The sequence below is a fragment of the Fundulus heteroclitus genome, unplaced genomic scaffold (genome assembly GCF_011125445.2).
Source record: "Fundulus heteroclitus isolate FHET01 unplaced genomic scaffold, MU-UCD_Fhet_4.1 scaffold_43, whole genome shotgun sequence".
NCBI lineage: Eukaryota > Metazoa > Chordata > Actinopteri > Cyprinodontiformes > Fundulidae > Fundulus > Fundulus heteroclitus.
Genome location: NW_023396846.1, coordinates 1,338,091 through 1,408,679, shown reverse-complemented (window position 1 = coordinate 1,408,679; position 70,589 = coordinate 1,338,091). Strand labels below are relative to the sequence as shown.

Genomic DNA, 70,589 nt, shown 5'->3' with positions numbered 1-70,589 from the left:
AATAATCATTTTTGCGGTCAGCTGAAGGTTAGTGTGAACCACTTTCCACTCTGGGCTTCATCTCTTTTTCATGGACGTAGTCCTTTAGCAGAAAGCAGGATAAATGATGCAGCGGCTAACAGAGAGAAGAAGCAGAGGGACTTCTCCACATTTAGCTCTGCTCTGCGTTCTGCGGCGTTACGATCTGAACTTCAGCAGCTGAAACATGTCAGCCTTCAGCTTTCAGTGATCTGAGCTGATCTGTCTGTGATCTGCGGTTTCACTGGACAGGCGCTTTACTCACAGGCGTCTTTCTGTCACCCGTCATTGATTTTGTCTTGGAGAACGTGTCGTTTTTCTTGCCATGAACATGTTGTGTCTGCTGCTGTCATGTTCTCCTCCCACGCAGGCGGCTCTTTGCTCCCTCGTGTGCCGTCGCAGGGCTTCATGGGAAATCTGGGCAGATTAAGAGGCAGCAGATGAAGTGATTTTCACAACATGACACTTCTTCAGATTGTGTTTGTTGGAGGGATCTGAACGTTTCTGCGGTGACGAGGAGGAGACGGCGTCATGACGGATGTCGGGTTTCCTTCATGAAACCACAGAAAAAACACTCAGCACTGAGGTCAGACCTGCTCTCCTCTGAGCTGCAGACGGATGCTGCATTCTGAGCAGATTTCAAAGAACATGAAAAGTTCAAGGAATGTTCAGAAGACCTGGTAAGTGGGTTCTGATCCTTGCAAGGCTTTTACATCCTGGTTTGCATCATCGTCTTTCAAAGCTGTCGGCCCCAGATTTAAATTACCGCAGCAACACATCAGCTCCGACGTTCCCCGCTGGGAATGGGTTTGAGTCGGCAGCTCTGTGGTGAGAGCGAGCGGCTTTGACACGGCTGAGAGGAGCACGGCGCTCAAGGTTCTGTCTAATCCTGTAGATACAGGAACTCAAGCTCAGAACATCCTGAAGTCAGAGCGTAACAGGAAACTTTGATATCATGGTGGACCGTGTTATGTGTCCCACTTTATCTACATACCTATGATCTGTAGATTGGGTTTTTGAAAAGCTATCAATCCCACACAGTACGTTCGCTCTCTGCTCCTGCTTCCTGCCTCATTAATGATGTTAGCCTGAGGACCGACAGACTGTCACCAAACTGTGACGGCACTCTGCAAATCTAACAGTTATGCGGTAAATTGGCATCTATGAGCCCCATGATTTTATTTTAGAAAGTGAGAAACTCTGAATTCAAGTGATACACCCACTCTCCAACACACAGGGAAACGCATTACGGGTGATAAGTGGTGGGGGAAAAAACAGGACAGTTGGCTCAGTAAGTTCTGGGCAGAGTCTGATAATTGTTTTTTAATTCAATTCAATTCAATTCAATTTTATTTATATAGCGCCAAATCATGAAACATGTCATCTCAAGGCACTTTACAAAGTCAAGTTCAATCATATTATACAGATTGGGTCAGATTATACAGATTGGTCAAAAATGTCCTATATAAGGAAACCAGTTGATTGCATCAAAGTCCCGACAAGCAGCATTCACTCCTGGGGAACCGTAGAGCCACAGGAAGAGTCATCTGCATTGTACATGGCTTTGCTGCAATCCCTCATACTGAGCAAGCATGAAGCGACAGTGGGAAGAAAAACCACCCATTAACGGGAAAAAAACCTCCGGCAGAACCGGGCTCAGTATGAACGGTCATCTGCCTCGACCGACTGGGGTTACAGAAGACAGAACAGAGACACAACAAGAGAAACAAAAAGCACAGAAGCACACATTGATCTAGTAATCTGTTCTACATTAGATGGTAATAGCGGGTGAGCCGTCTTCTCTGGATGATGTCACAGTTAACAGAACGCCAGACCAGGTGTACCTACTATGAAGAGAAAAGAGAGAGAACAGAAAGTTAAAGCAGAAATGACAACACATAATGCATAATTGAAGAACAGTAGAACTCAATATAGTGAGAAAATTAGATAATTTAAAAGTTTTTTTGGTCTCCATTTACAAATCTCATAAACTAAAGATGTGGATCACAATGTCTTCATTGGGTGTCTGTCTCCAGTAACCGTCCACTGCAAAAAAAAACAAACAAACTGAAAATAAGTAAAATTTTCTTCAAATGAATGTATTTGCCCTTGATTTGAGCAGGTAAATAAGACTGTTTGCCTATGGAATAAGAATTTTTTCACTTAAAATAGGAACAACTCATCTCCATCATCTTATTTCAAGTGCAATATATCTAATTATCTTATCTTAGGGGTAAAAATACTCATTCCATTGGGAACTAATCTTATTTACCTGCTCAAATCAAGGGCAAATACATTCATTTCAAGAAAATTGTACTTATTTCAATTCTATTTTTGCAGTATAGCTCCTTTTTTTTTTTTTTTTGCAGTGTCTCTAATTCCTGACCAAAGGGTTTCTCTTCTCCGCCCCGGCTCAAAGGCACTCAGAAAGACCAGAGGAAGTTCTGGAGTCTCTTTAGGCCCAAGGCAAGATTCAGAAAGCCGTGGGCCATCTAAAACTCAAATGCAAACATGGTCTGAAAGCAATGGCAGTGTTTTCAGTGTTTGAAGGTTTCTGAACCACCTGCAGGAAAACAGTTTAAAATATTAAAGGTTGATGATGAACTGGAAACAATGTCTGCTGAGGGTCTCTTCTGTTTCACGGACGGCATCTAGGAGGAGGAGAAGTCAGGGATCTTCATGGCAGCAGGTGAGTGTTGTGAATCAGCCTTGTTAAAAATGTCTAATGTATGATGCTTTAATGAAATAAAGTGAACGTGTTGCAACAGAACTCCTGATTTTGACACAATTCTGCTGAGACAGAAACAGGCTTGGAGACCTAACAGACCGGCACCCCACCCAGAGAGTGAGGAGCTCACTGTGGCGGCCTAGTCTGCTTCGGTTTGCCACAGTGAAGCATAGCAGTTTCTGCTTTCTAAACAGATGTAACCAAAATGCTTTGTATTCCTAAAACATGCATTTGGTGTGAATAAATACAGAGACACTGGTTGGAAGCAGCAGAAAATATCAACTCTTTAGTCTGTGTCCTACAGATAAAACCGCTCTCATGATAGATGGCTGTCATCGTCACCAAAGCCAGGCTCTGCACATTTTATTCCCCATAATATCACATTACCCAGTCATGAAAGCTTTCTGACAGCTCAAGCTTCATTTGGCTCAGACACTGAGAAAGATGAGCTGCTGCAGGGTTTTATGATGGGAACAGACAGAGGGAACCACTGGGGGGGATTTATGCAACGACACAATCAGAAAAGTCATTTTTTGACATAACAGTAAAAACTAGAACAAACATGGGTTTTATTACAGGAGACACATCAACCGCGTTTTTCTTCAGGACGTTATGTTCAAGATTCAAGTAAGACAACATCGGCTCATCTTTTGATTCTTCCATCATCTCCTGGACTTTTCGTTAACAGGCTTTTTCTCCTTCCAGTCCTCCTGAACCCAGAGGATGAGACATAATCTAACCAGGAAATGTACCTCTGGAACTCCGGACCCGGTATTATACCATTGTGGACCTTTCATCCCCCCCAGACCCATTTTTCTCGGTCCAAACTGATTTAAATGTGGGGCGAGTAAATCCCAGCTGACCCTTCACCTTGTCACTGATTTTCAGGCCAAACAGAGCCGCTCACAGCTTCACATCACTACAAAGAGCGCTGCATGAGGTCGAGAGGCAGCAAAAAAGACTTAACACAGACTTTCCTTGTTAATTAGAAACTTACTTTGAAGTTTCCTGCTGCTTCATAAGCAGTTTTTTCACAGTAACATTTGTTGGAGCTTTGGCGACTGACCTATTTACCTAGGGACACACAGCATGTGGAGCCACCCTGACATGCTCCTTTAATTAAGTCAGGACTTATTTGCTCATTATTTAGCATTTTCCCTCATTTCTATAGTTCATGCAAAGTGCTGTGGGCTCATCGCGGCTCCAGTTACCATGACTGAGGGAGGAAATGAGTCCCAGACAAAGAAATATGCAGCAAAGCGCGACTGAAAACTGGCAAACGCGTGTAAGAGAGATGGAGAAAAGGAAACAAAGGAAATGATTTAAATAAGAAATGAGCGCTGCTGTTTGTGCCAGGCAGAGAGAGGACGAGCGATGCTGAAGGATAAGGGAGCAAATATGAATAAAGGAGCGACACAAAGATGCAGCACAATGGTGGAACGCGATCTTATGAATGGAAAACGGAGAGGGAAAGACGAGAAAGACTGAGAGTGGAGGAAAAGGGCCGTAAATCACACAGAGACTGAGGGAGAAATGGCTGAATAAGACATGAATCCCTGGAAAACGACCTGATTTAATGTCGTGTAAAGAACCGACTTAACCTGATTTAACCTGAATGCAAACATCTGGATAAATATGACGAAGGAATGATTAGAAAGCGGCTTCGTTGTTTTTCAGAACTGGGCAAAAAAGCTGCAGTTTAGATTATCAACGGTAAACGTGGAGGTTGGTTTAAGCTTTAAAAAGCTGAAATAAAACTTATATTAATGCAGTTTGTCTGTGTGGACCTTAAAGCAAAGCTGGTTTCCATTAATCTGCAAACTAAATGTGCTGCTGAGCATGAAAATGAATCATGTTTTATTATTATTCTCCTCTTCCTCAGTCAGAACCAGCCTTGTTCAGCAGGACTTTGACTTGGGTTCCACTTTGCTTTCAGCAAAGACGTTTTACATGAAAGGGAAATAAATGTTAAAGTGGAAATATGTTTGTGAGCCACAGAGGAGCTGCAGCCTGAGGGGATGAAAGGCTCTCTACCTGCAAAACCACAGAAATTATAAAAGCTTTCCTGAGAAGATACCTGTGATGGTTCCACACTGAAGACCACTTAATCTCCAACCACCGATGTTCTTTGGAGCGATTCCTACTTTATAATGTTTTCAACGTTACGTCCTTCTGCTCGTCTGAGGTCCGCCGGCAAAGGAACCCAGACACCGTCCTGCTCCTCAGGATGGAAACTTTGTAGTTACAGGACCAGAAGCATGTCCAGACCTCCAAGTGTCCAGGAGATACCAGATCAGACGGCCAAACATATTCAGCTGACCGCTTTGGACGCAGAGGCTCTGATAACCATCAGATGACCGAGCTGCACGGCTCAGCTCTGAGCCAGAGACTGGAGGAAGCTACGTTTAGCTGCTTGGACGGAGGATCTTCTGGTTATGGCTGTGAGAGATGGACCCAGACCAAAGGACCAGAGGTGGAAGCACCAAACCCAGAGCTTCTGCTTTCAGCTCAGCTTCTTATGCACTGCTACAGGAAGGATGGACGCCTTCGTTACTGCAGACGACGCTCTGCTCCACCCGGTCAGGAACCAGACACCATGAAGCTCCAGCTACTGCAGAATAAAACACTCACTAAGCCCATTTCTGCCTTTTTCTGGCCTCAGGTTTGAAAAAAGAGCAAATTCACCATCTAGCTGGAGGGCTTTGAGACTTCCCATAATCCTCTGGGGCTGTGTAGTCCAGGCGTTTGGCCCCCAGCGGCCAGTCGGCCCCAGGAGAGGGCTCAGAATAAGAGCGGTTCAAATAAACCTTTTAAAGAAGCAACAGGATGATAAATGAGCCGCTGAACTCTGGACGAGCTCTTCAGCAGCTACTCTGTGTTTTGATGGGATTCCTCTGCGTTTGAGGCGCTTATCGCTGTTTTTAGCACGTTTTTAATAATCTGTGTTTTGTTGTCGCTCATGCAACCTTCAGCTCTGCACTTTCAGTTTGCCCGTGTGCAACAACAATAAATGCATTTAATTAAATCTACGGTCTGGCCTGGGTTTGGGGTGGAGCGTGCTGACAGTCGCCTCCATGGGGACCTCCTCCTGCAGCAATGGATGCTGGGAGTAGACGCTGCATAAACAGGTAAAACTTGTTAGAAAAGCGATATATTTAATAAACCATGCAGGAATCATGGTTGGGTGCTTACTTTGTTTTTGATGATCAGGATAAGGGAGGCCGTCTCTCGTCCTCCTCCAGACCGGGACTGATGAGGACACCCGCCAAGAGACGTCCTCTTCTCGCCGACGTCTGCAGGACATCAGGCTTGTGATGGCGGTCCAGCTGAAGCCGCTCTGACGCTGACTCACCGCGCTCCACACGTCTTTGACTCATCCTGGCAACATGGCGGCTCGGCTGACGTCACGGCGCCGCTGAAGGCCGTGATTCAGGCCATCGTGGATGTGATCGATGCTCCCTCCTCTTCCTCCTCTTCCTCCACCGCAGCAGTTTTTACTTTCTCAGCGCATCTTCTCTTCCACCGTCTCTTGGGTCCAACTTTCTCCTCCTCCCACTCTTTCTGGCACTTCTTCCTCGCTCATCTCATCTCGTTTCTCTCCGTCTCGCCCCCCCTTCGCTCTTTCTCACTCCTCCTCATCTCCATCACACCCGGCACGGAGTAGCATCACTCTTTGACTTCAGACGTCTCACTTTTTGTTGTCAGCAAAGGCAGAACTCTATCAGGGAAATGAAGGAATAAAAAAACTCAAAGATAATGTCCTTATTTTGGGAGCCTTCGTTGGGAGCTTCCCTCCAGTTGTCCGCGGCTTTCTTAGTGGATTTCACGTCTCTGAGTGTGAGAAGGCCTGATCCATAGCAGCCGTTCAGATGCGCCGCCCGGGGCCGATCAATGCCTGGGTCACACACTGAAACCGCATCGGGGCGGACATAAATCACAGCTCACTCAGATCAATAAAAAAATACGAAAGCGCTGCAGCTCTCCGTCACAGCGACACGCTAACCGCTACTTTCAGAGCGACTCTGTTTTTAATCCATCTCCTTCGTTTCCTTCGCCGTTTCAGGACGTTTAGGAGCCGTTTTTCATGGAGAACTCGCCGTTAATGAGCCCACAAAGCCACACAGGGGGAGAGGAAGAGTTTCTGTGGTAACGTGAGGAAGATGGGAGACGTTTTTGAAGCCTGAAAGGCTGTTTGCAGCAGATACATCAGAGTTTTGAAGCTTTACCTTCTTATCTCCTTTCTACTAAACCCAGACCAAGACTTGGTCGGTTTCTGATCGTCCCCCTGCTTTTAGAGAACTGATCCCAGGTTCCCAGAGGGGTTTACATCCGGGGAGCTTCATGATCGCAGATCGTTCTTCTAATCTTTGAGACACTTTTTCACTTTAAACACGGTTCTCTATCTGGTTGAATAATTCACGGATATCCACCAAATTGCTGCTGAATAGTTGGACAAAGTCGCTCTCGATGGATTGATTTAATCTGGTTCTCTAGGACAGGGAAACTTCCTGAGCAGAACCAGGCGGAGGCCCACTCCCATGGATGAACACCAATCCCCACATGGATTATATCAGGACCCAGAAAACAGGTTTGCAGCAGTTATCTGCTCTCCTTCCCTGTTCCTCCTACAAAATGATCTTTTTCCCTGACAAAAATGTTTTTTTTCCCAAATGTTGAAGGTAGCTGAAGCCCCCTGCTGCCTAACCTGAGCAGACCTTGCATTACTGTCCTCAGAGGCAGAAAGTCCTGCAGTTTGTTGGTGTTTTCTGAATCTTTCTGCAAAGCAACACAACTTTTTAAGCAACTCATCCTTCTCAACAAAAACAGTCAATATGCATCTGATTGCTCCGCAAAGTGGAGTAAAAACAGGGAGAAATCTCCACTATAACCTCGCTGTCTTTATATCTAAAACTGTAGGTTTAACAGCTGAACTTATGAAAACATGCCAGTAAGCCCTGTTTCTGCGCCTCCTCTCCTCTCCTCCTGCACATAGTCGGGCCTCAGGTGCTGAGAGGAGCCTCTCAGTATGCAGACGGCTGCTGTCTGAACTCTGCAGAGGCTAAAACGTTTTCCACAACAACTGAGCCACTCATTAGTCAAAAGCAACGCCTTTCAACCGACTTTGCTGCTCTCTGTGTGCTTCAGACCCAGCAGAGACAGAGTAGCACATCTCTGTGCTTATAGGGGTCACATAAAGACCAGATGGTAACTTTCATAGGGCTCCAAATGTTGGTATGAGGAGAAGATCTGAGCGTCTTCATGGTTTTAGACTGAGAAACCCGTTTTTAATTATCTGAGGCGTAGTAGCGTCTTTAACACTTTTTATTCTGTTGAACCATTTTAGGATTTAGTTTTAATTGTTTCCTCGGCCAGTCATGGTCTTACTTTGAGTTTTGCACGGTTGCACAGTTTCTAGATCCATTCTTCTAAATAAATAATTAGTCTCTTGCAAAGTAAACACAAAAGAAGCCATGAATTATGCTCTGCCTTTATATTTTAATAGGCTAGTTGTTGGATTTGGTCAGATGTTGGAAGAAAGACGCACATATCACCTTTCAGTTGGTGCTTGATTTTATTTATCCTTTCAAATGAGCGTGCATTGTGCCAAGAATAAAGATGAAACATTTAGAAAAAATAAAATCTAATAGACAAAAACCCCTAAAATGCATAATTTAATCAAACTGAATTAATATCCAAACTACAAAGACAGCTCTGGGCTCCTGGCTATGGAGCTCTAGTCCTCAAACTGCTCAGTCCTCTCCAGGCGTTACGATGGAGGTTCATCAAGACGGCCATTAACTGGAGTTCAGTCATCAAAGCAGAATTACAAACAATCAAAACACAGGATATTTAACAGTTCATGTAATAGAACTGGGATGTGATCAAATTGTTTGATTGCATAACATCCGCTGGTTCCACGTTTTCAATGCTGTGGCAAACACAAACAGCCCTGGGCCGAGCATCACAAATGGAGCATCCCATAATCAGCTTGTCTGTGGAAATCTCCCGCTCTGGTTTGACATTCTGGCTCCAGAATCACCTAAAGGTGAGATAGAAACAAACAACACTTATCAGCTGGTAATAAAGTCCATTCAGTTTCAGTTCAGCTGATTTGAACTCCCAACACTGACCCGACTGACATCATATACAGAAAAACCAGAGAAGCGCTGATATAGGAGTGCTTTCTGTGAAAGAATAGTTAAAAGTTTACAGCAATAATAGCTCCTTTTGTTAGCTTCAGCTAGGAGAGGAACCGCTAATTGGATCAAATCAGACTTTTTACCCATTTAGTTACATTTTCCCTGTTATGAAGATGTTTTTAGTCTTATTTGATAAACACACCTTTCCTGAAAGACCCCAGAGGTGCAGCTGCATTAAGCAGGAAGCTCAAACACCATCAAGACCAAAAAGCTCCAGACAAGTCAGGGACAAAGTTGTGGAGAAGTACAAGTCAGGGTGGGGGTCTAAACATATGTTCCCCCGGAGCGGCACCAGATCAATCATCTTCACACAGAAAGCACCTGGTGCAACAAAAAACCTGTCAAACCTGCAGGAAAGGGTTGAAAATGAATGGAAGTCTACGGAAGTCAAGGCGCGACCCTCATTTTGTATTTTAAACAAATAAATTTGTGCATATCTGAGCATACTCTACACACTCTCACTCAGCACCAAAGAGCGGTACAGGGCAGGTGAACACGGCTCCAGAAGGCCACAGCAGCCCAAGACAGACGGACATACAGACAGAAAGGCACCACCACAGGCACAAGGCATGCATCCTGCAGAGAGGAAGGTTGTCAGAGAGAAGCACAGGAGCAGCAGCCAACTGACCAAAGAGGCGCTGCCATATCCGGGCATGCAGGGCCAGCCCAGAACCTGAACCCCACCGTGACCCAGAGCCTGCATGAACCCCGGGAGACCGCCCACCAGCAGGAGATATCCCCCAGAGCCCCCAACACATCGGCCAGGCTGCAGCAGGTAGCAAGAACTCAGTAGGAATAAGTTAACTTTTATCATTTCACTTGTAATTCACTTCCTTCATGCGGTTCAAATGTCTGAGAGAAATGTACAAAGAAACCTACTTTACAGATTCAGCGCTGGCCTTTTCACGCCTTCCACAGAGAACTGAGCGGCTCTTTCACCATTTTACTCTCTTTCACCTCCCTCACACCCAAAAAGGTGTAAAAGAAGAAAATGCAGAAGACGGGTCTGATGGAGATAAATGACTTGCTGCAGAAATCCCTGAAAGGGAAAAGTTGAAAGAAGAAGAAGAAGAAGGGCTTTTTACAACAGCCTTCGGTAAATATTCTTCATTACACTGTGCTGTGATTACTAACGTTATGACTTGAATACAGAAAATAGAAATCAATAATTGTCTGTGGTCGTTGTCCGTCCATTTTCACCAATCATCCTTGCAGGGTTGGGGGGGGGTGCTGGTGCCTTTCTCCAGGGGTCATTGGACGAGAGGTTGGGTCCTCCCTGCTCAGGTCCTCAGTCCCTTTGAGTTTCCACTGTTAAAATCTGTCGACCTGATTAAAACCTCCTCAGAAAAACTTGCCAGCAGGTTCAGTGATATCTGGGATGTTTTTTTGGTGTCACTAGAAAGGAATTTACATTTAAAGGGTTCAAAACGATCAGTTCCTTCTTCTTCCGTCTTCCAGGTCACTGAAGTTTAACGTAGGTTAATGTTTTTTGCTGTAGGTTTCTGGGATGTTTGACCTTCTTCCATAACTGGAGTTCTTTCTTCCTAGTTCCTTTAGTTCCTGCCCCCTGGTTCTGCCATGTTTCTGGACACATGGGTTTTCCCATCATGCCTTTCACTCATGGTCAGACTGCTGTGTTTGTTTACTTTCTGCATTAAGTCTATTTTTTTCTGTTATCTAACTTTAGATTAATGGAATTTGTAGTTGTTCTCCTTTCCTAACCATTGAAGCATTTCACACATCCAAGTTCTCCATCCTCCAAAGGTCCACGACACACAGGTTTGTGAGTGACAGGAGGGAGTCATGTTGCAGGTTGGTAAAGGACCCAAGTGCAGAAACAGCCTGTGGTAAAGATGCTAGTTCAACCAGGAGAACTTGGAAGGGACTCACAGAAAGAACAGGCAGAAAACGAAGAAAGAAGCTGTAGAATCCAGAAAACACAAATCATTTTGGGCTTAGCATGCACTTTTTGACGCCTGAAAATGATCAGTTTATCTTCAACCATATTTTTCTTTGTCCTGACAGATCTGTATATTAGGTTGACAAATGATCAAACATATATAGTGACAGAGAGATGCAAACTCGCTGCAAAGACATACAAATGTGCTGCAAAGACAAAAAGTAGTCCAAATGCAAAACATAGGCTAACATATTAATTACGCAAAGGCTAAATGCTGCAAATGGCAAAACTGCTGCAAGTTAAGAAAAGCTGCAAACCAGCTCTGCATAACGGAAGTGCTCCGGTCCACTAGGGGGAGTTGTAGGCCCACGTGACTTTGTTGGTGGTAATTTGGACAAGCTATTCCTAAACAGGAGATTAGGGATAGCTGTGGAAGGTGAATAATCTACAGAGAGAAGCAAATTAGACGCAGAGACCAATTAAATTTAATTCAATTCAATTTTATTTATATAGCGCCAAATCATGAAACATGTCATCTCAAGGCACTTTACAAAGTCAAGTTCAATCATATTATCTAACCCAATCAGATTGGGTCAGATTATACAGATTGGTCAAAAATGTCCTATATAAGGGAACCAGTTGATTGCATCAAAGTCCCGACAAGCAGCATTCACTCCTGGGGAAGTGTAGAGCCACAGGGAGAGTCGTCTGCATTGTACATGGCTTTGCTGCAATCCCTCATACTGAGCAAGCATGAAGCGACAGTGGGAAGAAAAACCACCCATTAACGGGAAGGAAAAACCTCCGGCAGAACCCGGACTCAGTATGAACGGTCATCTGCCTCGACCCACTGGGGTTACAGAAGACAGAGCAGAGACACAACAAGAGAGACAAAAAAGCACAGAAGCACACATTGATCTATTGATCTGTTCTACATTAGATGACCAATAATGCTGATTTTGAGGATGAACTTAAACACGAAGAAAAGAACAGAAGAAATTCACTGAGAAACTAAACACAAAGAAATTAACCAAATGATGCATGCCCGTTTGGTTCAGTACATAGACTGAGCCTCCTGCCACTACAGACAGAGTTTCAGCCTGGTCGGGTCAGAGAGGTCCGCCGCATGACTTATCCTTCAGAAAAGTGATATTTCTCACATTACACATGTCAGCTTACATAATAATATATATGATTTAGCAATGGCATCTAGGTGTTATTAGAGTGTATCTGTTGCTTTATGTCTGTTGGTTGTGCTGTTCTTTTTGTGTCTCTTTCCAGGTGATGGAGCAGACAGAGGAAGTTTTATCATTCTCTTCCTTTTATCTCCTCTTTCTTTCACCTCTACTCTTTTTTTTCTTTTCTTTCACTTTTTGTTCTTCCTTTACTCTCCCATTGTCATGTCCATATAATTTGAAATTCTCCTTGCAGGAATCATAATAAAGCTATTTACAAGCATAAATCAAGTGGAGCACTATGGCGAAAGCTGTTTGCTCCACTTGTAAAAGCAAAATCTGTCGAGCTCTATCTGGCATTGAGATATCAATTCCTATTGCCATATTGCTAGACAGGACACTGGGAAAAAAAAAAAAAAAAGAAAAAAGAAAAAAAAGAAAAAAAAAAAAGAAAAGTGATATTTTGAAACTTTAAAGGTAAGTTATTGTTACTGTTTGGTGTTTGTGGAGTTCTGACAAAATCTAAACGGTGAAATGAACCAACAACTCCTTCCTCCTTCTCATGAGCGCTTTAGATTACTGTTTTCTGCTTCTCATAATTGCCATTTCAAACTTACAGAAAGGTTAAGAAATCAAATTAAATCTCGGTTTCCCTGCTAAGCGATGTGGATGTTTGAGGCGGCGTTATGTTCCAGGCTATTTACACTTTCTCCACATGAAGGAGCACAGTGAGAGAAGTTAATGGCCTGTTCAGGCAACAACTACGGGCGACTGATGAAAGTTTAAACAGTTTATTGACACAACAGAAAAAGGGTTCTTCAAGGTTCAGGAGCGGCTTGAGAGATGACATTGAGGAGGAGAGGTAGGTGGCTGAAACATGGAGTGCAGCTCGATAAACAGTAATGAGGAGTGAGAGGAAGTCTGTCTGCTGTTGGAGGATCTGGGTAGAGAGGTGAGTACATCTACAGGGGCTGAGGCTGACACACTGTTTGCTTCTTTGTTCCAGGAGCAAGACGGAGATAACGATGGAGCAGTGGAGGGTGGGCAGGCAGGTGAGTAGTAGTGTTGGTATGGAAAGGCCCAAGCAGAGGTTCCAGGAGGAGCAGCAAGGAGATTCAGGAGGCAATTCAGAGGTGAGTTTACCGGTGAACTGTAGGAAAGGAAGAGGCAGACAACTGCAGACCGGAGAGTGGCTTTCTCTCAGTCTGAGAGTCAGAACAATCTGGCATCTGCCGCTGGGGAGCCACTCCTCTATGCTTTTCCTGGACGAGCTCCAGCTGCAAGGAAACACCTGCCTGCAGTCAGGGAGGGTAAAACAGACACACACCTGCATGTATTCCAGTGGATGTTACACGGCTGCCTTTCTGTTAGCATGAAGTAGAGTCAAAACAGACAAATCTTCTTAAAACATGTTCATTGTTTGCAGTTTTGAAGTGACAGAAACAAATCTGACAGTTAGACACCAAAGCTAACCACCTACACATTTCCATGTGTGATGCGTGTACACTTTATATAACACTAAGTTATCTTATACAATAAAATAAATAAAATGCAATAAAAATGAACCCCCCCCCCCAACCACCAGTCAAGTAAACCCACTCAGAAGTTGTTTACTAAATTAACTAAATGTCCAACCATGTCCTAGGTTATCAATCCCTCATTTCATTTAGAAATGGATTCCACATTTCTGGGTACAGGTCAATGTTGTTGTTTATTTTCTATATCAGTCATTCGTATGAAGGCGTTAAAGCGATTCAGAGTAAGAGGCTGTTCCCTCTAACCTGCTAGCCTCAGTGTGACTCTTTTAGCATTGGTTCTACTTTAAAACATGTAAATTTTTAACATATTTGTGATTTAAGGGTTTTAGCCAAGAACCAACCCTGAACCTTTCGTTCCTGTCCAGTGGAAGACGTTAGAGAGACATCTGGACCAGAGAAAAGACCTGCTGAGGGTCAGCTGTCCCCCAAAGTGCTGCTCTCTTTAAAACGGCTTTATTTTTGGACAGCATAGTTCAGGTCAGGTGAAGGTTGTATTGTTTTTCTCTACCTTGTGAGGCGGCAAAACTTCATTTCATCTTAGAAATGATCTAGTATTATCTAGTATCAAGGAGCTTAAAGGTGCAGCTCTGAATACTTATATATATATATATATATATATATATATATATATATATATATATATATATATATATATATATATGTATGTGTGTGTGTGTGTGTGTGTGTGTGTGTACCTCAGGTTTCAGATTTAAATGCTATAATTTCTTTTAAATAAAAATACCACTCTATCAACGTTCTGAAAAAAACATATTTATTGGCATTAAATATTTCTTAATACAGTTCCAGTTAGATGATTTTCCCCAAATTCTGGTGGACATCAATATCTTCAAGTTTGAGCTTTTAACCACTTGAGCCATTCTTTCTCCAGGGTGGAGTCATCTAACAAAGGCTGGGATCATTTGAAAAGATCAGATCAGGTAGAGATCAGGACTTGGTGCAGCTGTACGTTCTCTTTCCAATATAAATAAATCTGAATAAATGCATCTGAACAAATTCTTCAGCTGTGAATCCACTTTGTCCCTGATCAGGACAATCAGGGACGACCCAGGAGCAACCAGAACATGTTGAAACCGCCATAGAGCCAGTTTTACATCATTATGGACAAAGAAGGTGTCGACCAACAAAGACCTTGTTCCACAACAGAAACCTCGTTCTGGACTAAAGTGAACAGCTGCCCATGAGGACAAGACATATCTGCTTTTCATGGTCAGAAGAGACAAAGATTGGGCTTTTTTTCTGGAGGAGGACTACAGCCAACTTGCTGGATGGTTAAAATTTGGACCAAGTTGGGCGTTCCATTAGGAAAATCCTCCCAAACATATAAACTGCTTCGGAAATGGATGAAGTAGGCTAACATCAAGCTTTGCTGACATTGAGATTCGCTAACATTAAGCTTCACTGACATCGAGCTTCTGGCCGTCTCAAAGTCCCTCCCTCAACCTTGTTAAAAATTATTGACGATGCTCTAAAGCTGACTTCTTGCTCCAAAACCAACCAGTTCTAACTGATTCAGGTCAATCATCCAGTCAGAATGACGGCCAATTTGGCGAGGTACAACTTGCTCCGGACTGTTTCAATGCTTGGAAAGGAGAAAATTAGGAATAGATTCGAGCTTTTGCGACCAAATGTAAAAATCCGTGAAGGCATGTGTTGTAGAGGGACTCCATCCTGGAGAAGAGAAATTCAAGTAAATCTCTGACAGCCTAAAAAACAACGACATAAACGAGCTAGATAAATCCCGTGGCTTTTATTCTGTAGGTCATGAAACCAGCCAAAGTCGCAGGGAGGAAATTGATTCATGTTCTGACCTTCTTCCTCTTTTTACCCATTTCTCTTTCAGTGCAGCTGATGAAGACCTTTGTACACAACAGCATGTAAAACCACCGAGGCTGCAGCTCAAACAGTGCTTAGGATGTTCAGTTTCCTGTTAAAATCCATCATGTTTGGTAAATTAATCCGACAAATGGTCATCATACTCCTCTCTGAGTAACTGAAGGACGTTTTGGCACAAACAGCAAATAACACACAGGAGCAAAATGTCCCTAATCAGGTCACTCATTCCCTCTGAGGTTGATCTGAGTTGTTCTGTCCTGGAAATGCTGCAACTGATCGTTTTTAAGTGTTATTGGTGCGCTTGCATAATGGTTTCAGCTTTAAGCAAATAGAGAATTAATTAACACATTTTAATGAAGCTAATCATCGGCGACATCTTGTTAAATTAATATTATGGATGCACATTTTTCAAGTGAACATTTGAGAGCTGAAAATAAAAAGGAATTCTATTAGTCTGCCTTTTTAAGAGCTTATGAGCAAAAGAAAAAAACATTTTTTTTAAATGTTTACTTGGTAATGGACACAAATTAAATCAGATGCTTTTCTGTCTGAAAACCAAAGCTCTCATTATTCACTGATGTAAAGATTTAGACACGTAAACAGAACATAACTTTTTTTTTATACCCCACACAAAGTGACGGGTGGGGGTGCGCCGGTGGACAACAGTGGATGTGAAAAACAATGATGGACATGGAGCAGTGAAGGAGGATCACAGAGAAGGTTTGTGAAGGAGGAAAGGGAAATCAACAGAGGGTCCAGGACTCCTCATGAGTGATGAGCAGCTGTTCTGGTTCCCTCAAAGTTTCTTTCAGCTTTGCTACGTTTACTAAATGAAGCTCATCGTAGCTTATTTTCCAGAAAAAGGAGATGGGAACAAGCCTGTCGGTCATCCTCTGCAAAGAAACGCAGGTCTGTGGTCCGATGACATCACAGCTCTGCCACAGCACAGCTCTTCAGCTGATGGATGTGTCTGAAACAGGGCAGAGACCCAGAAAGCCCCTCTTAGAACCACGCCTCCCTCCATGTCTGCTCTGCCTACATGGACCGCAGCCATTATGGCTCTGAGCCCAGAGCGAGTGCGGTTCAGAGGTTCTGATGCATGACTGCACAGATTTCCCCCGACCGTGACCCACCAGAACTACTGGCTTTAGCTGTGGAGCCTGCAGCTCTGGTTCCTGCAGAAACGCATCAACTGAGAGAGGTTTCTGAACCTGAGCTTCACTCAGCAGACTGAAGCAGCTCTGATTCTGTCCCACTTTCTGATGAAAGCTCCGCAGCTTCTTGGGTTTTGTATGTTTTTCAGTTCCTGCACAGAGCAGCTTTAATTAATGATTAAAGAACAAGTAAATGAGACATTTGCAGAGACCTTCCCCCCCCCGTAACGCTGCACTCCGGCTGCAGAACGTCCCGCTGATGGGGAGCGATTCACCGGCCCAGGCCTCAGGGGGTAAAACTCCAGCCTCTTCCATTAATTTACACAAAAACAACAACTGGACTCTAAAAATAAAACCAGAACCGGCCTTTTAACTGCGCTGCTTCAAACACAATCCAAGCAAAGACCAGAAACACACAGCAGCGTCTTTTTCTTCACATCCAATAAATAGAATATAGACATATACTTAAAACTATAACATTGATTCTTTGTTTTGCATCTAAAAATGAGCTTAAAATGAAAAAAAGATTGGTTTTCTGGCTTGATTTAGAAACAGTTATTTTAAATCATGTTGACTTTAATTCAGCAGATCCAGCATCCAGCCCAGACGGCTTCATCATTTTTTAATTGTCTAATCACAGTGACTTTGGATCAGTGTCTGTTTTCACAGTTTGGCCTGAATTACAAATTAAACGGTTAACGTTGCATTATGTTCCATTTTGGTGGGACTTGTTAAGCGTTTTCCAGCCAATTTGTTTTCAGCCCCATTGAAATAATAAAATAATTTGCTGTTTTAACCTCAGCCTGAAATCTAAAACTCGCTTTATTCTGATTGGTATTCATCTTGCTTCATTATTGCTGCGTCTGGCATCTTGTTCTGTTTGGTTTGAGTCAGAAAACGCTTTTACGGGTTCCCATGGTGATTCCCTTGTGTGTGGCAGCAAAGGGGAAAAAAAAGTAATCGTGTGAAAACTGTTTGTTATCTGAAATATTCTCAAAGACGGAAGTGTCTGTGAGCCCGACCTGGGAGCTCTAGTAGGTCCAGTGTGTTTTACAAACGGCGGCTGAAAGACGACACGTTCGTTTCCAGATTGGAAAGAAAACAAGAAGTTAGTGAAGTAGTTTGGCTCTGAGAGGAAAACATGAAGTCCTACAGCAGCAGGGAAAAGTGGGGAACAATATCTAAGGATGGATGTTTATCGTATAGTTTTAGTTTATTCAACGTAATATAGAATGTAGTACAGTAAAATATTTCTTTTTATTTTATAATTTTAATGGGAAATGTATCACGATAAGAATTCAGATTGATTGTGATGACAGATTCTGACTGGTGACATGTGAAAACGTCACTGATGAGGATTGTTACTTTTATCAGTTCCTCCACAGCTGGCTTCATGACAGCAGCAATAAATATCACTGAATATGAAAATATGATGAAGTCCAGCTACTGTGTGCAGGTTAGTGATAAGAATCACTGTAAAACTGCCTTAATAAGGCTGTGAAGAAGGTGTAAATTCTCTCATTAATACAAGAAACAGCACAAAATATGGTCATTGAATCTTAAGTCCGTATCTCCCACCCTAATATCTGCCATCGGATGTATAAACTGTACATGTGAAGATGGACGGTGAGCTAAATCTAAATGTTTCTGTGTTAATCTATCAGGACACCGTACCGTGAGAATAAAATAAATGCCAGTTCATTCAGGTAAAGTGCAACTTTCTGACCCGTTTCATGTCTGAAGGGCGTTTCCGTCGTACAGCCGTGGAGCTGCAGACTCATTTCATCACCGCTTTTTACCCAAATACTCGTCACGTTGCTCTGATTCTGAAGCACAAAGTGCACGGTCTGTAAATGAGGCTGTTGTGCCCTGGAGCCGAGGCGTGACGGACAGAGCAGGAAAAAGGCACAGGCACGTTAAAAAGGTGTCTGACGACGTCACATTTCTCTCCTCAGCCCAGGCTTCAGAGAGCCGCGCTGAGATTTCACAATAAATAACTCTATATGGTTCCTACGAGAGCTGCCTGTCACAGAGGTCATGGACCAGTGGATGCACAGAAACGATACTTATTATATATTAAGCACAGAGACAAATAAGCATCTGGACTCTTGATTCACAGCTCAGAACGAAAACAGCAGGAACATTAATCTGTACATTATTTATACACATTTAGACATCATTTGTCCCGTCGTCAGGTGTGCGCTGAACAGATACCGCAACCAAAGGAGCTGCGGTTCTCTTCCCCGTGGCTCAAACTGAAAATAAAAGGCAGCGAGAAGTCCATCCATCCAAACAGAGGAGTAAAACGCCAGCATGCAGCTCGGCCAGCTGTGTGCAGACGGCTGTCTCCCTGCAGCCACTGTCCAACAACACACAGCCAACTTTAAACTGCTTAGCTTCACAGTCTGAGCCAGGCGTCCCTCATCGCCTCTTATTTTATAGTTTCCTCCGTGCACCTTCACACACAGCCAGCCTGCTGTCTCCTCCTGCTTCAGCTTCATACAAGTGGAGCAGATAATCAGTCTGGCAGTGAGGAGGTTCTGTCCCGACCCCAGAGGCCCCCTGGATGTTTCTCATCAGGCGTCGGTGTCGGGCTTCTCCACCAGCTTCAGAGCCTCGTGCATGCCGGCGGCGGACAGCTTCCGGTTGATGTTCCTGTAGCGGCAGCGCAGCAGGTTGCTGTAGGTGGTCCTCAGGTCGCGGTTGAAGAAGGCGTAAATGAAGGGGTTGATGAGGGAGTTGGCGTAGCCCAGCCAGAGCAGCGTCCTCTCCAGCCAGAGCGGCACGCAGCTGCACTCCACGCCGCAGACGAACGGCCGGGCGGTGGACACCAGGAAGAAGGGCAGCCAGCAGAAGGTGAAGGCGCCGACCACGATGCCCAGGGTGGCCGCCGCCTTCTGCTCCCGCTTGAAGATGGACTGGTTCTTCCTCTTCCGCCGCTGGTGGTGCTCGCCGCTCTTCAGCAGGCGAGACACCCGGCTGCTGCACTCCTCCTCCACCTCCCGCTGCAGCTTCAGCGCCGCGGCCACGCAGTCCAGGCTCTCCTCCTCGGCCTCCTCCTCACACTGCTCCGTCTCGGTGGCTTCGACGCTCCCCGTCTCCCCCGACTCCGACGGCTGCCGGGGCTCCTGCACCCCTCTCCCCCCTCGGTGGGCCGCCCCTGCGCGGTGCTCTCCCTCCCTGGGGAAGCCGGTGATGGTGTGCTTGGCCGCGCTGAGCTTGGCTGCCCTGTAGATCCTGTAGTACATGATCAACATGACCGACATGGGGATGTAGAAGGCCACGGCTGTGGAGTACACGGTGTATCCGAAGTCCTGGCTGATGAGGCAAACTCTGCCGTCGTTGACGTTCTGCGCCCAGCCGAAGAGCGGCGGTAGGGTGATGGAGGCGGAGAGGAGCCAGACGGACAGGATCATCTTGGCCATGCAGCAGCCGTTCTGCCGGACGGGGTACGTCAAGGGTTTGGTGATGCCCAGGTACCTGCAAAGGAAAGAAATAGATGGGTTTGGAAGAATTGGGTAAAAAAAAACGAGATGATTGGAGAAATTACCTCTTGCATAAGCAAAGCTCACCCCACCCTCAACAAGGTGCCCTTGAACAGAGAGCTTAACCACAATCTGTCTGAGCCATGTGCCGCCGCAGATGGGAACTGTGCGATTTTATGAATGAAAAGCAGCCGGACGGCGCAGGAAACGTCTGGGCTCTGTGTGACTAAAGGTCCGGGTTAGAGTTGGACCACAGAGCACAGGCACCATCTGGGGCCAATCTGTCACAAAAGGCTAAAGGCAAATGGATCCTTTAGGAAAAACGTGGATTAATAAAAATATGAAGTGTTCATTGCTCTAAAATCACTGCTGGAACAGAATATGTGTCTCAGTGCACAACCAAATGAGCGCAGAGAACAAACCTTAAATCCATGTAATACCCAGACAGACACAGATCTGATTGCATGACTCAATCATTGGAAATGTGGGATTAAAGGATAAAAAAATGATCTGCGTCTGTCAGTCTCGGTTGTCTGCAGATCAGAACTGTGAAAGTTTCTAATCCAACACCCTTTTCAGCGGAAATCTGACTTTATGGTCGTTTGGGGTTCAGTTGGAGCCACTCAGAAGTTCCCCTTACCTGTCGATGCTGATTACGCACAGGGACATGATGGACGCGGTGCAGCACATCACGTCCATGGCGATGAAAACGTTGCAGAAAAACTGGCCGAATATCCACTGGCCGCCGATCAGGTCCGTGATGCTGACGAACGGCATCACGGCCAGCGCCACGGACAGGTCCGCCAGGGCCAGAGACACGATCAGGTAGTTGGAGGGCTGGCGCAGCTTCTTCACGAAGCACACTGAGATGACCACCAGCAGGTTCCCGCAGATGGTGGACAACGTGAGCATGGTGAGCACCCCGCCGATCAGCACCTTCTCCACCCGGCCGTAGCTCAGGATCTGCTCCCCGCAGCGCGTCCCGTTCGTCTCCATGACCTGCGGCTGACTGGAGGAGGACGGGAAAGTGGCCGCTGCCGCAGCCTCTGCCGCGTCCTGCGCAATTTTCAGCAGCCGGGGCGCCAGAGCCTCAGAGATCATCATGTTGGTGGAGATGCTGGGCTCCCCGCCGCCGACTTTATCCTCGATCATGAACGCGGACCTCATGTTGTCAGCAGGGGAAGTCCCGTTACTCGCTGCCACACCAACCATCCTGGCGCTCGGCGGTTCTTTTTATCCATGGACGTGTTGGAAAGCCGTCCAGCGGTGTCACGGAGGCGCACAGATGTGTCTGCGTTGGTGTGAAGAATGTGTAGTTTTCTCTCCACCAGCAGACTCACATCGGAACAGTTACAACTCAGGCGGCTTCGGGAACATCGTGCGCGTTATTACGCATGTGGCGCGCACTGAGCATGTTCCCAGATACCCTGAGCCGTACATTGAGCTTTGCGTTCCTGATGGTAAATGTGTGACCTGGCTCCTGCAGCTACAATCATACAGAAACTCCAAACCCGCCGTGCGCGCAGATTGTTCCAAAAAGTTGCCGTGTGACGTCAAAATGCGTCTCGGAAAGCACGAAAGGCGCGGATCACTTGATACCTACACACACATACAGGCTCAGTAATCACCGTGACACTCTGCTGGCCATTTGAGCGCGCTGTCCTGAATGCAGATCAGCTGTGCCAGACAGTGGCTGTGCGTAATTGTGCACAAAGAGAAAAAAAATTCTGTTGACTGTGTTTGTGAATCCAAGTGAATCTGCGGAATGTCCGACCCGCAGAACCCAGAGAACATTGGGTCAGAGACTCTAAATGAGGCACGTTTGGTTTTTGAATAAAAATGCATAAGATCCACAAAACAATTACCAAGCATAACATATGACTGGAAAACTTTTTGATCAATAACATTTACATTTTAAGTTTTGGGTGTTACAAAACTAAAGGAAAGCATACTCCCCCCCCCCCCCCCCCCACCCTAACCCGTCACTTCATGTCGGTCACATTTAGGGGTGGAAAATGAGCTCCAGCTTCATCAGAAACGTTTCAGAAATCATTAATCTGACACTTATCACTGATCTGAGGAGTTTAGCCTTGAGTGTTACCGCCCCCAAGTGGTCACAACTCGGTACTGCTGATAAGGCATTAGTATTTGGCCACCCTGCTGCTAATTAGTGCTCCTTAATTAAATTTTCTTATGCGATGATCACCCCAGAACAGGAAGGATCCTGGTTAGCGGATGTTTTTGACGCACTCTGATCCATTCATCACAGTTTGGTTCTAGTCAAACTTAACAAATCCTTAAAACTTGATTTTTCCTGCTACTAACAATTGAACTTGAATGACTAAATTGTCTCTGGCTTCCAAATAAATCCCATCCACTAATAGGCGCCATGTTAATGAGCTTATCTGCGTTATTCAGCCCACCTGTCTGTGGTCACAATGTTAAACCTGATCAGAGGATGCTTTCTCAAATCGACACATTTTCTTTAACAACAAAGTTTCAGGTCAACACTCAATGGCCTCTGAATGTGCTAAAATGTATTTAAATTGTTTATTTCATGTGTGGTAAATGTATCATATAATACTATAAATAAAGAACATATTTTTTACTAAGACATGCATTTATTAAGTGTGTTGTAAGCGGTCCAACAACATAGAACCCGGTAAGAAGCAGACAGAAAAGGCAACAAACCAGAAGAAAAGCAAAGGTGAAGCAGAAACAGGGTGTAAATAACATGGGATGCTGGAGCTGCAGCCAGAAGGCAGAAATGGAGGAATAAAAAGTGGATTAATAAAGTTACCAGCCAGTGTCTAGACCAGTAATTCAAAGGACAAAATTAAAACTTTAAAAAAGCCCACTGCCAGCCTGTTGCTCCATTCTGAAGAATTAAAGTTAATTAATTCAGTTTACCACATGAACACAGATTTACTGATGGGGATCTTTTTCACATTTCTTCCATCCACTTAACTTTCCAGATGTTTTGAGAGAACATCCTGTGCACAGCCAGATATGCGGCTTAGCTGGACTGAGCTGAGTGGCCGGCTTCTGTCTCCAGTCCTAAAGGATGTTTCAGTTTCATCTGTTTTCAGTTAAAGTGTTAAATGTTGGGTATTTATTCAGCCCTCCTCACAACACAACCTTATTTTAAAGTTTTACACTCCAGCACATCGGTCTGATAACTTTTGCAGAGTCTGACTTTTTAAAGGCAGTCCTTCTGTCACTGCCGGCCATTTATGCTTTTATTTTGCTTTATTCGGTGGCCTTGTCCTGTGATTGGTCGCTCCGCTGAGCCCGTGCAGGAATAAGTGGGTCAGATGGTGAATGGACGCTGAATGGCAGCATTCAGTAACACACCTACAGACCGTCCAGCAGCTCATTAGGCTCTTCAGATGGAGGTCGTCCTTTGTTACGGCGCTTCTAGATGAAAAATGAGGACAGAAAAGTGGAACAGTAATTACAGCGCTCTGTCCGCTTAAGAGGAACCATTAAAGGCCGTTAATTATTCATACGTTAAGATTGCATATCATCCGGATCGTTACATGAGCTCCGTTTGGGTTTCTCAACCCAGAAAAGATTGTTTCCTGTCAGATATGCTGATATCTTCCGTTTGGATCCCAGACTCAGGCTTCAGCTGGAGGAATTAGCTCTGATTGGTGGGTTCACAGCCTGGAAAGTCAGGAAGAGGAACGTTGCTGAGACCGGTCATGACCCGAGACCCTGCTGTGCTCGCAGCGACATGACCGGACCGGACCGGGTCAGATCTGAATGCAACGTGGTGTTGGTTCAGTTCCTGCTATTTTCACAGGATCACACTGAACCCTTGGCCAAGGCCCTGGAGAGGCTCTGCTGGACGCACCTCTGTGCCGGAGGACTGCACTGATCCTCAGGAATGATGGAGAAGAAGCCCACGGTACCGACCTGCAGCAGGCGTTGGGCTGTTAGAGGCAGAACAGAGTACAGGTCGCCATCATCAGACCTCAACACGCAGAATAATCAGCTAATAAAAAGCAGCTGCTCTGAAACAGTTAATATTCTTCCCCAGGTTTTTTTTGTTTTAATGTCTTCCATTAACATGTTTACATGTTACACTAAATCTAACCGTTTGTGACCAAAGGCCCAGGAGGTGATCCCCATCATCAGAGTGGAGGAGAGCCGACCAGCCAGACACAGGCTGAGGCCAGGAGTCCTGCTCAAACCCAGGCACACCGTGGACGGACCGGACCGGACTGGACCGGGCTGGACCAGCTGGGGTTGTCTCTCCAAACAATGTATGGAACACAGCAGGGAGCGCTTTCACCTGGAAGCCTTTTATAAGACAGGAAGGTCCGGTTCATACACAGAAATATACAATTAAACCACAAACTCAGAATTCTATTCAGTTTCATAAATTTCAGTTTGATTCCTGCCACGATACGGTGCAGTGAACATTTATTATACTAGTTTTATTTTACTATTTTGGTATGGAAGTACTGTTTACGCTTTTCCCCTTTTAATCATCTCTAGCATCAAGACAAGCAGAATGGAGCTCTGGCTGCTGAAGGTAAGCCAAACATGTTAGTTTTGCCTCCCTTGATGCTCTTTATCCTTTATTTTTACTGCTGTTAAGGTATTAAATACAAACTAATGCAAACATGACAGAGGAGAAGAATGACCAGAATGAACAGAAATTAATTTTATGATAAAAACAGGCAGACTAGTAACAGCAAACTATGCAGATTATTCAGGGAAAAGGTAGGAGCGGGGGCAGCAGGTCCAGGGGAGTATTTTTCTCTACAGATACCTGTAAGCATGTTGTTGTTGTTTTTTCCAAAGCAGCTGGCTGCCCTGACTGTAAGGCGTTCATCAGAGAAGCAGCCTGGAGGTGGAACCTGGTTCTGTCGGCTCGTTTTAGCCATCAGCGCTCTGTGGAGCCGACCTGAAGGTGAGTCTGAAGGAGAGCGGCCCTCTGGCTGGATGCTGAACACAGAAATATTAAATGTTTTCACTTTTGACCTGAATGACTGAAAATAAATCTTCAGTGATGTTCTGATCTACTGACAGGCATCTGTACAGCGTTGTTCACACCTTTTAACAGACTCAGATTTAAATATGCATATAATGTGAAATTAAAGTGTTTTAAAAAAGAGTTGATGTTTTACTTTGAAAACCTGTTATGTTGTTCTAACATGACAGGATTAAATAAAATGTCCTATTCAAAGTAAGCTATTTCTTATCGAGGGATTGGAACCAAACTTCTGCTGTGTTTTAATGTCAGACAAACATTCTGCTGCCTATTAATCACCGGTTCTGGTCAGAAGACAATAAAAAAGGCTGTGATATGGTAAATGGTAAATGGACTGAACTTATATAGCGTTTTTTCAGTCATACTGACCACTCACAGCGCTGTACACTATAGCCACATTCACCCAATTGCTCTCACATTTATACACCGATACGCAGCTCGGTAGGCAACTTGATGTTGTTCTACAACACTCCAGATACGATCTTTAGACGTAAAAACTGACTCAGAGCTTGAATCTGCTCTGTGTTTCTCTCCTAGATGAAACTCCTAATGGAGCTGGTGCTAAAAGGACCCTCTCTAACATAGAAAGTTCTCCTGGCTCCGTCCTTCTGTCTCCTTTCTGTTTGTCTTCTCTGTCTTCTCCAACCAGTGGGTCGAGATAGATGACTATATATATATATATATATATATATATATATATATAATTGACAGTCCAGAACGAAAACAACCTGAAATAAAATAGAAGTAATGAGAATGTTTTCAGAATGTTAGGAATAAAAGTAATAAGTGGGCAAAATAATTACTCTACTAAAGTATAATTAATGGAGGTTTCTACTCAGGTAAGGTAAAGTATTTGTACTTAGTTACACCTCTGATAAAGGGTATCTGGATGGAGCTTGGACTACATAGTTATGTTGGTTTGGCCATTTTAATCAGGTGTGTACAGAAAGGACACATCTATCTGCAGAACTCCTGCCCTGAAGTGTTTGAGTATGAACTGGTTTAAATCACCTGGTTCAGTCAACAGGATGAATATGGAGTTAAATTGGGGCCAAAGGTTTTATTAATAAAAAAAAGAAAAGAAATTTTAATTAAAAAACTTAAACTTGAAATTCTACATAAAAACTGAACTAAAAAAGACTAGTCCTCAAATATTGAAACATGGAAAAGTGAAAGATAAAAAAAAATTAATTTCTTCAAAATACTTCCAGAGTCAAAACAATATTTTGGTTAAACTAAAAAAAAATGTTTACACTTATTTTTATTTTGAATTGTTCAAATTTTGTACTAAACAATAAGTTTTCACTTTCACATTTTAGTTTTTCAAATAAACAAAAAAAAAAAACTTTTGGCCCCAGTTTAGCTCCATACAAACCAACCTGTCTGTAGGATTAGTAAATAAATTAAATTAATTCTTGCTGCATGAATAATCTGAAGTGAAATGAATCAATTGTTTAAAGCTCAGCTGTGACTGTTTCCTGGTGCTTTTATTGTGAAGGCAGAGAGGAGCAGCGCAGCTTCCGGCACCTGTCCGTCTCCAGCCAAGCCGCTCCGGCGTCCCGGTGCCGCGCTTTGAGCCCAGCCCTGGGTAAACACCGGGTTGCCAGGTCGGACATGAATAAGCCTGGTGGAGGACGCGCTGCGTTCCGCTCTGGTTCGGAGGATTCCGGTACCGGATCTGGTTTGCGTAAGCAGCGGAAGGATCAGCTGGACCGGATTCCCAGAAGGCAGCAGACAGGAGGAATAAACGAGTCACGAACAGAAGCGAGGAGCTTATTTCTCAGATTGATTTCCCACAGGAGGCTGACTGCAAGCTGCTGGGTACCGATCGGTACCAGGTCGGTTCCGAACCGGTACCAGAACCCCGGACGCTCCATGATAATCCCTGCCTGGTGGATTGTGGGCTGGCTGACATCATTGGCTGCTGGCTGGGAATGAATCATCATCATCATCATCATCATCTTCAGCAGCAGCAGCAGGGGGGCTCAGGGATGCTGTCACCGTCACTGCGCCCTTAAAAAGCCCACGCACGGACCCACCCAGCTCCACTCCCACCCACTGGTCACGGCCGTGGATTCAGCATGGAGGAAATCCTGAGGAAGCTGCAGAAAGACGCGTCCGGACACAAACACAAAGCCGTCCGCGATGCGTGCGCCTGCGCCTGCGGTGAGTGTGCGTGAGGACGACCCGCGTCCCGCTTCACCTGCTGGTGTGCGGGACGCGGCTCCTGTGCGTGAATCTGAGGAGCCGCAGGGAGTCAGAGCTGTGGACACCTGAGGGGGGGGAAGCCCGGGTGGTCCGGGTTAGCAGGTGGCGCACTGTGGAGGGGCCGCGTCTCCAGCACCAGGACCTGCTGCCTTGTCCTTACAGCAGAGATAAACTACAGAGTGGATAAAGTGTTTGCAGCTGTTTCATGTTAGATGGTCTGAACACACAGAGCATGTCTCTGCTGACGTGGTGAACGCCTCCTCAACCCACGCGTGAATGTTTGCTTCCAGGAACAAAGCTGGCAGCTGCTGAATCAGACTCCCTGAACCAGAAAACAGTCCAGGTGGCATCTGTTGCTCCACGTTACAACAGGCGTCCTGTAGGGGGCGCTGTGCTGAGGTCAACAAGCTTTATTCTATACAAAAAAAACTCAACATTAAAGCTAAAATCAATGTATTTATTACACTCTTAAACTAAAACATAAACAAAGCTTACTTTCTTAGTTAATTAAGATTCATTTAATTTGCTCTCTGATGGCAGAGTTTTAAGTCAGCAGCATTAGCCCCGCCCCCTGAGTTAGAAAGTTGAGGGTTTGGCACCAACTCTGACCTCATAGTCCAACATGGCCGCCGTGCCCATGTAGCGTGCTGGTAGCTACACCACCGCCCTGTTTATTAGCCCTGATGATGGTTTGTTTACTGCATTATTATCCGGTGTTGGTCACATCGGGCTGACCGGCCGACCTCAGAGGAATCGGACCAGCAGCTGGAAGTCAGTCTGGGTTTGTGTCATTTCTGAGGATAGTAGCTTAGCTGGCGTTAACTTTTTACTTTAGCATAGAAAGTATTTCTGAATCAGCGCCTCTGTGGTTCCTGTTTATGCTGCATAAAGCCAACACAGCGGTCCTTAATCATAATACTAATCAGAACCGCTGTCACTAAAGCTGCTGCTGATGCTGCATCACTGTGGCAGCTTGGAAAGTTGGAGCTTTGTCCTCAATCCTCACCTTCTAATTTAACAGAGACTGCAACCAGAACACTGGTGGTGACCCGGTTCTCGGTTCTGACATCTTGCCCAAATGGACCACAGGGACAGCTACAGTAAAAATAACAGCCTCTGATTGTGGATGTCAGAACTGTCACCTCCAGTCCAACCTGGACCTGGTTGTAAATCAGGAAAACTGAAGCTGACGAGCTCATTATCATAAGCAGTGAAGGAGGATAAACTGAGCGCTAAACACCACGATTAGCAGCTACAGGTATAAATCCTCTGGTTATTCCTCCAGCTGCGACATCAGCAGCCAGTCTGGACTGGATCAGGGTCGGTTTGGGCCAAGTTCAGATTGGACCTATAACCAAAAGCCTCCCTGACTGGAGGAAGCTGGTTCTCTGGATGGATCTCTGTCTGATTTTCATGGCCTGGAACCAGGAGTGTGACATGGACTCAGTTCTTGCAGCCATGTTCTCAGTCCGGGTGATTAAAGGTCCTGTGTGTGAGCTTCTGAAGCGAGCTCAGCAAAGTTTACTGTGGTAACGTAAACTTTGAGAACAAAACAAGAGAACAAAACGGTACACGAAACTCAAGAAGTGACCCGTGTTATGAGTCGGTTCATTTAGGACAGAGAGAAGCTGCTGATAAAATAAAATAGGTTCTTCTTGTCTAAACAGCCTGTATTTGGTAGAATCGTGGCTGAAACTGTTTACTCCAGCTACAACAATGAATACACCAGCAGCAAATGCAGCTAGTTTGCTTTGAACTAAATGACTCTCAGCTCCATGATTAAGCCGATCCAACATAAATGAACTGATTCCTCTAAGCGACCCGCTGTGGTCCGGCTGTGATGCTCAGAGACCGTCCTGGTGGACGTGTGTGGTGACGGCGTGGGGACGTGTCCTCTGGTGTCTGCAGACGCTGTAGCGCTGTGACCTTTATGGACACAGGTGGAGGACAGGTGAAGCTCGCTGGGACAGGAAGTAGAGGTTCAGGTTGTGCTGACGCAGGGAGACTCCTGTTCTCCTCCTGTGTGCAGAGTAACGTCAGAGAAAGGCTGAGCTCAGGGTTCACAGGAGCCCGACTGAGCGTGTCCGCCCTGGACGCTGAGGCCAACCGTGCCGCAGCGCGCCGCCATGCTAAGAAGTGTGTGAGGTTTCACCTGTGAGGGTTTCTGGACCCGACGCTGAAGCATCTGCAGCAGAAACAGGACATGCTCGGTTCCTAACATCCATGTAGCAGGACGTTGGTCTTTACTGTTTACATGGAAATTAAAAAGTCAACAATGGGGCTGCTGGGTCAAAGCTGAGCTGGTTTTAGTCGTCAGTCTAACTCGGTACCAAGGAGGAAAGACATCAGGAGCTACCCATCAGCCTGACAGTTTAAATGTCACTGAAACAGTTTACAGGCCTGTTTTCTTCTCAGAAAGGAGAAAATCTTTATTAAGAAGTTCAGACTAATAAGAAAAGACCAAAGAGCTCCTTCCTGCTGTGCAGCACGGTGGTGGAGGGGTGATGGTCGGGGCTCGGGTTATCGACTCCTCCAGAGTCCCATTTGGATCCATCAGTCTGACAGCTGAAGCTCGGTCTGAACCGGGTCGTCAGCAGAACCACGAGCACAAACTCAGCAACCGATCTAAAGGGAGCAGGAGAAATCCCCGGTCCAGTTAAAGCCCAGATCGTGTTCTGACAGAAATGCTGAGACCTTTAGTGTAGAGATGCAGATCTGCAAGAGTCAGTGAATTAAAGCAGGCCTGGAAAGAATGGACCAGAACTTTGTCCACAGAGATGTGAGAGACGGATAAAACCGGACCTGCTGAGCAAGGTTCTGCCAGCTGCAGGGCCTGGACCCGCTTCACTGACTCTCCCCGTGTTTCTGCTGTTTGCTCTCCTGCAAAGCAGCCGCTGTCGTGTGCAGACACGCCCAGAACGTCATCCAGCTCTGCTGCTGACGGCCGCCTTCAGCACACAGAGACGGCCCGGTAAACGGTGACGGCGCCGCTGCCCCGGACCGCGGCGAGGCGACCCACAGCCAGAACTGTTTCTGCTCAGAGAGCTGCTGGACCTTTACACATTACCTAAAAAACAAGAAGAAACCTGCAGATTATTATCAATGGTTCATGGCTGGGAGGCGTGTTAACATTACACAGCTTCATTATCAGCATTAAACAATTATACATCAGTATTAAATCCTAAAGCTGCATTTACTTTGAATTTCTCTGGTTTCATTTGTTTATTCTGGTCAGTAGAGATTCTGATGGTACTAAAAACTGAATGTTAGGAACACTGCAGATGGAAATGAGCTGGAATCAATGCTTTAACTGGATATTTGGTGTCAGTGAATAAAACAGACACATTAATTCATGCACTCATACATATTCCTGCATAGAAAGATGTTTCCATGTCTGTCTGTCCGTCCGTCCAAATAAAGTTCTCTGGTTTAACCTGGAGCTGCTCAGAATATCACACCCTAGAAACTACATCAAATATTAGCAGAACATTTCAGGTCCATGCGTTGTGACTCTTTATGCCTGCATCTGATGGCAGACGCTGTTTAATGCAACTTGAAAGAGTTTTGGAAAGTGAAGAGATGTTAAGGAAACTAGAACTAAAAGGAGTTTAATGCCAAAAAAAGTCATTTTTATGTTGTAGCTTGTGTCTAAAACTGATAATAGAAAATGTTTGAGTAATACTGAGTAATTTTTGTGTTTAGTCACTAAATTCCCTGTTTTCTGTTATTTCACAGAAACTCTGGAGTCCCAGAAGGGATCAGCCAGGATGTCTCCTTCACAGCTGCGGTGAGTTCACTTCCTCCTCCTTTTATCCGCTCAGCTCTGGTTCTGCTGGGTTTCTTTATGTTATATCTAACGTACCGTAGTCTGTAATAATCAGCTCTGGCCGTGTGTGTGAGGTTTTCTGCTCAACGTGAAAGTTTGAAGAAGACTCTGATTGTCAGAAAGTCCTGCATGGTTTCTGGTTCTCTGAGCGTCTGCTGGTGTTCCTGGGATGGAGGTTATTTCCCTGTAAGCCTCCTCCGTGTCTCACCCTGCTCCGCTCTGGGTCTGTCTCACCTTTAAACTGTAGAAGGTCTGATTTGAATGGATGGAAATGATCCTGGAAACCTTCAGCTGAAAATGCAAATGTTGAACTGAGCAGTGAAATAAAAGTGGAGCCCGTTAGGCTGAAGGTTCTCCTGGACTCTCCCTAAACATCTGAGGACGCTTTGCCAGCAGGAATCAGTTAAAATGTCTGATTATTATCTGCAAATGAAAACTAAGAGACCAGAACATGATGGGTTTAATAATAAATGCTAAAACTGCTCTATAACTGACTTATATGCTGTCATAGATCATCTCAGAACACAGGTATTTATGTAGATTATTTACTGGTCTGGGTGTTCACAGAAAGCAGTAAATCTAGAAAAATAAAACAGTTCTGTCTGAATTTATATAAAAAAAAGAAAAAAATTTAGAGGTCTGGTTTATATTTAATATCATTCCAAAGATAAAAACCAAATGAATTCTGATTATAAAAAGTTTTTGGTAGATGTGACGTGTTTGATGTGGATCATTTTGACTCCTACAAACACTTCCTGTTTAGGCCAGACTGTTAAAGTGGTTTTGGTGCTAAAGCTCTGTTTCGTGTGAAAGCTTCAGCAGATAAATGTTCTGTTTTAGAGAAGAAGTAGAGGACCGTACGTTGTCAGCATCAGTGCTGAGAACTAGCTCTGCTGCCAGAGCTTTCAGGAGCAAGAACCTGCTATGGAGGTCCTCGTTATGCAGTTGATGGACACCACACCAGAATATGTGGTGAGAAGAAGCTGTAAGAACTTCCAAAGCAGCAGGAGCAGCAGGTCTGACAGCTGCTGAAGCTGGATGAGAAGTTCAATTAATGGTGAAGACGTTGTAGTGGAGGAGAAGATGGGCGGCCTGGAGAGAGGAGACGGAGACGTCAGACACAAAGGATGTTGGTATGGAGCTACAGGATGGAGGGAAACCAGAGAGGAGGTCCATGGAGGTGGTGGAAGTGTTCTAGGAGAACGTTGGTGTGGTGCCTCCACATCCAGGTGGCAGAGGAAGAAGAAGAAGAAGAGCTGGTGGAGCTGATCAGCTTAAACTCTTGGTGATGACATGTTTGAATCATCTGTGGGACTGAAAGCTGCGCTGGAACCATCTGGATTGATCTAAATGTGATATTTGCTCCTCAAGCTGTGAGTTCTGTGGTTTCCACTGAAGCTCCTGCAGGTTTTCTCTCTCTGGGTCGGACCTCCTTGTTCTCCCCGCGGCTCAGTTTGCTTTCTTCAGGCTCATGAATAGACGCTGGATTGATTTAGCCGTCCCTGCGGCCCGTTTAGACCTGAGATGGTTCAGAGCCGCCTGAAAGCCCGGGATCCATCAGAGACGGCCATGACGTTCCAGTGGCTGGAAGAAACACAGAGAGGCACTGAAGGCGGGAGACGATGTAATCAGACACGTTTCTTACGTAACCGACCCGCCGCTGGGCTACATGCTTGGGTTGGTTACAGTAAATCCAAATCTGAGAACATTTCAGATCGACTCGCTGCACGTTGGACCAAATAAATGTGTGAATATAGACCAGAGGACATAATAAAAGCGCTCTGTCCTCCTTCCTCTGAGACGTTAATGTCAGTTTTAACACGTGACCTTTGGGAAGTCTTACATGTTGCAGCTGACCTCATAAGAAATGTGAGGCGGTGAAGCCGTCTGATGAAGCTTCCTCTCTGTGTGCCGACCACCACTCACTCCTCAGGATTAGCAAAATAAAATTCCAATTTCTTATTGAAAATAACAATAATTAGTAATAATAATTTTTTGGTGTATCCATGAAGCCCTGGCTAACCCATGTGGAGAAACTATAAAATAGCGACCCATCCGCACGCCTGACGCTGTTTTTACCCACAGCTGAGCCGTTTTTAGGGTTTCTTTTGGCTCCGCCCTTCTTCCTCCTGATGGTGTTTTATTTACGAGAGAATAAATTATAAACGGGGATCAAGAACGAAGAACTCTCTGTATTTCTCTGGCGATCGTTTCAGCATTGGTGCCCCCTTCTGGTGGAGCGTGGGTATTTCAGGAGTTTCTTCTCTAAAATGGAAAATATATTTTATTTATTAAAATGGATGAAAAAAAATATCTCTGTTGTTGTTTGGAGCCTGAAACTGGCCAACATTTAAAATCAGTGAAATACTCTGTATACAGTGATAGAAATGTTATTTTGAATATTTCTGGTTTGTGATTCATTACACATTTACAGAATGTTTCTTTTCTCTTTTTCATGTAGATTCCCTAAAACACTAAATGATGAAAATGTGGAGCTGATTATTGGTACAGCAGTGAGCAGTTTATCTGGACATTTGGATATTGTTTTAGAGGAACTGAATTCATTTAAGTCAGGCTGTTAGAATAAATGTAACAACTTGCTGACGCAGATAAACATTGATTTGGTTTCTTCTTACATCATCCGAGCATGAAGCTCCGCATGACTCAGAGGTCGGATTAATGGGGAAATTCAAAGGTCAGATGCATAACTTCCTGCCCTGCTGGGCCCAGATATTCATCAGAGAAGAAGCTGAACCAGAACTTTATCAGCCAGGATGTTCTGGTTGTATTTTAGATGCTCTAAAATAAAAATGTTTCCTCCTTCCTGCTGTTTAACATCCAGCGTCTGTAACGTCACCGTTTTCTCTCCCTCTGCTCAGAGAGCGCTGCCTGCTGCCGCTGCGGCTGGCGCTGGAGTCCAAAAGCACCAAGCTGGGTCAGACGGCGCTGACTGGCATGCAGGTACCTGAGGCGGTTCTGGTCCTCGCTGCGTCAGCCGTCCTGGTTCTGCCTAACCTGTGACTCTGTCCCTGCCTCCATCAGAGGTTCCTGTGCGACGACAGGTTCTTGGGCGGCGTGGGCTCGGAGGCGGAGGTTCTGGAGAAGCAGCTGCTGAGCCAGATGCTGGAGGCCATCAGGGTGACGCCGGTCCTGCATGAGGACCTGCAGGTGGAAGTCATGAAGGTACGGACCTACAAACCAGGAACAACCTGCAGATGTTTCTTATTATCGGGTCTTCTGCAGAACCTCAGAAGGATCTCTCTCTGTCTGCAGGTCCTGCTCTGCATCACCTACTCCCCAAACTTTGATATTAACGGAGACTCCATCCTGCGGATCGCTCAGGTGACTCCATCGTTTGTAGCTTTTATGTATGCAGATGATTTAACCTTTCAGATCTGCAGAGATGACTTAATGGGGTATGTGCTGATTGCACCAGATCAGGACCCGGTCCTCCAGACTTTTACCGGTTTGCTCAGGTCTGGTCTGTCTGCCAACTCTGAATTAATTGGGAAGTGTTCTCAGGAACTTCAGCGTCTCTTCCTGTCCTCGTCTGTTGTTGTTTTCTGCTGAGCTCTGAGCTTCAGGGCAGAAACTGAAAATGACCCGTTGACCTGCCTGGACCTATTCAAAGCAGCATGCACAGCTTTTATTAGGAGAAACAGTGATAAATGATTGAATTAGAACAGAGCTGACATTTAAATGTCTGAAAGGAAAAGTTTTAGTTTTATTTTAGATGCTGAGAATGAGCTCCTTCATTTTTCCTCCTCAGAGGAGCTTTTATCTCGGCTCCATGAGAATATCTCTGTTGCAGGGAAGATACTGCCTACTGATTGCTTTTCCACAGAACCACCACCTCCCCTAAGGCTCAGTATTCTCCAGGCGGTGTCTGGACGTTTGTCTGTATCTTCTGGACTCCTCAGTTCTCAGATAATTTAGATGTGTATCCTCATCATTCTCTGAGGTTTATCGGCTTTTTGTTGGATTAAAAGCCAAACTTTGAGGCCTGCAGCTGTTGGACCTTTAATTGTACAAAGCTCTGAGTAAATCATTGACCTATCCCTGCCCTGCAGCATTTACCTCCAGTCACTTAATGCTAACAAACCCGGTAAAAGCTGCTTTGTGTGAATGTTTGCAGGTTTCTCTCTGCCGTCCCTTCAGAGAGAAGCAGGGCATGTTTGCTGCCATTAGCGGCTCATAAAAGCTGCCCCTGTTGACGTGTTGATGCTTTCAGAGCCACCGGGCCGGACCATCTGCTGTGAGCGAGGCTATCTGCGTCTGTTTGTTTGCTCATAACTCAGAGCGCCTGTGAACGCTGTCAGCAGGTCTCCATTAGCCGCGGCAGGCCGCGCTAACGGGCCCTTAATGCAGAACACCGCCATGGATCGGCACCGCTTACTGATTTATTCACCGTCCTTTTACAGCTTCCCTTTATTAACTAATAAGAGTTCATGTAAAATAATTCAGTCTGATCACCTGCAGAGACGCGTTGATCTTTAATAGAGACCAGGTCCTGGTCTAAAGACCTGTGCTGCTGCGCCACCTAGAGGAAAGAAAAGCAATGGTTGCACATTGTCTCCTCCTACTGGGAAAGAATGGGATAATTAAAACAGTTTTATTACGTCTGTCAACTAGGGGTGGGTATTGCCAAAGAAGTCACAATTTGATTTGAGTCAAGATTCACATGCCACGATGCGATTCCATCACGATGCATCACGATACTTGAATTATCGCGATGCATTGTGATATTTTCACTGAACACTGTTAGAAAAAATACAGCCATTACCAGTGGCTGACTGGCTGTGTATGATCTGGATAGTGTCTTCAATTTATACCTAACTACAGTGCTGTTTACATGGCCTCAGTGGTCCTTTAAACCAATTAAGTTGTATTCCACTTGTTTTTGGCTGATGTTCACCAACCATTCATGCAATTTAATTTATAGTTTTTTTTAATTAATAATCGATACTTGGCATCAAGAATCGATGCAGTATTGCGAAAATTAGAATCGCGATGCATCGTCATGGCGATTATTTTGCACACCCCTACTGTCAACCTACTTTTCTAAATTAAGCTCAGCTCCTGCTTCCATTTCGTCCCATATGGCAGCACCAGCATGACAAGTAAAGTCAGACTAACCTTCAATGTGAATAAAATTCATCAAACAGGTGTAAGTTATTTTATATTTTATCTTAGTTTCCTGATTAAAGATCTAGAAAAGGGAAATCTGTAGCTCCAGACTAAATGGCTGCTGATTAAACCATCCATCATATGCAGGGTTCCTATTAAATCACAAGTTTTCCTGTCCCAGTTCATATATGATAAATATATGAATTTTTCCTGCATCAGTACTAAAGTTTATCATTTAGACACAGAGTTGGGTTTATCAGCATGTTGCTGGTATTGCGTGTTCTCCTGGTGCAGGTGTGGGTTTTCTCTGGGTACTCTGGTATCTTCATACAGTCTAAAAACATGACTGGTAATTGGTTAATGTAAATTAGGTTGTGTGTGTGTGTGTGTGTGTGTGTGTGTGTGTGTGTGTGTGTGTGTGTGGTTGTTCTTTGTTGTCCTGTGATTTGCCGGCCCAATGATTATTATAACATGGAGTCAGAACTGTATGAATTTTAACCTGGAAAATGTGAAATTCTGACCTGAAACATATCTGAAGATTCTCTTAGGAACCTGTTAGAGTTGTAAAGACATCCTGAAGAATCCCGTTCCTTAAATCCTTAAACCTTTCCATGCAGAGTCAGTGGTGCTGTGAGGTCAGACGTCAGAGGACGTATCGACTCTTCATTGATTGGGTGTTAAACGACCCAGCAGCTGCAGACTTTAATCCTGAGTCTAATTAGCTGGTCTCAGTCTCTGCTGAGCTGATTCATGAGGCTCCAGCTTCCTGCTGCTAACCAGGTTTCCTCCACAGCAAATCCTTTTTAAAGTCATTATAATGGATGGATTCTGACTGTTTTATAGAGGAAAACACTGCATTAAATGTATGGAAGTGAGTTTGTTGTGAAAATGAAGTATTTTGGTGAAATGAAAGCTGCTGGCCTCTTGCTGGATGAACTAATGGGATCTATGCTGTCTGTGATGGGCTCTGCACCAATGAGCTGCCTGCGCTCTGTGAGCCCAGATGGTGGCTGTTGTCTCATTCTCCGGCCCTCCAGGGCCTTTGACATGCATCTGAGCTTCGACTCTCCTGACTCTGATATCGGCTCCTTAGCAGAGATCGGCTGTAGGCTACTGAGGCAGATTAGTCGTGGTTTAGGTGTAGTGATCAGGACACATCAGCCTGGAGGATTTGAGTTTGGAGCCAAATGTTCCTCTTGGTTCTTATGTGAAGTTTCTGAAAGTGCCGGAGAAGAAATGAAGAAGGCCGCAAAGTTCTGGCTCTGCTTTCTGTCTTCAGACAAAGGCTGTGCTGCGTTACAGAGTCTGACCTTTTAATCTGACCAGAGGATGCTCTGCAGACCGAAAACACATCCTCCGTCTGGTCACCGTGGCAACCATGGCGCCATGGAAACTTCCCATAAACCTCCCCGACGGTCCAGCATCTCTCCACGATGCTCCTCTGGGCTCTGTGTGTCTCTGCTGCTCTGCTGCTGCCATGTAGACGTGTCAGAAAATCCCCCGCCGACACGGTGTGTGTGTGTGTGTGTGTTCCTGTGCTGCCAGCTGAGCGGAGACATTTTTTCTCATTTTACTAGTAAAGTGAGGACCTTTTATGTTTTGGTCCTCCCTTATTTTCTGGGCTAGGTTTACGACTAAGGTGTCAATTAGGTTTATTTTAGGTTCAGGGTCACAGAAAGGCTTGGAAATGAAAGGCAGTCTATGCACGTCAAGGCACGGTCCTCGATGTGTAATTTTAACAAGAATGTGTGTGTGTGCAGGTGTGCATCGAGACCTACATGACCAGCTGTCACCTGCGCAGCATCAACACGGCGGTGAGGGCCACCCTGAGCCAGATACTGGGAGACCTGACGCTGCAGCTGCGCCACAGACAGGAGGTCAGGGAGGACACACACACACACACACACACACACACACACACACACACACACGTTTACATGAAAGAGACACGACAACCACTAAATGAGGACCGTGGGGTTTACATCCTTTCATCTTTAGTACCAGGAAATCCTCCTTCAGCTCTGAGGTTCTCCAATCAGCAGAGAGGTGAAATCTCTGAGTTTCCCGTCTGTTCTGTCGCTGTTCGTTTATCTAAAACCAGTGTGAAAATCTAGTCCAGTGTTTAATCCGACAGCTTCTAGAAGCACTCGCAGTAATTGTTTAGTTTCTTTCAGTCGATGACCAAACTTCAGCTGTCGGACTGATTCAGATTTAATGACAGAGGAGTTTCCTCCACTCACCGACCACAAGGAGCCCAGATCATCATTCGCCCACCACCATGCTGAACAGCTGCTGTGACGTCTGGGCTACGCGTTATAGACAAACATCTCTGCTTTGGGCTCATTTATTCATTGGTCCCTAACTCTTTCTATATCTAAGTTCTGTTGTTTGTTTTTAAAGCAAAAAGCTTTTCCTTCATACTTTTCCGTCCAGTCTGTGTTGTCATGAACTTTGACCTTTAACCTGCTTTTGTCCTTTCTTCTTGGAGTCTGCAGAGACTACATTTCCTAACGATGCTCTGTTAATCAGTTAATTTCTCTCTTAATTTTAAATGGCTGCAGCCAGAAGAGTCTCTACTGCATAAAATGTTTAGCAAAGCACAGATATGAAGATTTGGGTTAATGTCCAGGTCTGATGTTAGTGTTGCTGTTATGGCTGATAACTAATATCATACACGCTGCTTCAAAAAATCAGAGAACTTTGAGCAGTTTTCTGATTTTCGTCAGATTTCCTCTCCCAGATGATGACCAGTTTGTCTGTAGGTCTGATCTGCTTTTCCTCCTAACTGCATTTTGACCATATTATGTTTTTCTTTTTATACACAAGTCATTATGAATACATGCATCTTTCTTTCCTTTTACCGAGCTTGCAGCTTTTTTCCTGAGAAATTATTTGGCATTGCCTCCAAAACACCGATCTCCTGCTTTCTCTGCAGGAAGCTGAAGGAGATGAGGTGACGGTGCTGCCTCTGCAGAGAAAAGGTACATCTGTGTCTCTGGTCTTTTCTTTCACCGCACAAACTTCTAGGAATAAATGTAAGAATGTCTAGTAAAGGTTTCTGGGTGTCCGGATGAATTGCTGTTCTTTGGATGTCTTTGAGAGACAAACAGGAAGAAGGATCGGACTGAGAAGAGACGTGTCCACAGAATAAATATAGCTGTAGTTTGGCTCCACTTGCTGGGTAAAGATTGGACATTTTCCATGGAAATTAAGAAAGAACTTACCAATTTGTACCATTTTTTTTATCCAAGTCTAAATCAGTTAAAGGTTAATTACGGAGCAGGATTTGATGAATAATTTGTAATGTAGAGACGTTTTGAAGCAAATTTAGTGACTATTCTGCTGATATCAAGACTGACCTGCTGAGCGCTGCTGGAACAGAAATTAGAATCTCTGGAGGTCTTCACAGAGCATTTCCTAATCCTGAACCTCCGTACCGATCTCTCTGTGTTTCCCTTCCTCTCTGCACTTTATTTCTACTCCATCACCCCTGACAGAACCTGACTAGCGCTCTTTCTTCTAAGTGGCCTGTTGTTGCCTTTAATATTAGCTCCGCTGTTGTTTCCTCTCTTGTAAGTCACTCTGAACGAAGGCGTCTGCCAAAAACACATAAAGCAAAATGACCTGCATGCTCTGATGCCTCTGAAGGCAGAAAGCCAGGTAAGGAGAATTATAACTCAAGGCCCGCGGGCCAAATCCGGCCCATCAAGGTAAATTATCCGGCCCCCAAGAGCCAAAAAAAAGGCATATCATGTCATAAAGTAGAGGCATATATCCTTTTAAAGTGGCTAAAACTGTGCCTTCAGTAAGTGTAACTCACCCCAATATCAACTTTTTTGCAGATAAACTGTATATACTGGGCCTAAGGGTGCTACTTTTATTATACTGTGGATTTTTTATACTTCTATGTGAACTGGAAGGAAATTATGAAATGAAAAGTATCGTCTATACACGTGCAACCAGCCCTTTTAATGACTTCATAACGCCAGGGTGGCCCCATATGTAAATGTAAAGTCTCATGCATCGGCTGCCGCGGTTAAACCTTGCTGGGCGTGTCTGCAGACGTGTCGCCCACCAGCCAGGCTCTGTGCGAGGACGTGGTGACGGTCCTGACGGTCTTCTGTGAGAAGCTGGAGTCGGTGGACAGGTAACGCCGCCGCTCCTCCCGTCTCCTCCGTCAAACCCTCGCCGCTGCTGACCTCTGCCTCTCTGCCCGCGCAGCGACAACCAGCTGCTGCAGCTCCTCTACCTGGAGTGCGTCCTGTCCATGCTCAGCAGCTGTCCGCCCACAATGCACCTGTCCCGCGGCTTCACCGACCTCGTCTGGTACGCCTGCGGATCGCTCACGTTGAAGGGGAAACCTTCGCTCTGCTCTGAGGTCTTCATGACTTTGTCGTTTTTCTCCCCGCTCGCAGGAAGCAGCTGTGTCCGTCCCTGGTGGCCATCATGGGAAACCCGGTCAACGATAAAACCATCACGTCTCACCACGGCTACACGGGCATGCCGGAGAGGGAGCGGCTGTCAGAGAGGGTCGCTCTAGGTAAACGGGCCTGAAGAAAACTGCTGAGATTCTGTCTTTTAGTCGGGTTGATGCTCTCACAGCTTCACCAGAGAACCCGCCTCCAGCCCTCCGTCAGTCCCTCGTCTTCCCCTTATCTACGTCCCACTGACCTGCACTCTCCTGTTCTCCTCCAGGAATCGGCCAGGAGGCGGACATCTCTGGCGGAGGCGTCTCCGACCAGGGCAGGGGGTCCGGCTGCTCCTCCAGCGCCCCCGCCCGCATCGCCCCCGTGGTACGGACGGTGTGCTACATCGCAGCGGAGCTGGTGCGCCTGGTGAGCTGCGTGGAGTCCATGAAGCCGGTGCTGCAGTCGCTCTACCACAGGATCCTGCTGTACCCGCCCCCCCAGCACCGCACCGAGGCCATCCGCATCATGAAGGAGGTGCCTCCCCCGAGCGTCCGGCCGTCCTCCGCTCCCCACCAGAGCGGATACCAACGTCTGTCTGGCTGTTTCAGATCCTCGGCAGCCCTCAGCGCCTCTACGACCTGGCCGGGCCGTGTGTGGCCGAACCAGAGACCAGGAAGCGCTCCTTCTCAAAGAGGAAGTCCCACCTGGACCTGCTCAAACTGTCAGTGTGGTCTTCATTTCCGTCTTTATGGAGGAGAAATAAATGTCTAACCTTCTCACTAATAGGATTCACTGATTTTAATCTACTATTCTCTTCTCTAATAATCCCGTTTGTTTGGACCCAATGTTCTGTGTGTGTTCTCAGAGTGATGGACGGCATGACGGAGGCCTGCATGAAGGGCGGCATAGAGGCGTGCTTCGCCTCCGTTTCCTGCGCCTGCGCGCTTCTCGCTGCCTTAGATGAGCTGTCGCAGGGCCGCGGCCTCCAGCCAGAGCAGGTAGACTGAGAACAGGAGCCAGAACACTGAGCCGGACCGAACCAGAACCACAGAGACCCAGTCAGTCAGTCACCTTTAGAGAGGAGCTCTCCTAGCTAAAATGTATTTTAATTACAGTCAATTAACATTGATAGTTTTACATCTAATTACTATTCTGTATAATTAACACATGATTATTTATTATTAATTCATGAAACACAACTAAGAACAAACAAAACGTCATCAATATTTACTGCTTGTGTTAAGTAAATATTAGTTTCTTGCAGAACTGCTACTTCTAAAAACAGTTCATATAAAAATATAAATGCAGTGATTTTTGCTGCTGACAATGGAAGGTAAAAATAAATACTGTAAATGAAAATAAAAGTAAAATAACCTCAATAAAATACATTAATCAAACCTTAATACAACAAATATTACATTTAGAAATGATTGATAACTATTTATGGGGTGCCTGGAGGGAGAAAGATAAGTGAGGATGGATGGATGAATGGGTGGATGATGGAGAGATGGATGGATGATGATGGTTGATTGATGGATGGATGAGCAATGGACGGATGTATGATGGATGTATGAGGGATGGATTAATGAATCGATGGATGGTTGATTGATGGCTGGCTGCCCCTTAATAAAACGGTAAACCGCGTCTCGTCCCTCAGGCTCGGTTCCTCCTTAGGCGTCTCGAGGACCTGAAGGAAGGTTCTGAGTCCACCAGGGAGTCCATGGAGATCAACGAGGCCGACTTCAGGTGGCAGAGACACATCCTGTCCTCCGAGCATCCTCAGTGGGATCCCAGCGCCTCCTCCAACGCGGCGGGCGCCACCGAGCGCAGCCCGGACATCAGCATCAGCATCACCACGGAAACGGGACAAACGACCTTGGACCTGGAGCTGGGGGATCTGGGCCTGGGTCAGGGTCACACCACTCCTGAGGAGTGTGGCGAGGAGGCTCGCTTCCCCCCCATCTGCTCCTTGGGAGGCGCGGAGAGAGCCCAACGGGAGCCAGCAGGAGGGACTGCTCAGAGAGGCGAGAGGGAGGAGGGAGGAGGGCGCGCCGCGGAGGGAGCGGAGGAGAAGGACAGAGGCGGAGGAGGCGTGGTTCCTCCTGACGTGGTGCAGAGGAGTCACGCTCTGGTCTTCCCTGACATCACCAACTTCCTGTCTGTGGACTCCAGGACGAGGTCTCACCACGGAGCGGGGTCCAGGTACAGCGAGAGCAACTTCAGGTACCGCAGCATCCATGTTGAGGCGGTTAGATCAGGACTTTTTCACGTTTTAGTTTATTGGCGTACGTTAGGGGTGGACAATAATTCATTATTAATATATATCGTCATTTAACTTTATTAAATAGAGGTGATGATGATATTTCAATATACATTACAGTCTATGATTACAGCGTTTGTTGCTGACTGAAGTTCCAGGTTTCATGGAGTTTTATGGAGTTTTTTATTTTTTAAAGCGGATATTTGTCTGTTATATTGGAGGAGTTTTATAAACATGGTAGAACAATTATCAGTTTGTCCAGGCATCTGTTGTGGACATTCCTGGCAGACTTCCTGAAGTTTTTATTTTGTTTGTCTTGATATTGTAATTATACTGAACTAACAGAAATTAAGAAATATATCATGATAAAAGTTTTGGCCATATCGTCCGGCCCTAGCGTACGTACCGTATTTATCTGACTAAAGACGCACTTAAAATCCTTAAATCTTCTCATATATGATCACCGTTGTGCTTACTGACCGATTTTATGTGGTACAATGCTCTCATAAATCTGTTAAAATATGTAAGTACGACTTTGGTTAGCAACCAAGCTGCTCCACTCAATGGATATTAGGGGCATTACGGTACACTGTCACTACCTGATAGGCCCCCTGAGCTGTCTACAGACTGCCTGACTGTAATGTCTAAACTAGAAGTGCATTCATGTAAGGCAGCTCTTGCCCGGAGTACGCGGTAGCAACAATAAATCTAGTAAGTTAATTAAATATAAAAGTTTATTTTGGCTTTATGTTAGAAACAGGGCAGTGTAATCCAACTATTCTGTCTCCTGACAGAGACGGACAGCTCTCAGTCTCAGGGGAGAACATTGTAAGGCGACCATATGTGATTTCTTTAATGAAAACTGGGGACGTCTCTGATTTTGTTAAGCACAAAATCTCTGCAGGGCCGGGTAAATACCTCTTGTTGAGCTAAACCTTTTTTACTTCATCACCATACATGGAAATCGGGGACATTTCTGGGGACGGCTTTTGCCAGGGACGGGTTCTCTAAATCGGGGACATCTAGTCACCCTACCAGAGGGACGAACTTCGACAGAATATGTAATGCGCCTTATAATCCAGTGCGTTTTATAGTCCCAAACATACGGTACACATCTAAGCAATTGTCTATCAGTAATTTTCAAGCTAAATGTCTCCTTTTGGCGCCATCTAGTGGCAGTTTTCTAGACGACATCATGCTAACCGTGTCTAACGGTCCTTTGACTGTGAATACATGTTAACGGGACCAGCGGTCAGTTCCCTGGCCGCCGGAACCGACCAATCACAACCAAACTGAAAAGTAATTGGTCGTCATTGTGTGTTTTTCTAATCGTATCTAAAACATGATATCCACCCTGTTGATCCCTGCTGGCTGCTTTATTTGACTGAAATCTCGACTCTTGTTGTCCTCCAGCATGGAAGAGCAGGACTTGTCTCGGACGGAGTTCGACTCGTGCGACCAGTACTCCATGGCTGCAGAGAAGGACTCGGGCCGCTCCGACGTGTCCGACATCGGCTCGGACAACGTGTCCCTGGTGGACGAGGAGCAGCAGACGCCGCGGGACTGCCCGGGCCACCGCTCCCTGCGCACAGCGGCCCTGTCCCTCAAGCTGCTGCGCAACCAGGAGGCGGACCAGCAGAGCGCCAGGCTGTTCGTCCAATCGCTGGCCGCCCTGCTGCCCCGCCTGCTGGGACTGGCCAGTGCCAAGGAGGTGGACCTGTCGCTGCAGAACTTCTCCTCCACGTTCTGCGCCGGACTGCAGGCGGGTAAGCTGAAGGAAGGAGGATCAGGGGAGATTGATTATCTGGCTGATTTAGTTCTGGGCTGGAAGGCTGGAGCAGAACGGACTCTGTGTCATTCAGTAACAAACAGCATTTTGGAGCATTGCTGCTTCCTTTTCTTCTTAAAGCACAAAAAGCTACTGCAGGACATCTGAGTTAATTTATAATGAAGAGAACATCTCAAGTTTTTGACCTTTTTATGTGATTAAGATCCCGTCTCTCTTAATTCAGCTGGTTAATAATTTACCAGTTACTCCCGGTTTTATTGGTTATTTTTCCCCACTCTCTTCCTCCCGTTCCTTCATCCTGGTTTTCAGTAAATCCTCCAATGAGGAAACCAAAATGAAACAAAAATTACTGTTAGACCTGTTCTTTCTCTGCTTCTATTTTTCATAAAGGTATTTGGTTTGCTAGCTTACATCTGTGTTGAAAGATTCACGAACAAGCAGTGCAATGGCTTGTTTGTTGCACATCACGCCATTGCACCTTTTGTATGAAATGCGGCATACACTGTTTTCAAAAATCGTAACCAATTAAAAAAAAAACTATGGGAATTTGGCTAAGTACCTGGATTGCATTAAAATGAGAAGGACACCGGTTAGGAGCTGCTTAAGCTGCAGTTCCACGTACAAAACTTAGCTTGGTCTGTCCAGCTCAGCTCCTCCCTACTTGCTTCATATTCCTGCAGTTTTTGTTTGGACCGGCCTGGAAATAGCTGAAAAAACATTAAAACCAAGATATTTCATTCCACTTTCCTCCATTGTGTCTTCCACTGCTGTAGGACTTAAATGTTTCTGTCTAATCAGCTTTAAGGGCAAAGAGACACACCCATATTCTCATTCACTACCATTAATTCAATTCAGTTTTATTTATATGGCGTCAATTCATGATACATGTCATCTTAAGGCTCTTTCCAAAGTCAGACTTCATCAAATCCTCCAGGTTGGTCAGAAAGTTTCCTCTCTAAGGAAACCCAGCAGGTTGCATCAAGTCTCTCCAAGCAGCATTCACTCCTCCTGAAAAAGCGTAGAGCCACAGTGGACAGTTGTCTACATTGTTGATGGCTTTGCAGCAATCCCTCATACTGAGCATGCATGGAGCAATCTGAATTTTCTTTCCAAGCTGGAACTGAAGGATCTCTTTTGACAAGTCGGATCTCCTTCATCCTTCACATTTTTAGCTTCTTTAAATGACATTCTTTGAGAATCAGAAGATTCTGGTAGGATTTTTTTTCATACCACATTTCCACACAGAGATTGTTTAGCTTTAGATTCTTGTCTGTTTCTGTCTGCAAGTCAGAGGAAGAATGAACTCCTTGTATTTCCCACAAATAGGCCTATTTATCATGTAATAATATAGAGTCTGAGATCTTATTTCATTGGTGAATGACTGACAGTTTGAACCCCTTAAAGAAACAGAAATGTTGTTTTATTTTTTATTTTTACCATGCATGAAATAATTTTTTTTCTTTTTTGTTCCTTACTAAACTGCATGTAAAGTAGGAGAACCTGGATCTAAAGCAGCCAATCAGATCATGTTTCTCAAGATGAAACATGATCTGCTGCTCGCTAATCTGTTAAAGTTGTGTCAGTATCTTTTTAATTTGCAGTCAGGACTCAAATTAGCTCCCCAGTTTACTGACTCAACCAGTTTGGCAGCAACCTTCATATATTAGAGACAAAGTTGTCTGGAGGTTTTTTAGAGATCTGTATTAATCCTGATTTGAGTGTTTATTGGATGTTCCCTAAAGTTATTTGCTGGTTTTTGGATGTCCTTCTTGCTCAGGTGGGATTCAGTCTCCGGGCTTTGAAGCGGGCGACTCTCTGGGCTCCCAGTCTCTGATGAACGCTGACGGCCTCTACCTGGTGTCGTACTACGCGCTGCTGCTCAACCTCAAGCTGTGCTGCTGCGACTTCTACAGACGGAGAGAGCTCCCCCCCGTCCTCAGCCTGGTGAGCAGAGCCGCAGCCACGGCTCGTCCGCCGCCTCCACCCGCCTCACTGTTCCTCCTCGCCTTCTGCAGAAGGAGTTTGTCCGGCTGATCCAGAGCAGCGGCGTCCTGGTGGTTCTGTCCCAGGCCTGGATGGAGGAGCTTCACCACCAGGTGCTGGAGCGCAACCTGCTGGCTGACGCCGGCTACTGGGGCTCGCCGGAGCACCGCTCGCTGCCACTCATCACCATGCTGACAGGTGTGTGTTAAAAGCTCGCTTTATGTTAGAAATGCCTTTTCCCCAACACATATTACCCAGAGTGCTGCTGGAACCGGCAGCTGTGGTAGTAAAATAAAGCTGTAACAGGGATGAACCATAGAGGTGAGATTTAAAGGCAATGACAGAGTCAGATTCATGGAGTCAAGCAGAAATCGGTTCCTAGAGAAAAGGAACTGGATGAAACCTCATACTGGGACATCTAGGAAAACCCAGCATGCTGCAGACACGGCATGTTTGTGGTTCTGGACCAAGGTAAAGATTTTTAAGACAAAATGGACACAAAATGACTCAAATGGCATGAAATTCAGTCAATAAAGTCCTAAAGTCTCTGATTTTTCTATAATTTCAAAGTGAATAATGAAGGATATTTTTCTCTCAATAAAAGCCTGTGAGACTAATTTAGTTAATTTGCTTGCTCAGGTTTATGGATTCCTGTAATCAGGTGCTTCTCTCTCACCAATAAGCATGGACTGTACTGAAATCCATTGGACTGATTTGAAATGAACCGACTCTTCATCTCTGGACAGGAACTGGGCCTGTTTGTCTTGTAAAGCACCAGAGGACGAGATTAGTTAAGGGTTGGTAGTAAATTAGTAAAGGTTAAATGGTAGAGCTATAGCTGGGTGTTATCAGCAGAAATGGAGATCCATGCTAAACTTCTAGATTATAGACATCCTGCTGGTTCCTTTATGACTGAATTCTAACCCTCATGATTTTAAAGTTGTTCACGCATGAAACTATAACGTGAAGCATTTGGGCTGTTTTCTCTGAAATAGTTTTATTGTGGTCTTTATAATGGTCAGGGAACGTTTAAAGAAAGATAAATCATAATTAATTGTTTTCCATTATAATTGATGTTTTTAATCTCTGCTTCTTGCTTTTATTTTCTTGCTAACTTCCTTTTCTCCTCCCAGATATCGACGGCCTGGGCAGCAGTGCGATCGGAGGTCAGATGATCCGGAGGCCGTCCAGCCAATCGACGCTCTGCTCCGAGAAGGTTGGGATTGACACGGTGACTGCAGGTCTGTATGGAAACTGACCCCATGATGGATCAGCTGGCTTCTGTTTTTAGGTCATTTTGTTGCTTCTTCTCCAGGAATTACTCACAGAACGCTGCGATCTTTGATTCAGGAACATTTGCCTTCTTTAACCTTTAGACTCGCTGCTGTGTTATCAGACAGACTGCACAGATTTTATTCTGTAAAATAATGCAGCTGAGGATGCCGTCAGCCATGCACTTACTAAGGTGGAGATCCTGGTTAGATTCATTCCCATGTTAATGTGTTGGTGCAAAAACCAAAATATTTCCAGGTGTGCCCCAAGGCTGAGTCCTCGGCTCACTTGTTGTTGAGCCGTAGGCTGTTTATTGGAGGTAACTGGGATTGAAGGCAGCTCACAAAATCAGAACTAATGGGCCATAATTAGCTCAGAGAATCAAATCCTCAGAAAACACAACTGCTCTATTTAGTCTATCTTCACATTTTTCCTGAAGTAATTTTGTCTAAGGTGTTTTTGTAGTTCTGCAGCAGAATGCAGTTTATTTTTATAGGAAGGAATAGAATAGTGTAGGAGTATTAGGTGTCTTAAAGTGGAACTGTGTAAGTTTTGATCCAAGTGTTAATTTGAGCTTTAATAAATGATTTTTCAGTTCACTATTTAGCACTTGGGACATATAGATATTTAGTGCGGGCTTTCCTTCTCAAAAACTCAACTATGCAACTTGAGAGGGTCGTATCTGTCGCTGACTGGGTCATGTGACTTACAGCGCCGTTTTACTGCGGTCTGATCTCCCCTTAAACACCAGAGCTAACTTGTTAGGGAACAAAACAGATACGACCTTTACCTGATGAGACATATTTCTGGTTCTCTGATGTAGGATTTAATCTAGAGGGGTGAATGTGTTCTTGTCTTTTCAGGTAACTCCATGACTTCTAAATCTGCTGTGGTCTGATATCAGTTTAAAAACACTGAGGGACACTCTTTCATTTACCTACAGTGCAGTGTTACCAGTGGCCTTCATGGGCGCTACACCTGGACTTTACAGGTCTAGCGCCCCTAGTGGCTAAAGGTTACACAACGCTGCTTTAACAAAAGAAATTCAAGTTGTTTCAAAAATGTAATTTCCGTGGAGCAATGGTGGCTCAGGGGTAGATCATGTGACCCATGTTCAAAGACCTCAGTCCTCCTGGTGGTCATCCTGGGTCTGAGTACCGGCCTCTGGACCTTTGTCACATGCTTCCCCCTCTCTCTCAACCCGATATGCTGTCAGTATACTAAAGGCCACTAGTAACACAAAAATATATTATACAAGAAGTAACATTTCTGTCATTTTCTGCCATAAATTACTTTCTGAAAATATTATATTACATTAAAAGATCTACCTGTTTCCAAAGTCAATAAGCCACTTTTGGAGTCATAGGCAGTTTTTTAGTTATGAATGCTGCAGCTGAGTCACACGGATGACATCAGCGGTTTTCCTTTCTCCAGGATCAGAACCCAGCATCCTATGCTGGCTGCAGACTTATCTCCCCCCTCTCTCTTTTTAATCAGGCGCCGTTTTCTCCCGCTTCATCCTCACCGGCGTGTGGAAGAACCTGATCGATGTCCTGTCCACGCCTCTGACCGGCCGCATGGCGGGCAGCTCCAAGGGCCTGGCCTTCATCCTGGGGGCCGAGGGGCTCAAAGAGCAGAGCCAGAGGGAGCGGGACACCATCTGTCTGAGTCTGGACGGCCTACGAAAGGCCGCCGCGCTCAGCTGCGCCCTTGGTGGGTGAATCTCTTGACCTGTGTCGTCTCTTTCTGCAGAGACGAGGAGAGATGTAATAAATCATGGTTATAGAAAAGCATGGATACAGCAGACACTTCCTGAAGGCTGGGACAGGACATTCAGCAGTGAGCTGAGATTTATGGACAACATACCAGGAGGTCACTGAGGAGCACGGCTTCGGTGTTCCTGTGGGCAGGATGGAGGCTTTTGGGATGGCTGTGAAGAAAGAGTTTTACGTGCTGCTGGGTTTTAGGGCTAGGAGCAGAGTTCTGGACGTAGCTTCTCATTAATATCTGGTTCTTCAATCAGGAGCTCACTGCAGCCGCCCCATTAGGTGCTTCTGAGGGCGGAATGTAGGGATCCTTTAAAGGAAAAGGAATCATGTTATCCATGAGTTGTTTTAGAGCCCAGAAATGGTCAGATTATTAAGATATATAACATTACAGACAATCACTAGATGATGTTTTCTTCTCTTTCTGCAGCCGTATGGAGTTATAGAAGCTGCAGGGAGAGCCGGCTGTTAAATGGTTTTTTAACTTCATGGTGGATGTCTATGCAGACATTCTGTCACATCAGCCAGCAATGCTTTACAATAACCTGTTTAAAGCTGTAGCATCATGGTGTCTTTACAATAGATGGTTTTATGCAGTATTTAGGACAAAGGCGTCGTTATCATCAGAAATCCAGGCCTGATTTCTAGCATAATTATTAGCAAACAAATAATGAACATGTTGTTAGACCTCAGCTGGTTTCAGTTTTTATGCAAGTAGAAGAATACTAAGTTTAAAAAATGCTTCAAAGACACTTTTTCTGTCTGTATATCTGAGTTGAACGTGAGACGATGACTGAAACACATGTTTGCTGTTTTTCCGTCTCCTTCAGGCGTGGCCGCTAACTGCGCGTCGGCTTTAGCCCAGATGGCTGCAGCTTCCTGCGTGAAGGAGGAGAAGGAAGAGAAGGAGGCGGCGGAGATGGGAGACGCCATCACACAAGGTACCGAGAGCAGCGCAGCGCCAGGACCGTCACAGATTGTGTTAACTGTGTCATCGTTGCACAAATAGCCAAGAATTCAGATCTGAAAGAGAAACTTTAACAACTGAAGCAGCTTAAATACAAACTTCTAATTCCCTCACATCACTGTGAGATGCTCTCTGTGTATGAGGAGGGTTGTTAAGGTAATGCACCCTACTGGCATCTAGTGGCCGCTTTGTAAAACACACGTAAGAAGTTAGAAAATGCTGTTGAACAAGCTTGATGGCCTTTAAATATTTGGAGCTTAAGTTTGTAAGAAAATCTCCACGTTAAGCAAAGTTTGCACAGATGGTTTTCATGCAGAGCTGCAGCTCAGTTGTTCCAGTTTTCTGGTTTGAACAGTCATCTAGAGGAGATTAAGTTCATTCAGAATTAGTTCATTTGCTACAGCATCAAGATCTGTTATTTATATAAATGGCTAATCCATGGCCTATAATCTGCCTGCAGGGAGGAAAAAACAACACGAAATAAAATTAGACTTAATTTTGATTCTCTTGGTCTTGTTATGACTGCTTCTTCTTTTTCCTTTTATATCCCAATTTTTACTCGGGTGCTTCTCAGGTAGAAAAACATGCAAAAAAACCTTAGAACCTTCGCAGGTTGTTTTTATGAGCCGCGTTTCACATCAGAAACAACATCCAAAGTGTAAATGTCTGTCAGAAGGTTAGACTGGACCTTCTAGACGTGGTGATACCTCTCCACAGCTTTTACACAATCAGTTTGTGTTTGAAAGAATAAAAAAAACAAAACGAATATATATTAATTATTTTCCATCATATTCATCTGTAGTTCATCCGCCGTTCACTAACTGTTTGTTTTCAAGGACGTCTATGACGAGAAATGGCTGCAAGTTGTAATAATATTTGATTAATATCAGTATTTACCAGAAAAAACTAACTTGAGTTCTTTGTAACTTTATCTCACCGCATAGAAAATTGTTTAACATGTATAAAAGCACAAGCTCCATATAAATATTCAGAGATATTGTATTTAAAAAGAGATCGCACAGCCAAGGCTTTAAGGCACTTTGAAGCCAAATTCTGACTCCTAAAGATGAGAACAGCTGAATTTGTCCTTTTAAATCTGATGAAATGATTTTAAAGCTTTATCTCCAGCGGGGCGTAATCTCAGGTGAGGACGTCCTCCTCCCCACAGCAGCCTGTCTCTGCCCCTCTTTGCTCCAACTCTCTTTGCCGTCTGCTTGCAGTGAAGCAGCGGGTGGAGCAGCGTCTGGAGCAGATGGGCCGTCCCCAGGGCGTGCGGATCCACACGGCTCACGTCTTGTGCATGGACGCCATCCTGAACGTGGGCTTAGAGATGGGCAGCCACAACCACGACTGCTGGCCTCACGTCTTCAGGTGCCCACACACGTTCCCGACCCGCCCGCAGCCGCGGAGCAGAGAACCGCGCTCACACGTGCCTCTTCCTCAGGGTGACGGAGTACATCAGCTCGCTGGAGCACAGCCACTTCAGCGACGGCTCCTCGCAGCCGTCCTCCCTGACCACCATCACCCAGCAGAGCCAGCAGAGCCAGCAGGCCGCCGGCGTGGACCTGGGCCTGGAGCTGAGCTGCGAGCCGAGCCCCGAGGCCACGGAGCTGAGCCTGAGCCAGCCGGTCATCCAGCCGCTGTCCATCCAGGAGCTGCTGAGGGAGAGCGGCAGAGGGGGGCGGGGCCTGGAGCTGAGGAGCGGCAGCCTGATGACGGGGACCAGCGCCGCCAAGGCCGTCTGCACCCTGTCCACGCAGGCCGACAGGTTGGAGCTCCGCCTGAAGGGCCCGGCAGTGTTTGAATACGCTGATCTGAGTTTATCATCAGAGTCGTTGGCTTCACTGGTCGAGCATCAACATTTTATTCCCAGAGGGTCATCTGGTTCTCAATCTAATCTCAATCCAAACACTGTTCTGTTGTATATCATTCTCTGAGAACCTCAGAAGGTTCTGGGAGAAAATCCCCTGTAGATTAGCAGGTTCTGAAAAACAGAGACCAACCAGGACAGGTTAAAGGTCACTTCTGTCCTCTTTCATCCTCTTTTGAGGCTCAGTTTGAACTTCAGCGGGTCTAAGCCACGTCTATATGAATAAATACCTGGATCTGCTGCGCTGCGATTGGCTGATTCAATGATTGTGTTAATAGGCAATTAAACAGGTGTTCCTAATATAGTGGCCTCTCAGTTAATGTAAATAGGTTCCAGGAAGATGATCTCTAAGGCCATGAATGTGTTCATGTGAGCCATGGTGAGAAAAGTTGTTTTCACCTTTAACCAGCAGAGGGCAGCAGTGGGTCTGGCCTGATTTGTAGAGCATTTATTTCATCTCTAATCATAATTTAGATAATTTTTTTAAAACGATGTCAGTTTGTGTGAGGCAGGTCCTCTTAGAGCTTTCTGAGAAACGGAGTCAAGACTTCAGCGACTGCAGTCACATGTGCAAACATCCCCCCCCCCCACACACACACACACACACAGAGGTTGTTGTTGTGTTGATTTTTGTGTGTGTGTTTCTGCTTATTCCATAGATCATCTCTTATGTAACCACTTATCTGAGCTGCTTTTGCCGGGAATAAAGAATATTCCCTCTGATCATCTGCAGCAGATGGCCTGAACACATTTCTGATCACAAAGTGGAGCCAAAACAATAACAAAAGCTCTCCAGGCTGTCAGCCTCGGGGAAAAACACCATAAAAAGCACCTTTTTATGTGTTAGGAGGAAACGTTGAATAAACTAGTTAATTTTTTCAGTGCAGCTCTTCCTGTAGGTTTACCACAGGCCTGATTAATCCTCTAGGTTTGTAAAGTGATCCCATCATGGCTCTGACCTCAGCCCCGTTCCTCAACAGGGCGTCAGACACTCACCAAGTCGCCACAGTCCCATATCAGCCAGCATGATGGACTGAGAGGAAACTTGCTTAGAGACGTTTTAATCATTTTACTGCAGGGTTTGTAATCAACCCTCTGAGGAGCTGAGAAAAATGCTGCTTCCTGGAATCAGAAATCCTGAAAGGATGAACGCTGAAGTGACGTTGATGCCGACCAGTGAAGCAAACCTCAGGACCGGCTCTGGTCCGGCTGGCGGTGCTGAAAGCGTCTGTGTTTCAGGCTCTTTGAGGAGGCGGCGACGAAGCTCAACCTGGTCGGCCTGGTCGGGTTCCTGCAGCAGCTGAGGAAAGCTTCCCAGGCTCAGCTCTTCAACTCGGTCACAGAGACGGGCGACTACTCTCTGGTGATGCCAGGTAGGCTCCAGGTGTGGACGTGTCGCCGTCACCTCAGAGGAGCTCAGAGGAGTCAGGAGGGAGACTGGCAGCTGATGCTGTGTTTACTCTGTGGTGATCTGGACCTCCACCACAGTACGGCTGTATGATATGGAAAATAAGCTTATCCATAAAGTAGAAATCATATTGATTGATGTTGATAATTACCAAAACATTTAAAATATATATTTTAAGTGCAGCCCTGGCTATTTTATGCTTAGCAACCTAATTTTGGATAAAGACACACACAATCACTGAAATCAAACTCAACCTTTTATTCAACCAGATTTTTACCAAAACTACAAATAAAAAATAAAGAACACGTGATCTCTGAACTCTCTGAAGGGGGCGGAGCTTAGTGACAGAGAGTTCCTGGGTCTGATTGGCTGGGAGGATGTAATGACTCCAGTGTCAACCTACATGGCTAGAATGCAGAAGGAAGGAAACTTTATTCTATTGAACTTTTTATTGACCCTTTTTTTTCTATAATATATGTCTATTGATTGATATATGTGTTATTGAATAATCGTCCAGGCCTAGTTCAAGCTCAGGCTGATTGGGTTACTCTGGACTTTGATTAGGCCATTCTAACACAGCAAAAGGCTTTGATCGTAGTTTTGGCAGCGTGTTTTATATATTGATATTGAATTATCGTCCAGCGCTACACGGCAGCTGTTTGCTGCTGCTGAGCAGGCAGGTTTTGTGTCCCCGTCACCCCAGGGCAGACAGACATCAGTCTGGGAAGGTTATGAGGTCATTTCTCTGGTTATTTCTGAGTGGACAACAGGTCAGACGGAGTAGACGTCCCAGCAGATCCATGTCAGAGCGTGAAGCTCAGAGAAACGACCCCAAAAGCTCCACCTCAGGCTCTACAGGCCTGATCTCCTCATGCCGGGTCATGTGGGACGATAAAGGAGTTTCTTACCTGTTGAGACCCAGAATCTCAGCGTCTCAGGGACCAGCGTGGACCTTCAGCAGCATCTTCTGTGTTTGTCTTCAGGAGAAGCCAAGTCCACGCTGGACCGCAGCAGCGCTCTGCATCTCTTCCGCCTCGGAGAAGCCATGCTGAGGATCGTCAGGAACAAGAACCGGCCGCTGCTGCACATGATGCGGGCCTGGAGCGTGGCGGCGCCACACCTGGTGGAGGTAGGGGACGCCAGACTCCAGCGGGTCGGCCTTCACAGACGTGCTTCTGCTGAATCGTTACTTTAATTAATTTAGATCTGATTTATTCCATATTGAGGGAGATAAAATTGTCTCTTCCTCTCCAGGCTGCCTGTCACAAGGAGCGCCACGTGTCCCAGAAGGCCGTCTCCTTCATCCACGACGTCCTGACCGAGGTGCTGACGAGCTGGGCGGAGCTTCCGCACTTCCACTTCAACGAGGCGCTCTTCCGGCCCTTCGAGCACATCATGCAGCTGGAGCTGTGCGACGAGGACGTCCAGGACCAGGTAAGGGCGGGGCCGCGGCGGCGCGGGGCGGGGCAGCGTCCGCCTGCAGCCGCCAACCAGGCCGTCTCTCCTCAGGTGGTGACGTCCATCGGTGAGCTGGTGGAGATGTGCTCCCCTCAGATCCTGTCCGGCTGGAGGCCTCTGTTCAGCGCGCTGAGGACGGTTCACAGCAGCAAGACGGACACCAAGGACTACCTGCTGGGCGAGTACTCCATGGGTAAGCCTCCGTGATGACAGACGTCCGTCAGCAGACGCGTCCCTCCGCCCGTTGACTGCCTCCTTCCTGCCTGCAGGGAAGTCCCAGGCGCCGGTGTTCGACGTCTTCGAGGCGTTCATCAACACGGACAACATCCAGGTGTTCGCCAACGCCGCCACCGACTACATCATGTGCCTGATGAAGTTTGTGAAAGGCCTGGGTGGGTCGCCGTCTAGTGCTCGTCTCTGTCCAGAGCCGTCGGGATGAAGACCTCTGAGGACTTCCGTCTGGTTTCTGATGTGTCCGTCTGTCTGTGTGCAGGAGAGGTGGACTGCAGAGAGATCGGAGACTGCGTTCACGCGTCCGGATTCAGCTCCACTGACCTCTGCGTCCCGGCTCTGGACTACCTGCACAAGTGTTCCCAGGTAGGAGCTCACCTGTCCTGGAGTCCTCATGTTGTGTCTCAGCCCTTAGAGGCTCCTCTCACGCGCTTCTGTTGGGCTTTCACGGCTTCAGCTGCTGGCAAAGATCTACAGGATGCCGTCCAAGCCGGTGTTCCTGGGCGCCCGGCTGGCCAGCCTGCCCGTCAGGTCGCAGGAGCGCTCCATCAGCAGCGAGGACGGCCTGGACTGCGTCCTGCAGGAGTTCGATGACGACACGGGTGACGAAGCCTTCCTCTTCTCTCAGCTCTGTCCCTCTCTCTGTTTGGACCCGGCTGAGATTCCTCCCGTCCTGCAGGTTTAATCCAGGTGTGGATCCTACTGCTGGAGCAGCTCACTGCCGCCGTGTCCAACTGCCCCCGGCAGCACCAGCCGCCCACCCTGGAGCTGCTCTTCACGCTGCTGAGGGAGGTCACCGCCGTGCCAGGTGAGGCTCTCTGTCCTCGTTTACCACCTTTAACACGTAAAGCCTTTCTCAGAGCCTCATTTCCTCTGTTTATAGTTCACCAAACCTTCCAGTCTCTCATTATAAAGCTCCAGGCTTTGTTTCCTCTGCATATTTGCTTAGAGATCGCGCAGATATTGGAGGTTTATTCTCTCTACGGTAGAGGAGGGCAGCAGAGGGTGCTGGAGGATAAATGTTTGCTCCTGTTGCTGAAACAGGAGGCATTTGATCCTGATGTGAAGCTGCTTTCTTTCCCATTTATGTCGTCATAGAAGATGTGTAAAAATAAAAAGGCCTGAAGGGGTGAAACGCCTCCTCTTCCTCCAAGGAGTCAGATTTCCTTGCAGTCTTTTAAAGTGAAAGTCTTGCAAACGGTTTATTTGTATTTTGGCTGGTTTTTCTTTTTTTTTTTTTTTTTTTTGGTCCACTTTCTTGTACCTGACCATGACGGCGATCAGTGCAGCGTGTTCATAATAACAAGCGAAGCGGAGGACAAAAGAGTCGAGCCTGAAAATAAATCCTACCTGGGGGAGAAAGGTTCTGGCAACATCCTGAGAAGCTTCAGCTGATTATCTGCTGCATGTTGGTTCCTGAATAAATCGGTTAATTATTCAATCCAGAAAAACTAAAATTTGAAGGATTTTCCTCAGTAAACCCACAGAGACAGTAGGTGGGTTAACACTTTTGCACGGTTATGTTTAGCCTGAGCTAAAATCAGCCGTTAAGCTAAATTACTGATGCTGAGCCGCTTTACTAAAACATCCTGTTTGCAGAGCATCTTTCAAATGTTGATGCTGTTTAAATATTCAACACTTTCTGGTATGTAATGAGCCACCAGTGTTTCAGGATGCTAGTGACGCCTCTGCTCACAGCTCAGAGCCCAGATCAGTTTGTGGTGCCGCATCTGAACTAATAAACGCCGCTTTATTCGCCCTGAGCTGAACAAAGGAACCCGTCTTTCTTTAAAAAGGCCGTATTTAGGTGATTCATATGAAGCTGCTGAGAGCAGCCTGTTTCTGACACATTCCCGGTGTAGGGCTTCTGTTCAGGACCTCGCCGTCCCTTCCTGACGTCGGCTCTGATCCCCGCTGAGGTTCAGGTTTCCCCGCCGCACCGAGCAGCCAGATCATGTCTGCAGGTCCAGAACACAGAGGTCAGGTGACCTCCATCCTAACCGTCTCCATCCCTGCAGGTCCGGGCTTCGCCATCTTCGCCGTCATCCAGCTGCTGCTTCCTGTCATGTCGCTGTGGCTGCAGCGTAGCCACGGCGACCACTCCTACTGGGACGTGGCGGCGGCCAACTTCAAGCACGCCATCGGCCTGTCCTGTGAACTGGTGGTGGAGCACGTCAACAGCTTCATCCACTCAGGTGAGTCCCGTCTGCAGCGGGCCGCTCTGAACCCTGCTGGGTTCTCTCTGCCTGAATCCCTTCAGGTTCTGCTGGAACAAACGGATCCTGAACCGCCACAGATCTGATTAACGCTGACTGAATCTCCTGTGCGTGCTGCAAACAGGAGGAAATGGAGCGTGGCTGATGCCTCGTTCTGTTGTCCTCCGCTGTGGTCCGACTGGACCGCGGCGTCTCCTGCTTGTTTACAGTTTGCTCCTTTTCACACCCCCCCCCCCCCCCCCCCAGACATCGGCTACGAGTCTCTGATCAACCTGATGCTGAAGGATCTCTTCAAGCTGCTGGTGGCCTGCGTGTCTGAGCCGGCAGAGACCATCTCCAGAGTGGGCTGCTCCTGCATCAGGTCCTTCACCTTTACAGCTTTATTTATTTATTTATTTATTTATTTATTTATTTATTGTTATTTTTTTACAGCTTTACCTCATCAGACATAATTCAGGCTCAGAGTTCAACGTTTGTTTTCTGCAAACTGCACGAGTCAAAATTACAGAGCAGATCCAGGTTCTGATTGGCCGTCCTTTAATTCCTGCTTAATTTCTAACGTCAAATTCCTTGTTTGTGGACTCAGTTTGGGCCAAGAAGCTGATTCGGATATTTTGTTGGACAAATGCATTAATTTGTTAAAACAACAAAGGCTTAAAGTTCTTGTTTTTGTTGCCTCTAATAAACTAAAAACCTTTTTTTTTTAAACGAATAGAGTAGAAAATATGCTGACCTGTGATAAAAATAAATAACTTTTTATTACAGGTCTGAAACTTTTTTACATAATTCAATTATTTATCCTTTTCAGTTTTGTTTCATTAAATATTACATGCTTAATTTTCTGCTCAGCAGATAAAAGACAAGAATGCACAATAAAAATAACTGCAACAAATGGCCCCTGAGGAGCTGAGGGTCCGAACTTTCTGAACCGCGGGCCAAAATCCACAAGCTGGTCTAAATGTTGTCTTTTATATCCTGAACCTGATTATAATTTCCTTTGGTCCCAAAAACATTAAACCAATCAAAACATTAAACTTTAATCAGAAAGAGAATTTAGCTTTTAAAGACAAATGTCCATCAGAACCAGGTTGTGTGTTGACTGGCTGGTCAGATGTTCTGGATGGAGCTGTTAACGGGGTTAATCATGGAGGCAGCTCGTTAGACACGACGCTGCAGACGTTCTGAGTCGTTGCTCTGGGTCCGTGTCTCTGCAGGTACGTCCTGGTGACCGTGGGTCCGGTGTTCACTGAGGAAATGTGGAGGCTGGCCTGCTGCGCTCTGCAGGATGCTTTCTCTGCAACGCTGGAGCCCGTAAAGGTACGAACATCCACAGTTTGTCTGCTGCCACCCATAACAAGGTTACATAAACCCAGAACTGCATAAAAAACACATTTTACCATGAAAAACCCCCACAATCCATCAGAACCATCAATCTACAGCAGAACTTATGTAAAGTCCTGCTAATGCTCTCTAACTGCAGTTAAACACGGTGCTGCAGCTCTGCGTGCCAAACGTCGTTTGTCTCTTCTTCCATTTGAACAGATTAACGTCAGAGACCAAAACATTCAGCCTTAAGCTGCTCCTAAAGGTTTAAAAGGGCGGAGCGAAATCTGTCCGTCCATCAGAGCTGGACACCGACGGATACGGGACAGATAACGGACTGGAGAAAATGGCATGGGGAGAGAACCATGGCGCTCTCTTAATGGTGATGCTGATTCTTCAGTGTCTAACCTGCAGAGCACTGATTAGAGGAAACAGAGATTTAAGAGCTGGTGTGAGAGACTAAAGGATTAGATGGAGGCAGATGTTCAGCTGTGGCAGCCCCTGGAGGGGAAAAGCTGGTAGAGGAAGAAGTCAGTGGTGGAGACGCCTCAGTCAGGAATATTACAAGATGAAAGCTCCGTGTCAGACGCAGATCTGACCAACAGAGGCAGCAGAGTTTCTGTTTTACTCTGGAGGACAACAGGAAGCAAAGAAGGACCATTTCTGTCCAGAGGGAACGTCTCTTCAATAGGTTATCCAGCAAGAACGAACTGCTCCCCCAACACACGCATACCCTTGTTTTAAATACTTACTGAGAACCGTGGTGCCTTGACTTCCATTAATTTTCAACCCTTTCTATGACCTTTAACAGAATATACCTGACCCTAAACCCACCCTTACCTCGTTGACACCTTAGTACTAAACCTAAACTAGAACGAGAAGTGAGGACCAGAAAATGCTCTTCACTTTGCCTCAAAGTCCTCACTTAACTGGTAAAATGTCTCACTCTGCAAACTGCAAACACACATGAATGACAGCAGCACTCAGCCCCAGCTTGATCTTTGAAGGACAGACCCTGAGGAGCAAAGTCCAGCTCCACCTTTAGGTTTTAGCAATAAACCAGATTTTCCTTCACATACATCATGTTTTTGGAGCGGTGGAAACCAGAGTACCCAGAGAGAACTCACGCAGGCACAGGGAGAACCTGCAGGCTCAGCGTGGTGGGATCTGGATCTGGATCTGGATCCAGCGCCTTGGTGCTGTGAGGCAGCACTGCTCCTCTGTTCAGCCTTTAACACCCATCATTCATTCCTACAGTGAAAACACATCAGCTCATTACATCCTCTCAGTATACATGAATTAATGTTTTATATAATCTTTATATTAAACTGTGATTCATGAAGTCTTCTCCAGGATTCTGTCGTCGTTCCCAGCCAAACGTTTTGCAGCTAATGCTGTCGGTCAGAATCAAACCTCTTCTTCTTCTCTGGGTTTTTCTGTATTGATTTCCACAGAAAAACGTGATAAAAGGCTTCATGTGACCCAGAAGTGAAGCTGCAGATGATACATAGACTTAGTTTTATTTGATTAAATCCCAGGCTGGGCTTTCTGAGGACTTGGTGTTAATTTGTTGATGACGGCACCTGCTGTGTGTCTCTGTGGGCTTACACAGACCCCCCCCCCCCCCCCCCCCCCCCCCCCCCCCGCTGATCCATTCCAGCCGCTGATCCCGCCTCTGGGCCGTCAGCGGGAATCTGACTCTAGGATATTCCTGCAGCTCGGAGGCAGCGGTCTGCCTGACTGCAGCTAAGCAGCTTTACTGATTAAACCTCGAGCGTTTGTGTGTTTTAGGAGGGGAGAGGAGGACCAATGATCCTGAAGTCACTGACTTTGTTTCTAGGATTCTTAAGGTCAAAATCATTTAGAGTCGCATGTTTTTTGTGAAAAGGTAAAAAAGACAAGAATGTGAGGCAGTTTTTAAATCATGAATCACATGATTTAAAAACTGATTATCTGCCTAATATCAGTTATTGCAGCTTTTATCAGTGACGTGCTGGAAGATTCTGCCACTGTTGGTCTGTGGGTCGCTGCGGCTCAGGCTGGCATTTCTCTGAATGTTTGCCACATTTTGCGTCTCACAAAGCTGGGGGTTTATGGAGAAAGTGGAGTTAAGATTAGGAGAAAATGAGATGAGAAGAACTGATTTCACATGTCTGTGAGGTGGCTCACCTTCAGCATCTTAATTATACTGTACTTCTTAGTAGAAACGCTCATTTAGAAAACAAATGACTTAAAGTTCAAATAATTCAGAATGTTACCTTTGACCAGGGTGATGGAAAAGCTGCTTTTGTTTGCGACACATTGTGAACCCGTCTGATCCAAAGCTATCACAGTATTTATCTACAACCTTGACGGCATGTTTCTGAAGTATCTGCAGTATGAGACGAAGGAAGGACATCCTGAGCAGGATAGGGAGCAGTGTGGAGTCCCTCAGGGTTCCCTCCTGGAACTGTTACCTTTGCCTCCAGATACCAGCTGGATTAACCTGGATTAACATAACTGGACCGTTTTATGTTAAAGTCATGCTGAAGGAGCTAAGATGAAAGAGGAAGCTCTTGATTTAATAGCCCAACTAAATGTCTACCTGTTCATGTGATACTGATCACGCCTGAAAGATGCAGATCTATGGTGCAGTCAGCTGAGAGCAGCTTCCTGGTTGCTCCTGACTGACACCTTTTACAGCAGAAGAGCAGCAGCTACCATGGATCTGCTGTCTGATCTGATGCTCCTGGGTTTACATCCATCTATCCCGTGTCTCCGGTCTGGTGAGAATATATCTAACCCCCATCATTGTTTTTATCTCCCCCTGCAGAACCTCCTGGCTTGTTTCCACAGCGGCTCAGACAGCTTCTCTGGAGACGCCTGTGAGGTGAAGGTGGCAGCTCCGTCCCACTCCCCGTCCGCCGAGGCCGAGTACTGGAGGATCAAAGCTATGGCTCAGCAGGTTAAAGGAACCTTTTTATTCTCCTCTGAGCCTGAAATCATTGAAGACGGCATGAAGCATAGCAGGAATGTCAACGTTTTCCACCATAGCGCTCTTCTCAGTGAAGCTCCATCGTTTCTGATGCTGCTAAAGGGATCAGCATGCCGTGTTGCACGGTTGTAGGTCAGATAATCACTTCCATTAATCAGCCACCCTTCATCATGTCCTCTCTCCACCTCAGGTCTTTATGCTGGACACCCAGTGCTCTCCAAAGACGCCCAACAACAAGGACGGCTTTGAGCACGCTCAGTCCTGTGTGCTCATCATCGAGCTGCCGGCTGACCAGCAGTCCAACGGGCACGCTCAGAAGAGGTGGTCACCAGTCAGACGCTCACAGATGCATGATTTTATCCTCTGACCTCCAACTAAAGCCAGCTTGCACGCTGTCGCTGGTTTTCTGTTGTTAAATCCAAACCACAGTGTCTTTCCCAGGGTGTGTTTGTCCGTCTGACCGACTCTCTCTGCTTCCCTCTCTGCCGCCGTGCTGCAGGAAAATCGGGTAAGGCGCTCCTCTGACGTCGCTGACTTTGTGTCTGTCAGGTTTGTTGGAGCGACAGATGTTGTCGTGCAGCAGCCGTCTGGAGCATGTTCATAATCACACGGCTTCGTTCAGCACCACGGCTGCACAGCGTGGCCAAAGTGAACAGACTTTCCTGGATTAAACATGTCTGTGTGTGTGACGAGAGGAGCCATTATTTGACCTCACACTGATGATTCAAACGTGATGTTGAGTCCCCATCTGGATGAATGTCTAATTAAAAATAAATGTATAATTAATCATTATCAATCAAAACAGTTTTCATTCGGAAAACTGCTTCTAGAACTATTTTAGTCAAATGAAGCTTTTGGTGTAAATGGACACTTTAGTGGCTGTTTCTTTTACATTTTTGATATATTTGGCACACATGGAGGAAGCTTTGTGCAGTTCTGTTCACTCACTGGCAGAAGAAGCAGTTCAGCACCAGAACAAATGGTCTCATTCAGAAATAATTCAGCCAACATGCAGACCAGTGAGGAGGATTACGCAGGTTGCAAGAAGCCGTAATGTCTAGAAGGGCCACCAGAGGGCAGAAGTGGTGCCATTATGGAGTGATTACGTTATCAGGCAGTAACCTGAGCGTCTGACAGTCAGCCTGCTCAGTGAGGTCATGATTCCTCAGCAGACGACATTACTATATATATATATATATATATATATATATATATATATATATATATATTTCATATGGTCTGAAAAAAGGCCCCAGTGTGGGCTTGCTTCATTCTTCACTCAAGATAAATTATTCGTTAAAACCTCAATGATAGCTCAGCCTGGTCATAGCGTCACACATAGCCTGTTAACCCAGGTTTTTATTTACTGTGTAAAACGAACAATAAACAAACAAATTGGTGTAGAACAACAAATTCATGACAAACAAAGTTTTTATTCTTATTTTAACATTTACAGTAAGAAAATATCAAATAACGCATAAATGCTGGACATTATCTCTTAATAGCCACAGTATAATGAAGAACTCTCTGATCTGTAGGATATGTGAACATTTAAATTTCACATCTGTTGTATGTTGTAGCCTTTTCTCTTATTTCACATAAAAAGTTGAGACTAACATTTTTGCAGCTTGTTTTTTTTCCACTAAAATCTGATTAACATGACTTTTTCCCCACATCCAGGATCCCGTTCCGGACCATCGTAGTGAGCCTGCTCTCCCATCAGGTTCTGCTCCAGAACCTCTACGACATCCTTCTGGAAGAGTTCGTCAAGCAGCCTGAGGGCACCGAGAGGGTGACGCCTGTGACCTCTGACCCCAGCCGTCCCACTGCGGGCTTCCTGCGCTACATCTCCATGACAAACTTAGCCATAATCCTGGACCTGCTGCTGGACTCCTACAGGTTCCTGAGACACAAACCTTCCTGCTGCTGTCTGGTGCCGTTCTGAACGCCTCTTATCCGTGTCGGTGTCGTCTCTGCAGGACCGCCCGGGACTTCGACACCCGGCCGGGGCTGAAGTACCTGCTGATGAAGGTGTCGGGTGTTTGTGGAGCAGCCAACCTTTACCGTCAGTCCGCCATGAGCTTCAACCTGTACTTCCAGGCGCTGCTGTGCGCCACGCTGAGCCAGGCGGAGAGCATGACCGCGCAGCAGGTGGGAGTCAGAGTTTTACCGCTGATGTCATCTAGGAGTCAGCCTGTGGTGAAACATGAAATGGACGTTGGTATTATTTTAGTCTAATCTGATGTTCAGCTGCATAAACTGAACTGAGTTTTAATTCCAGCTGCAACAGTTTAACTCATCAGACCTTATCTGTCCAGCACCAAGCTGTTTATGCAAAACTGTTCTTAAATCAGTTTTAATTATTTATTTTATATTAATTCATATTAAATGTACAGATTTCAATCACATCCACTGTTTTGACTAATTTGATCAAGTTTTAGTAATTGCCTGATTGAGCTGTAAAGATAAAAAAAACAAAACTAAACTTAACTGATGAAATTAAATTTTATTTTAACTTTTTGCTTTTTACTGTAAATAAAAGTAGTGATAAATATGTAAATTTAAATCGGGTCAAACTGAAAAAATAATCTGATTTAATTTGTTTATTTATTTGACAGGGACCTTTTAATTTAACATTTTCTGCAAATGCACCAGAATTAGCCAAAATACTTTTTTTTAATTAATCAATACAAATAACTTTTTGTCACATTGCTTTGATGTTTTTCACACATTGATAGTTACTTTGTAGTTTTTAAGGCTGTTATATTTTACAAATAAGCTTGGTATGAATTTCCATATATTCATTTATTGATGATGTAAACACATCCTGTATTTAGAAAAAAATAAAAAGCTTGTGCGATACTTTCAGCGCACATTAACTATAGGGATCTACTTCTGTAGGCTGCTACAGTGCCTCCTGTGGCGGGGAAGAGTATTGCATAGATAAATATTAGAAGGTTGGAAAAAAGACCTGCAGAAAAAAAATGTTTGTGTCTTAATGAAGAAAAGAGAAACATTTTGTGTACTGAAAAGGTCTCTGAAAACAACAGAAAAAGTACTACTGACCAAAATGACCTCTTTGGTGGCAGATTATATAGTCAGAGTGAAGCTGAGCTTAACGAGCTACAGGGCATTATTTTATCCTTCACACAATAACGTCGCTATGTAACAAGACTTTGGCCTCTGACCAATGGCAACTTTAGGTTCAATATCATCTCTCACCATTTTTTTCTTAAAAGACACCATACTGAATATTCAGAAATAATGAGCATGCATTACATAGGAAGATGGTTTGATGCTTTACTGTGTTCACTATTTCCTGCAGCTGTAGATGTCTATAAACTGTAATTCAGCATAATGTGGTGCAATAATAAACCACATAGATCTGCTTATAGATCAGAAATCTGACTTTTTTCCTTTCTCGTGTTTGGTAGGTCTAATGAAAGACACTCAGGTATTTCATACGTTTGGATGATATGCTCCAGAAAAATTAACAGATTAACATAAATCCATGTCATTTATTAAGATGCCTAATGATCTGACTACCTTAGTGTCCATCACCCAGTCTCAGATTAACACGCTAATAACTTCCTACTGATGACCCTTTTAGCTGTTTATTAGTTTCCACCCTAAACGTTTCCTAACAAGTGTTTTAGAATCAGAAAAATAACTATTTTACCCTAATTAAACCTTTGATCGTGTTTAGGTGAAGAGGATTCTGTACGAGGAAGAGGAGGGCAGCTCTGACTCCTCCCACCCTGGCTCCGCCTCCTCAGAGGATGAAGACATCTTTGAGGAAACGGCGCAGGTGGAGTCTCTACTCAGTCAAGCTGCGGTTCAAAGTGTTAATAAATACAGTCAGATCATTAGAAGCACAACTAGTGACTGGCAGCAATGCATCTTCTGTGGGTGGATTTCACAGACCAGCTGTAATTAAGTTTTTCAGTGTTAAATGTGTTTATAAAACATCCAGTCAACCCTTGAAGGCCCTGCAGCCTTTTGTCTCCCATCCTGCTGACTTGTCCCCTGTCTTCTGGCAGGTGAGCCCGCCTCGCGGCCGGGAGAAGCGCCACCAGTGGCAGGCTCCTGTCCCGTCCCTCAGCGTCCAGCCTCTGAGCGGCGCCGACTGGGCCTGGCTGGTCAGGCGCCTCTACAAAGTCTGCATGGACCTGTGCAACAGCTACATCCAGATGCACCGGGACCTGGAGAGCACGCTGGAGGAGACGCCCCTGCTGAGGGGCGCCGGGGGAGGCGAGCACGTCTTCTTCCTGCCCCTCTTCCAGTCGGAGACCTCCACGCCGACGTCGGCCGGCGGCTTCTCTGCGAGGGAGACGCCCTCAGAGGAAGGCAGCGTCAGGTGTCAGGGTGTGGATCTGAGTGCAGCGTCCCCCGGGGAAACGCCAACACCCAGTCCCAGATTCAGGTCTGACGACTCCCTCTTAGCTAGCTTCATGATGTTTGGACTTTGGTCTGCAGGCTAACCAGGGTTAAAACTAAAATAAAGTTTCCTCTGCTTCCTGGCAGCTTCACAGGCAGTCTGCCGCACCACTTCCAGAGCGCGGCAGAGAGGAGAGACCCCGGCATCACGGGGAGCTCGCTGGGGGCCATTCCCGGCAGCGCGGCGCCCGGCCGTAGGAAGGAGTGGTGGGAAAGCGCTGGCAACAAACTCTACACCATCGCCACGGACAAGACCATCAGCAAGCTCATGATGGAGTACAAACGCCGGAAGCAGGCGGCGCCGCCAGCGCCACAGCCGCCGCCGCCGCAGGTGCAGCAGACCCACATCAACCTGTTCATGAAGGAGCAGGGCCGGGCGGCGCCGGGAGGAGCAGCGGGAGGAGACCGCAGAGGCCCAGCGGAGCTGCAGAGGCCCCAGCAGCTGGTGGACCAGCAGGGGCCCTCGCTCAGGCACTCAGTTAGTGCGGGGCCCGAAGTGCTAAGGCAGGAGAAGAGGCCTCGGTCGGGGTCCACCATCAGCTCCCACAGCATCTCCCTGAGGGACTCAGAGGCCCAGATCCAGGTGAGGGAGGAGAGGGGCCGCTGACGGCTGCAATAAGCAGAAATAATGAAGCTGCATTAATATCAGCCTGCATTAATATTACTAATATTACTGCAGTGTGGATGCAGCTCGTCTGGGCCCCAAACATCACACCTAATGATCTGTATGATGATTAAAGGGAGGCAGAGCAGAAGTAATGAAGCTCCGTTACTGTTAATCATCTGCATGTTTGCATAAATCCATGCAGAGAATACATCAGATGTGGCTCCATCAGGGATGTTAAGCAGACATCTGGTTTCTGTATAATGGTTCATGTTTGCCAAAAATCCTCTTACAGTTTAGCAGGATTTGTTTTTTGTAGAGCTTGTAGACCAGACTTCCAGAAGTTTCCACAGGAAGCTGGACTTTACCCGATCAGCTGATGCGTTCAGCTTTAAAACAATCACCGTTTAAGAGGATTTTTTTTTTTTTTTTTTTTTTTTTTTTTTTTAGATCTTCTCTCAGAAAGTTTAGCTCAGTCTGATGACGTCACATTTAAAAGTATGACCCCGTCAGATATTCAGAAAGGTTTTGATTTAAACTGCTTTCACGGCCACAGTTTCATCTCCACATGAACAGTTCATGGATCAGAACATGCAGCTGCAGGACTCTCACTTTTCTCTTAAATCCCCTCAGAGGGCAGAGAGACTCACCCTAAAGCTCTGCTTCACTAGAATTAGGCGTCAGGTGTCTGATCGATGCATTAAATGGAAATGTAACTGTGTCCTCTACAGGGTCCAGACACTCAGGCTTCAGGATTTCTTCACACTGTGGCTGTTTAAGTCTTAAATTGTTGATCTTTTTGCTTGTGTAATGAAAAGAGAGATGCCTCAGAAAGGCCTGGAATCACCATAGAACTGTGACCAGAGGTCTTAGTTATCTTAGATTACCCAGCAGCCTCTTTCCTAGATTGTTTCATCTGACAAAAATAAAACATACTCCTGTAAAATATGATGCCCATCTTTTAAGCAGTCGCCGCCTTTCTGCCGGTTCTGACCCGGTTCTGACCCGTAACCCGTCTCCCCCTGCAGGCGTGGACCAACATGGTCCTGACCCTCCTCAACCAGGTCCTCCTGCTGTCCGACGCCACCTTCCTGGCGCTGCAGCCGGCGCTCTACCCCTGCCTGAGCCAGCTCTCCTGCCACGTGACGGACGCTCGGGTCCGGCAGGCGCTGCGCGAGTGGCTCGGCCGGGTCGGCAGACTCTATGACATCATGGTGTGACGTCACGGTGGGGGACACGGTGGGGGACACGCTGGACAACGGCCGTGGCTGAGGGACAGAAAGGACAGTTTTTTGGTCAGACTGCTGGTTAAACACATGAATCCAGCTGTTTGTGTGACGGGGAGCGTTTGAATATAAATGTGCCATTTCTGCTCGGGTTTTCTGTTGAGACAGTTTTTCTGTGGAGTCCTCTCAAAGCTGAAAACATTTGTTTCTGAATGGCTTTTCATGGTCTCTGTTCTGTTCTGGCTGAAGATGCTTCTTCTCCCATCCTGATGGACCGTCGTCTCCTCTCTGTTCGTACATTGTGACGTTTCCTTGTGCTTCGCTGCATTCCTCGGTGTTATGAATGAAACCAGACTTTGCCGCCTTTCTTACACCCTTTATAGTTTTCTCAAACCGCGGTGAACAGAAACGTGCTCTGGGCTGCCCTCGTTGCATGTGCGTTCCTATTGCTGCCGAGTTTGAAACGCAGAGAGAAAATGCTTTAAAACAACAAAAATTATTAAAAAAAAATCCCCCATGGTGCCTTTAGGGGAGGATTTAACAAGCTGTTGCTCATCGTTAATGTGTTAGTCTTAATTTCTCTTTGGTTGCCAGAAAGTTTGAAAGCTCAATGATGCTGACAGAGTTTATGTTTAATATAATATTTATTAGTCTCTGTTCCACACACATTTAATTTTTTCAGAATCAGACAGGCGACTTGTTGTGGATTAAATCCCATCATCTCTGGACCGCTTCAGCTCTGTATCTCCTGCAGTGTCTCTGTAACGCCGACTGTTGCTCCTGTTAAACCTGGAACCTCTGAGGGATTTATTTTAACCAAGTACAAGACGTAGAACATGGATTTGGGTGTTTTGTCTCTTCCTTCTGTGGTGTTTTTATGTTCTCTGGCTGTAAATCCTTTTGTTTTAAGCTTGTGACGTGTGAGGAACACGGCCCTGCTGATGGCGCCACTGATTGTTTCCTGATGCTCCGTCGGATCGCTCTGGGTGACTTTCATCCCGTCTGAGGGCTGAAACGGAGAGCTGCAGCTTCACAAGAGCTCTTAAACCCTGTTCAACATCTTCTGTTTCTGAATGTCTTCATTTCAAATGGAACCAAATACAGCTGGATGGTCCAAATGGATTCCTGTGTCTTCTTTATGAAATGGTTAAATGTGGGACCCTCAGTCTGCAGATAAAGGTTTTCCAGGTTTAAAGAGGAACCACTGCATCCCATCTTCATTTCTGTGTTTCACAAACTAATTTTTTGATTCTCATTTTTTGTTGTGATTAACAATGTATTTTGAGATTGAATCCAAGAATCTATTTGGTCAGACTTATTCACTTTTAAACCAACCTTTATCTGCTCCACATTAGGCCCACGCTGTCATCAAGCACGCGCTGTATGGCTGTAGGGAGGTGTTGGTCGTATGCTGCTGTGGTGAGAGCATATCTGTTGGTGTTGGAAGTTGTTGATGATGAGAGGGCCAGGAACTGCACTGGCCAGTTGGCCATAGTTTATTATGTCAAAGTTAAAAGCGCATTATGCCCACAGTCAGCTGGTAACGTTCCAGGTAAGTTCTTGTAATGTTCCTGGTTGCGCGGCTGCTCCAGACTCTCCCTCCTGCTGCCTCTCATGACATTATCCAAAACAATATCACAAATGAGTCCATGCCAACCAGTAAAATGCTACATCCTTCGTGTTTGGACAGTTAAATTGATAAGCGATGGGTCTTCTACTGGAGTAAGGATCCCACGGTGATAGCATTACGCACACACCTCCAAATTGCACACAGGGTTGGCTTTGCTAGGTGCCCAGAGGAAGTTGTAGGGATTTCAGTTTGTCAAAAATGAGGCCCAGGCATCATCATTAACCCTTTAAAGCCTGATACAGCTAATTGTGAGGGAACTTTACATTAAAAAAAATATTTTTTTGGTTGCTATAAAAAATTAAACCGTCAGGTTTTCTTTGAATCATAATTGACATGTTGGACCAAAAAATAAAATTTCCTCATGTTTTCTATATTTTTATTTAGGCTGTGTAAAATATATTCATTTTTATTTTCAGAAAAATACTCACTTCCCCAGGCTGAAACTGATGGTGGAGATGCAGAAACCTCATATATACAGACTGCGTGCAGAAGTGACATATGATGGTAGGATGGTTGTGAATGTAGCATCTGGTGAATTCTTACCTTTTCAG

At 45.7% G+C, this 70,589-nt stretch overlaps 2 protein-coding genes across 4 annotated transcripts; one reads left to right on the top strand and one right to left on the bottom strand.

Moving 5' to 3' along the window:
• Nucleotides 1-17,274: 17,274 nt before the first annotated feature.
• Nucleotides 17,275-21,784, bottom strand: LOC105919990 (5-hydroxytryptamine receptor 7). The gene is made up of 2 exons (XM_012855474.3): nt 20,693-21,784; nt 17,275-20,047 (listed from the first exon to the last, which is right to left on the bottom strand). Exons 1-2 carry the CDS (start codon nt 21,262-21,264, stop codon nt 19,144-19,146), a joined length of 1,476 nt encoding a protein of 491 aa, XP_012710928.2. The 5' UTR covers nt 21,265-21,784; the 3' UTR covers nt 17,275-19,143.
• A 2,748-nt stretch (nt 21,785-24,532) lies between these two features.
• On the top strand, nt 24,533-69,527 carry arfgef3 (ARFGEF family member 3). Of its 3 annotated transcripts, none has more exons than XM_036131400.1 (42): nt 24,533-24,592; nt 24,865-24,973; nt 26,553-27,220; nt 30,998-31,049; nt 33,968-34,049; nt 34,131-34,271; nt 34,362-34,430; nt 37,976-38,092; nt 39,151-39,196; nt 40,278-40,362; nt 40,437-40,541; nt 40,631-40,755; nt 40,911-41,158; nt 41,233-41,345; nt 41,490-41,622; nt 42,282-42,847; nt 44,298-44,650; nt 46,451-46,617; nt 46,689-46,854; nt 47,790-47,897; nt 49,426-49,641; nt 50,525-50,635; nt 51,882-52,032; nt 52,106-52,429; nt 53,771-53,904; nt 54,923-55,068; nt 55,194-55,373; nt 55,449-55,590; nt 55,667-55,789; nt 55,891-55,994; nt 56,086-56,230; nt 56,308-56,436; nt 57,647-57,823; nt 58,091-58,205; nt 59,059-59,161; nt 61,980-62,111; nt 62,332-62,462; nt 62,641-62,649; nt 63,822-64,040; nt 64,121-64,292; nt 65,576-65,595; nt 65,848-65,914. In XM_036131400.1, exons 3-41 carry the CDS (start codon nt 27,136-27,138, stop codon nt 65,579-65,581), a joined length of 5,730 nt encoding a protein of 1,909 aa, XP_035987293.1. In that variant the 5' UTR covers nt 24,533-24,592; nt 24,865-24,973; nt 26,553-27,135; the 3' UTR covers nt 65,582-65,595; nt 65,848-65,914. The 3 variants fall into 3 exon arrangements, with proteins under 3 accessions (XP_035987293.1, XP_035987292.1, XP_035987291.1); XM_036131399.1 differs by lacking the exons at nt 24,533-24,592; nt 24,865-24,973; nt 65,576-65,595 and adding exons at nt 66,182-66,564; nt 66,666-67,161; nt 68,211-69,527 and having other exon boundaries at nt 26,555-27,220; nt 42,282-42,826; nt 65,848-65,949; XM_036131398.1 differs by lacking the exons at nt 24,533-24,592; nt 24,865-24,973; nt 65,576-65,595 and adding exons at nt 66,182-66,564; nt 66,666-67,161; nt 68,211-69,527 and having other exon boundaries at nt 26,557-27,220; nt 65,848-65,949.
• The last annotated feature ends 1,062 nt before the right edge of the window (nt 69,528-70,589 follow it).

Excerpts from the sequence above, each read along its gene's own strand:
- LOC105919990 (XM_012855474.3), bottom strand. The coding sequence starts at position 21,264 with ATGGTTGGTGTGGCAGCGAGTAACGGGACTTCCCCTGCTGACAACATG. Across the intron at positions 20,048-20,692 it reads TGCGTAATCAGCATCGACAG|GTACCTGGGCATCACCAAAC; the intron begins GTAAGGGGAACT and ends TTTCCTTTGCAG.
- arfgef3 (XM_036131398.1), top strand. The coding sequence starts at position 27,136 with ATGGAGGAAATCCTGAGGAAGCTGCAGAAAGACGCGTCCGGACACAAA. Across the intron at positions 38,093-39,150 it reads AGCTGCGCCACAGACAGGAG|GAAGCTGAAGGAGATGAGGT; the intron begins GTCAGGGAGGAC and ends CTTTCTCTGCAG. Across the intron at positions 52,430-53,770 it reads CTGTCCACGCAGGCCGACAG|GCTCTTTGAGGAGGCGGCGA; the intron begins GTTGGAGCTCCG and ends TCTGTGTTTCAG.